This window comes from Miniopterus schreibersii (genome assembly GCF_964146895.1).
Source record: "Miniopterus schreibersii genome assembly, chromosome: 2".
Classification (NCBI taxonomy): domain Eukaryota; kingdom Metazoa; phylum Chordata; class Mammalia; order Chiroptera; family Miniopteridae; genus Miniopterus; species Miniopterus schreibersii.
The window spans coordinates 181,548,488-181,609,435 of record NC_138102.1 but is presented as its reverse complement, the minus strand read 5'-3'; the positions used below and the strand labels follow the sequence as shown (position 1 = coordinate 181,609,435).

At 54.3% G+C, this 60,948-nt stretch overlaps 3 protein-coding genes across 7 annotated transcripts; 1 reads left to right on the top strand and 2 right to left on the bottom strand.

Moving 5' to 3' along the window:
* Positions 1-2,667: 2,667 nt before the first annotated feature.
* Positions 2,668-29,585, bottom strand: SYNGR1 (synaptogyrin 1). Of its 5 annotated transcripts, none has more exons than XM_081130834.1 (4): positions 29,395-29,585; positions 12,323-12,560; positions 10,830-10,975; positions 2,668-6,362 (listed from the first exon to the last, which is right to left on the bottom strand). In XM_081130834.1, exons 1-4 carry the CDS (start codon positions 29,491-29,493, stop codon positions 6,141-6,143), a joined length of 705 nt encoding a protein of 234 aa, XP_080986960.1. In that variant the 5' UTR covers positions 29,494-29,585; the 3' UTR covers positions 2,668-6,140. The 5 variants fall into 5 exon arrangements, with proteins under 5 accessions (XP_080986960.1, XP_080986962.1, XP_080986963.1 ...); XM_081130836.1 differs by having other exon boundaries at positions 2,678-6,296; XM_081130837.1 differs by lacking the exon at positions 2,668-6,362 and adding an exon at positions 7,154-7,882.
* Positions 29,586-35,921: 6,336 nt separating this feature from the next.
* LOC308553107 (uncharacterized protein) lies at positions 35,922-39,908 on the bottom strand. Its single transcript, XM_081128769.1, has 2 exons — positions 39,821-39,908; positions 35,922-38,735 (listed from the first exon to the last, which is right to left on the bottom strand). Exon 2 carries the CDS (start codon positions 36,928-36,930, stop codon positions 35,935-35,937), a length of 996 nt encoding a protein of 331 aa, XP_080984895.1. The 5' UTR covers positions 36,931-38,735; positions 39,821-39,908; the 3' UTR covers positions 35,922-35,934.
* Positions 39,730-46,424, top strand: RPL3 (ribosomal protein L3). The gene is made up of 10 exons (XM_081128768.1): positions 39,730-40,127; positions 41,104-41,296; positions 41,993-42,161; positions 42,754-42,889; positions 43,907-44,093; positions 44,502-44,662; positions 45,185-45,286; positions 45,609-45,704; positions 46,008-46,127; positions 46,322-46,424. The coding sequence occupies exons 1-10, from the start codon at positions 40,125-40,127 to the stop codon at positions 46,364-46,366; spliced, it is 1,212 nt and encodes a 403-aa protein (XP_080984894.1). The 5' UTR covers positions 39,730-40,124; the 3' UTR covers positions 46,367-46,424.
* Positions 46,425-60,948: the final 14,524 nt, after the last annotated feature.

Genomic DNA, 60,948 nt, shown 5'->3' with positions numbered 1-60,948 from the left:
TCACTATTACCCCATTACATTGTATAAGTAATAAAATATTTTGAAAGGAAAAGGCTTTGTATTTTAGCACCTTTAACTACAGTATTTTTTATTTTATTTATTTATTTTTTTACTGCTTTTTTTAATATGAGGCGCTGCATTTTCCTTTGGAACTAGGCCCTGCAAATTATGTAGAGCCCTGATTCTGAAAACCAGTATTTCTTTGAAAGGATTTTCATATTTCCCCAAATTTTCCTGACTCTATTAAAACCCTTTTCAGTTTTTAATGACTTCTCTCCAGTCCAATGAATGACAATCATGTTATAACTTTTTAAAACCCACATCACAGTGGGACAGCTGGTCCTCTTGGAGGCTGACACTCTCGTTGTGCTGAGACTCATTCTTTTTTCTTTTTAAAAATATTTTTAAAACTGATTTTAGAGAGAGAGGAAGGGAGAGAGAGAAACATCACATCAATTGACTGGCTGCCTTCTGCCTGCCCCCTACTGGGGATCGAGCCCGAAACCCTGGCCTGCGCCCTGACTAGGGGTCAAACCAGTGACCTCTTGGTGCCTGGGACAACTGAGCCGCACAGGCCAGGGCTGAGACCAGTTCTTCTGAATTGCCCCAACCCCCCCACCCACCCCAACCCACCCCCACCCACCCCCACCCACCCCCACCCCCACCCCCACCCCCACCGGTAGCGGATCCTAGTCCTTCCGATGTTGATGTCAAATTTTGAAGTCCGTTTTGGAGGTGATATATGTGACAAGTGCTCTGGTAAGTGTAAAGAGCGGAGGAAGTGATGAGGGAGACAGAAAGTGCACTTGGAGGGCCGCGTGGCTATTGAGTGACCACAATTCCATTCATCTTCTGGAAGATGGGGGGGGGGGGGGGCTGTTGCAGGCGAGGCCCAGGCCCAGCAGCGTGCGGGGCTTGCCTGGGCGTTGGATCCCAGCCCCGCCGCGTCCGGGGTTCTTCCTCAGGTGGCAGCAGCCTCGGGGGTGGGCCTCCTAAAGGGGGGAGGGCTCTGGGCTGTAAGCCGCTGCAGCCCTCAGGCCCCCCTACAGCAAAGCAGGTAGCACCTGGGTAGACCGGAACTCGCCACGAGCACTTTCCCTCTGAACCCTCAGCTCCTCTGGAGTCTCCGCCTTCCTCCCCAATTGACCAATCCCTCCGCCCCATCGTGGAAGGAAGCAATCCGATTGGCCCAATCACCGGGGCCCTCGAACTAAGACACTGGGACCTGTCAGCCTATGAAAGAGAGGCCGGTGGATCAGGTGTTCGCCTCTGTCCAATCAGAGGCCTGCTGGCGCTTCCCACGCAGGGCTGAAAGCGGGGCTTGCAGGTGAACTGGGACACGGCCACGTCCGGCACCATGACTGACAGGCCCACACAGGCCAGACTCACCTGCTCCCCCCTCCTATGTGGGAGTGCTCACACCGGCCTCACCCCCTCTACTCAGTCCACCAGGTACTGACGGGCTACTTCCTCAAATACACCTCGACGGCTGCTCTCCCCGTCGCCATGGCGACCTTCCTTCCCGTCTGAACAATGGGCAGGAACCTCTTGACAGCCACCCGCCCACCGGAGGGGTCTTGTGAAGGCTCGCTCACCCTTCCGCGGGTTCCGCAGCACGTGGTACGCCCCAGGCCTCCCGCAGTGCCCTCTGCCCACCCCTCAGCGTCTCCTCCCGCCAAGCTCCTCCCGGCCAGCGGGCGGTGTTTGTACCTCTCTCCAGGACGCCCGTCAGCCTCGCCGCGGAGCCCTGCTCACCCTGGAGCTCAGGCGCTGGGGCACCTGCCGGGAGGGGCTGCATCCGCACCGAGACTCCGCATCCGCACCGGGACTCCGCATCCGCACCGGGACTCCGCTTCCGCACCGAGACTCCGCATCCGCACCGAGACTCCGCATCCGCACCGGGACTCCGCATCCGCACCGGGACTCCGCATCCGCGCCGAGACTCCGCATCCGCGCCGAGACTCCGCTTCCGCACCGACTCCGCACCTGCGGACGCGCGCTCAGCATTGACGCAACTTGCATGTCCGCTTGTATGTGGGTTTACCGTTCGCCTCCCCGGCTAAAAGCGTCTCTGCGAGGGCAAGGCTGCCTGCCTCGTTCAGTGCTGAACTCCTAGGGCCCAGCGCAGTGTCTGGCACTTTAGAGGGTCTGGGGGCCACTAACTTTAAAATCAGCGACCTGCCCAGCCAGGCATGGATCAGCGATTGGGCATCGACCTAGGATCCAGGAGATTGCAGTTCAATTCCAGGTCAGGGCACATGCCCGGGTTGCGGGCTCCATCCCCAGTCAGGGGCACGCAGGAGGCAGCGGATCAATGACTCTCTCAGCATTGATGTTTCTATCTCTCTCTCCCTTCCTCTCTCTGAAATCAATAAAGATGTATTTACAATAAAATGAAATAATAAAATAAAAAGTGTCCTGCAATCATATGCAAACGTAGAGGTACAGGAATGGTCTGGAAGGGACCAGGATACGGTATGGTGATGTGTGTGTGCACGTGTATGTGGGGAGGTGGGGGTGGGGGGACGGACACCAGCTTTCACTGTAATGATTTTACTTTTTACTAAACAAAGATGAACGAAGCATGTATGTCCCAGGTCAGGGGAGATGGCCGGTGGGCAAACCCAAGCCACACTCTCTAACAACAAAAACACACCGTCACACGCTGCAGTCCACTGGTGGGTTTTGAGTCTTCACTTTATTACTGTCACCAGAAGTCACCACCTTCACTTGGTTCACCACAAATAGACAGATGTCATAAAGGGGGGGTGCCATGGGGCCACTGGATTCACTCTTGAGAGACTTAACCAGGTGGTGGGGGAGTCCAGAGCGGGGGCCCAGGATGGGGACCACCATTCACTGCACACACGCACACACACATATATTTGTGGAGCCTTATATTATACATCTTATATATAGAAAATATATGTATTTATACTATACACAGGCAGTAACGCTGCGGGAGGGGCCGGACACCCAGACAAGGACTTGGGCACCAGGGACGGGGAGTGTCACATCAAGGCGCAGCGCTGGGAGACGGCTGGACCAGCCCATCCTCCTACACCCCTTCGTGCTCCTCAGAGAATCAAAAGGGGTCTTGGGCCAAGGTTGGGGGGCCCCCATGGGTAACAAGTGGGGGCTCTTGGTTACAGGGGGGAAGCCTGGGACCCCAAAAGTCTTTGAAGATCAAGACTCACCAGGGAAGGTTGGAGGGGGGAATAAATGCCTGTCTCCTGGGAATTAGTCCCTCAATTGTTATACCCTGGGGGAGACCCAGAGCCACAACCAGACAGATGGCCTGTGACTGCGAAGGATGTGTCAACTCAGAGGCAGGAGGCCTGGATCCTGAACCTCTTGACTTTGGACAAGTCACTGTCTTCCTGGCCCAGAGTCTTCTGCCTCCAGGGTCCTTGCAACTCTCAGCCTGCATGAAACCCAGTTTTCCTGGGCTGCCTCTTGTGCTTGATGGGAGGAGGAAACCCAAGCTATGCAGGGTCAGGATGCTGGGGGGCCCTTCTCCAAGGATAGGCTTAGAAGCAGGGGAGAGGTGGGGTGGGGGAAGGGCAGCAGGGAGGGAAAGGGGGATACCGTTGGCCTAAGAGCACACACTTTCGGCTTGGGCTCCCCAGTGTCCTCAGCAACAGAAAGAATAGGGCTTCCCCACCAACTTCCCAGCAGGGTTCAGGAGCCTTGGGTCTCCTCTACACCCTGCTCTCCGACATCTCTCACCCTTTTTTGCAGCTCTACTGTGGGCTGGCTTCTACTTGGTGGTGGGGTGTCTGGGCTGTCCCCCAGGATGAGTGAGGAATGCTGAACAAGATGGTTCAGCAACCCCCACTCCTGGCAGGGGTCTTGTAAACTTTCTCACTCCAGAGTGGCAGGGAGTCTGCAGAAAACACCCAGGGCCTGGGTGAAGCTTAAATGTGCCCTGCCCTCTAGCCCAGCATCACCAGTGCTGGGTAACCCTCAGGGAGAACAGCTGGGTAGCACCCGGGGTCTCCTAGTGCCTACCTGCCGGGGAGGTTTTTGGTGGCGAGAAGGCAAAGGGAAGGACTTCTCACAGCCTCCTGCGGGCATAGAACTTCTGCTAGAAACATATCCACAGTCACCCACCCCTTTACCTGCTGCAAGACCTCTGGTCTGGTACAGCTGGGCAGGACCATGACCCTATTCTGTGGCCACCCGGGCCACCCAGGGGAGATAACCCTTCCTCAGATGTGGAGAACCGGGCAGCAACAACCAGCTGTTGCTCGCCCGTGTGGGGTCCTCTCCCCTCACTCCTGCCTCTTGGGAGGACTTGAACAGATCTGAGTTTGAATCCATGCCCCACAGCTAACTCACACTCTAAGTCTCAGTTTCTCCTTCTGTTAAGTTCCTTCTCCCTCCCTCACCACTGTGCTGATTCCTCCATCCTCGGGACCCTCCTGGGGAGCCTCAGCCCATCGTGCACCCTGGTCCAGTTGTAGCCTTAGCGCTCACCTGGACTGTCAGCTCCTGATCCCCAGCACAGGTGCCCCATAACTGTGAATAATACCTGCCTCTTCGGGTTGTGTGTGGGAATGGGGTGTTAGTGGTAAGAACACCCAGCACCTTGGCGACCCAGTCCCCTTGCCTGCTCCCTGAGGCACTGGGTCCACACCTCTCTCCACTGTTCAAGGCCTCCCTGTCCCTTAAGGCTCAGTAGAGTGCACCTTGTGCAACACTCTCCCCAATCTCCCTTGTATCTTGGGGACACCTGCTACCCTCTCCTCTACAGCCTGTGGCCTCCTGGAGCCTACCATGCACCAGGGGCCCTCAACAGTTATCTTGGCACAGTCTGTACCTCAGCAGCCAATGCAGGCCATGCAGGCTGGCATGCAGCGTCCACAGTCCTTGTCCTCTCTACTCAGCCTCCCACAGGAGACTGCCCCTCGGTGGGCCTTCTGGAAGGCCAGGGAAGGACCCTCCATTCTTTTGGCGATCAGAGCCCCTAGCCCCCTGGCTGACCCCAGAGGAAAGAAAGATGAGACAATGTGCCAGACCAGTTGTTTCCTGGGAGGTTACAAGGGCAAGGAATTGAGACACCTGCTGGGCGACTACGGCCAAGAAACCCAGGCAGCAAGCCCAGCTCTGCCACTCACCCACTGTGACCTTGGGCCAGCTGCTCCCCCTCTGGGCCTCCTTACCCCCAACTGTGGGCAGGGTCGTAGTGAGCCTGTCCTAGCGGCAAGGACAGTGATCAGTCCTTTGGGAGGTCACAAAAAAGGTGCTGAGTTCCTAGTGGGACACACAGTGGAATGCAGGGGACCTCCCACCTTGGGAGGGGCCAGTGGGGATGTGGGGAGAGGGCCTAGGGGCAGGGCTGTCCAGGCGAGGAACAGCAGGGCAGAAAAGGCCCTCAGCCTGCAGCAGAATCAGGGTGTCTTATGGGCTGAGATTCCCAAGGCCTCCCAGAATAATGGGAGCACCAAGCAGTGGAGCCCCAGGCTGGGGGAAGGGGGAAAGCAGGGAAAGGGGACAGCAGTGCTCTGCAGTCAGGCAGCCTAGGCTTGGCCCCACCTCCATCACTGGCTGCCTGAGTGACCCTGGACTAGTGACCGTGACTTCTCCAGGCCTCAGTTTCCACTACCATAAAATGGAGACAGCTGCAACACTCCTAGCAGGGCTGTTGTGTCACTCCTGGCAGGTGACAGCCCCCCCAGGGTCCTGCAGGTGTTCAATTACCCTGCAGACAAACCTTCCCAGCATCACCCATCTGTCTTTCCCACCATTCTACCTCTGGCACCAACAGGGCCTCCTCCACACCTGTCTTCCCCCTTCCCAAAGACCATTTCTCTTTCACACCCATGCCAAGTGTGGGCTAAACTCACAGTAGATGCTCAATGAATGCTTGATGACATAATGAATGAATGCAAACACCCCAGGCTCCTGCTGGACACACTTGCACACACATGTAGACATCCCCCCGGAACGGAATTCCTTACTGCCCTGTCCCACCCGGAGCTGCCCTGGGCCTCAGTGGAACAGCTGGGAGGCTGATGAAGTGCTGGGCAGGGCAGCCTGGGAGGGAGCAGAGGGCCGGGTGTGGAGGGAGGGGGCAGGGGGCAGTTAGGGCTGGGGCAGGCGGGGAGAGGGGGGGAGGAGGAGGTGGTCACGGTGGCTCAGTAGCCCTGCGACTGGTAGCCCTGGGGCTCGGTGTCGAAGGCGTTGGCTGGCTGCTGGTAGGTGCCACCCATGCCAGTAGGATCTGGCCCGGCGCTGGGCTCCACGTAGGGGGCGTAAGGCATGCTGGAGTCCTGGCTGGGGTCCATGTAGTCCTGGGAGAAGAGGGCCGAGTCGGCGCCAATCTGGTACCGCTGGAAGGCCAGCACAGCCTGGCCTGCCTGGGGACGAGGGCCGGTGGGCCAAGGACAGGTGGGAGGGGATGGTTAGGGGAGAGACAGACAAGAGCACCGGGTTAGTGGCGGTTAGTTCACCAGACACAGGCAACAGAGGGTTAAATATCCTCAAAGCACCAAAAACAAACCAAGCTGACTGGTGGGGAGGAAAGGGGTCCTTGCAGCCAGCCCTTGAGAGGCCCAGAACCACATCGTCCAGCCAGAAAGAGCTTCAGAAGTCACCTGCCCCATGTCACCAACCCAGAAGTCACTCTGGGCCACCAAAAATTCTAGTCTCCACACTGGAATGTTAAAGTGGCCCCAAAGGCCCACTTCCTTTTCAAACTGCTCTCAGCAGTGTTGTGTGGAATGGGGAAAAGAAAGTCTCTTGGTGGGACAGAGAACTGTTGTCATCTCCTAAAACTGTTGTTTCTCTTGCAGCTCAAGATGCAGTCATGTAACTAAGTTCTGTCCAATAGATCACCCCAAGTTCTTTGTTCACCCTTTCACCTGATGCTTAGAACACAGATGTGATAGCTGGAGCTCTAGTTGCTATGATGGACCATGAGCTCCAGGAGCCAAACTGTAGGGATGAAAGAGGCCTGAGTCACTAGACTTCTGGAGCCACTATGCCAGCCTTGGACTGTCTTCCCAGACTTGGACTTTGTTTAAACAATGGTTACTTGTGGTTTTTGTCATTTGCTGCTGAATCTAATTCTAACTCAAACAACTTGGTCTAACAAGTTTGGGAAACTGAGTTAAACAGAGTGAGACAAGTTTCAGGACCACAGGACTTGTCAGAGCCTTGACCATTTAATGTATGCTGGGATCCCCAAGGGGGAAACTACAAGACACATTCACTAACCTTATCTGACCACTGAAGCCCTTTTTTTCAGTTGGAAAACTCTTGTCTCCAGCATCCATGTATAGTTGGGAAATGCTTTTTTGGTGAAAGCAACTATATTGTTATTAAGGACAACGACAATGACTGCACCAAGCTAGGGAGTAAGTTAAATGCCACTATACAAATAGTTTACAGGTTTACATTGAAAGCTCTCCAGAGATCTCTCCAACCCAGGTAAACTGTTCGTGATGGAAACATGCTAATGCCCTACATATCTGTTTTTGAGCTGGAAAGACTGAGGCCTAGGGAAGGGAGGCCTCAAGGCAGAGTTAGTGCCAGAACCCAGACCTCCCTAGACCAGGGCCCTCCGCACCTCCTTCCCTTTGATTAGCCCCCTGACAAGGCACCAAATCAACCAGGAACTCAAAAGGGCCATCAGGTCTGGTGTTTAATTCCAGAAAGTTCCAGAAGCCCAGTGACTAGGCAGTAACTTCCAATCTGTGTCAACAGAGAAAGTTCTGAGGGGCAGCCCTTCCTGGGAAGTGGCTGTTTAGAGCAAAGTGCCAGGGGCCTGGGGAAGGCGGGCCTAAAGGAGCTGGCTGAGGAAATCAGGTGGGGCCCTCTTGTATCTTCTGCTATGTTGGTATGAGGTCCTGGCTGCTGGAGGTTCAGATGCAGGAGCCTGGAGAAGCAGGGAAGGAAAAAGCGCCCCTGGGGTAGCGGCCTGGTCTTCAGCACCCCAAGTCATCAGCAAGCCCACAAGAGCACATGGGGAATGAATGAGTCCCTGAGAGAAACATCTGCAGACCTGGATCTCCCGGAGATCCTGGATCTATCTAGGGTCTACTGTCCAGGCTGGTGTCCTGCAGGAAGACAGAGGTCTGGAGCAGATGACCCCCGAGGACCCTTGCAGGGAGGGGCCTCTGACTACAGGCACCTAGTGTGGACTGTGGGTGCTCCTCTGCCCTCACTGAGTCAAGGCCTCCCTTAGCATCCAGCTCAAGGAGCAAAGGGGGGACATGGGCCCCTGCTGGATTGGGGTGCAGAGGGGAGGCTGGGAGCTCTGCTCAGAGCCCAGGAACCTGGTGGTCCACCTGCCCTGCTTCTTCAGATCAGGTATTCTCTTGAGCCCCTCCTCGAGACTCTCCACGTGCCGTAAGCAGCCTGTATTTGTATGCCTCCAGTGTCAGGAAGCTTGCTCTGTGTGCTCTGCTCTGGGGCCTGCCTGTGCTCCATTACCACCTCAACTCCTGCAGAGAGTGGAGGGGAAGGTGGGTTCCTGCCCAGGCAGCTGAGGGCCCCAAGGAGGGAACCCGTGCTGAACTGGAGGCGAAAGTCCTTTGGAAGAACAAGGACTCGCCACGTGAGACTCACCCCAAAGTCGAGATTGTGGAAGTGTCCCTGACTCCTTGGACAAAATGAGTAAATGAATGATCAAGTAAATGAATGAGCGAATAATGAATGAGGGAGTAAATGAATGAGCAAGTAAATGAATGAGTGAATAATGAATGAGTGAATAAATTAAAGAACAAAAGAGCCTACATTTATTGAGCATCTCTGTGCCAGCCTTTGTCTCATCCATATAATAGCCGAGAGGTTGGTCCATTATCACTCCTCAATCCAGGGAATTAGACTGAGGCTCAGAGAGGTGCAGGGGTTTGCCCAGGGTCACACAGCACGAGAGCAGGGCCAGGCCAGGAGTCCTCTGATGTCCTCGGCCAGGCCTCCCTTGGCAGCGAGCCTCCATTGGGACTATAAAATGAGCCTTCCTTCCGCAGCCGTGGGACAGGATCTCACACGGTGTCCATGGCTCAGCACCCCGGAGCCCACATGTGGAGCCCCCTCCAGCCCTCTAACGGCCCATGGAAGTCCATTTGAGGGAGATTTCATTTGTCTGTCCTCCCTTCCCAGCCTATGGGCTGTTGGGGCCAGGGACCCTGTCTGATTCATCACTAGGCACAAATCAGCTGCTCAATAAATGTTTACTGAATGAATGAACACATGAAGAATGAACAAAAGAGGCAATGACTAAGTGGCAGGTCTTAACTGGCCTCTCAAGCCAGCCCTCCGCTGCCCTGGATGCCCTGGCATCCTGGCCGTTCCAGGCAGTGGGCTGCCCCCACATCCTCGCCATGGGGGAGGACACAGGGCTCCCTGCCCCTGGAAGCCGGGCAGGCCTACGGCTGTGCCGAGGCGGGGAACAGCGTGTTGTATTCCTCCTGGAAGGTAAGGTCCTTGAATCTGCGCACGGCCAGGGCTGCAGTCAGGCTCTGCCAGGAGAGAGCAGGGGTGAGGCCAGCAGGGAAGAGCTAGGAAGCGCAGAGGTGCCAGCAGGGAGGCAGGCTTCAGTGGGCGGGGGGCGGGGGGGCACCTATAGCCCTCCTCTGTGAAAGTCCTAGTGTCCAATTACCTACTCCTTCTCTGTGAGCCCCACCCCATCTCAGGGCTTGCTGCTCCCAAACTCCTCCCTGTAGGACTGGACGGGCCCCACTTCCAGGAGACCTTCACTGGTCTGAGATACCCTGGGGCCACCTGGTTTTTCCCCCCATCCTGAGGACACAGAGATGTGGAGGGACCATGGCTGGCCTGCTGGCCCTGAACCGCAGGTCTTTTCAAAACTCTAGCTCCCAATATTGTATTAGGGCGAGGAGTTCCACAAGAAAATGGATATTCAGGGGCCCTCCAAAAGAGAAAGAAGTCTCCCCGGGGCAGACCCAGGAGGTGGGGGCACAGGGGCGCCCCCTTGCAGAAGGCTAGGCCAAGGGCTGCTCGAAGGCCTGGAAGAGGGGGTTGTGGCAGCAGAGGGAAAGCTCTTGGGAAGAGAGTCGGTGTGACTCCAGGTATCTGCAGGAGGGAGATGAGGAGAGAAGGGATAAACTGGGATGACCTGAAGCCTCAATTCCAGGCGCAGTCTTGCTGTCCCGCTGGTGGGTGCTCAAGACCACTGGGTTCATAGCCCACAAAGAGCTGCTCTCTGGCCAGCCCGGCACAGAGACACGCTCTCCTTGATCCACATGGTATATTTTTTTTTAACGTGAATAAATTGCTAACACATAAAGATCAGATTTCACATAAAAATTCATATTTCTGGCTTCTCTGGAAAATGGAAGACCTGGCCTCTGCAGGTCCGCATTCCTGCTTCAGAACAGGGGTGGAGGAGAGGGTGCCCTTTAGGACAGATACGGACGTGCCACCTGGCCTGCCCACACCTGCTCACGTCTTGCCTGCCAGGTGGGCAGCTAAGTTTTTGATACCCGATTTTATAGATGGGAAGACAGAGGCCTGGAAAATTAGAGGCAGCTTCAAGGTGTGGCCCAGGTCCCCTGATTGCTAGGCCTGGGCTCCTGCCCAGCCTAAGACCTCAAAGCCTCATCAGCCCAGGTGGCCTCCGCGTTCTCACCTGTCAGAGTGGAGAGAGAATACCTGCCACCCAGCTACGGTGGTGGGCGCCCTGCACCAAGCAAGGGTCCGCCATCACTACGTGACTGTCCTCTCTGGCAATGGCAACAGTCCGCTTCCTCGGGGGCAGCCCCGCCGTGGGCATGGAGGACAGGAGCAGGGTGGAGTCCCCGGCTGTGTGAAGGCCACAGCCCCGGAGCCACAGGCGGCTGGGCGGGCGGTGTACTCACCCACGTGAAGATGGAGAAGAAGGAGAAGGCGATGGCGGCCCGGGCCGCGTCCGTCCCCTCGTTAAGTGGGTTGTCCTTGGGCTTGGAGACCTGCCACTGGTTGGCCAGGTAGCAGAAGCCCACAAACCAGAGGAAGGCCCAGAAGGCTGGTGCGTCCACCAGGGCCAGGCAGAATGGTCCACGTGTGGGGAGAGGGGGCAAGTTGGGAGGAAAGGGGACCAGGGAGAGGTTCAAGAGCTCATCTCCCTCACTCCCCAAGCCCCAGAGGGGGGCAGAGAGGGGAGCACAGGGAAGGTGAGGTGAGAGCAGAGAGGTCAGCAGATGTACAGCCAGAGAGAGATCATGGAAAGGAGCCAGCCAAGGCCCAGGGAGAGCCAGGGGTGGTGGGGGAAGTGGAGGGAGGAGGGGAGGGAGGGAGGGAGGGACAGACAGAAAGAAAATCAATCAGCCTGGGCCAGCCTTTCTCTGACCTCAGCCAAACATAGATTTCCCAACTGTCCTTGACTGGCCAGCCGTCCACCCCGAGGCCTGCAGCTTTCTGGAGGAGTGCCCCGACCCCCCCTGACCTCCAACTGCAACCTCCCAAAGAACTGGGCAGGGGGAAGTTGAGGGGACTACGACAAGAATCTGGCTCAACCCCAGCGGGTCTAAGCCTCAGCCTCTAATGTGCTTGCAGCCTCACAAAGTCCCCGAGGTCAGCAAGGGGCACTTTGGGAGCCAAGGTCTGGGGAGCTCTGCAGTGGGAGCCCTGCAGTAACAAGACCTGCAGTGCCCAGGGTCTATCCAGAGAGGCCCAGAGCTGCTCAGAGCATACATGTGCCCAATGGATGGGTATCTAGAGCCCAGACCCTCCCAGAGGCACTGCTGCGGAACCCTGGGGCTCTGTGGAACACAGTTTGAGAACCATTAATTTTGTTCTAGTTCCTTCAAGACTAAGAGACCCTAGAACTTGCTACCAGGCTCATCCTGAGTGTCCCAAGCCTGGAAATGGGGGGAGGTCCCTGCCACAGACCCTAGACCATGGCCTTAGGCTAGTGAGGCGAAGTCTTACTGAGTCTTAACCTAAGACTCCCTGAGTCAGATTCTTCAAACTCATGGGATGGAGGTCAGGGCATCTCTGCCAAGGCTGTTTCTGAAGGGCAAGGGCATCAGGTTACCTAGGCTCCCAGCTCCAGGGTCTGACCCTCCCCAGGGCCTTCAGTCACCAGGCTGGTTAGTTCTCAAGGGGCCCACCAGGGAGGTGGCCACCAAATGGAGAGGGCTCCCCTGGATGCTGCACTCCCCTCCCCTCCCCGCCACGGAGCTGTGGCTATGCTGGGGTTGCAGGCCAGCACTGGTCCCACCCTTCCCTGTTCCCAGCCATGTGACCCCAAGCCTGTCCCTTCACCTGCCTGCTTCATAGGTGTGTGTGAGGATTAACAGGCCCAGGCCTGGGACAACCCTCTGCAGACGCTGCTGTGAGGAGAGGGTGCCCTCTGGGGCAGGGGGCTCACCCGAGACACCGATGTCGGATAGGACAGCCTTCTTGCGGTCCTTCACGCTGCTGATCTGCGGGAAGTAGACGTCCAGGGCCAGGTAGAGCAGGCAGGTGATAAAGGCGAGCACGCCCACGGTCACGCCGTAGCTGCAGGCGTTGGGGTTGCGGTTGTAGATGCAGAACTCCTCGCCCTCCGCGGGGGTGTTGAGGTAGCCCTCGTTCACGATGGAGCCAAACACCACGATGGAGAACACCTGAAGAGGGCAGGGAGGGGCAGGGGAAGGCATGAGGCCCAGGCAGGCCCCACACAGTACCAGCCCGGTATGGTGGGGTTGCCCACCAACACCTCTCAGCTTGCTGCCTGCCTTTCTGTGAGCCCTCATCACCCCAAATAGCAGCCATTTCAGAGGGAGGCCCAGAGAGAGAGGGCAACTTGCTTGGGGTCACACAGCACAGGGCAGGGTCAACTGCTTCTATCCTCAGGCACAGGCACTGAGGACCCTCTCTACAGAGGGTCACCCCCTGCCAGCCAGGTCCTGAGAGGTCTTCTTTCACCGACACCAGGGTTCCTCTAGGACTAGACCCAGCCTCCCAGAACCAGTGGTCTCATGCCCTCCTGGGCAGGGAATCTGCTAAGCCTCTACCCCCATCTTGTGTACCCACCCCTTCCAGCCACAGAGCCATGGGCTGTTCTGGGGTCTCAGGCTCCACCCTTCTGTCCTTGGTCCCACCCTTCCCTGTTGCCCAGGCCCTGACAAGTAGAAGGAATGATGAATGAAAAAAATAACACCAGGCACAATCCTGCCAATTACTGGGCCACCTGCACCACCCTGAGAGAATTACACGTGGTGCCTCATTTAATGCCCCCAAAAGGTCTATTTCAGTTCAGTTGGCAGCCAACTAAGGTGGCCCCATGACCTCCTGGTATTCACACCCTGGACTGTGGGCTGGGCCTAGTGATTTGCTACAGAATATGGCAAAGAGTGATGGGATATCACTTCTGTAAGGAAGTTACAGACTCTGGCTCTTGGCCCCTCTTGCCTGCTCACTCTGATGGAAGCAGCTGCCATGTTTTGAGCTGCCTCACGGAGAGGCCTACCTGGCAAGGAACTGAGCGATGCCTCTGGTCAACAGCCATAAGGGACCTGAACCCCTCAGTCCAACAGCCCACAAAGAAGCAAGTCCTGACAGCATCACGTAAGTGAACTTGAAAATGGATCCACCCTCAGCCATCAGATGAGCCCTCAGCCCTGGCTGACACCGCAATTATAGCCTGTGGCAGACCCTGAGACAGTGGCACCTAGCTAAGCAGATTCCTGACCACAGAAACCGTGAGATAACAAATGTTTGTTGTTTTAAGCCACTACATTTTGGGGCAATTTGTTATGCAGCAATAGCTAATTGATACAAAATCAGTATCACTGGCATTTTGCAGATGAGGCCGTTAAGACGCAGGTATTGGTAAATGTGCCCAGTGCCACACAGTGATGTTTGGTCAGTGGCAGAGCTGGCTTCAAACCCAGGGACCTGACTCTAAAGTTCATGCTTTTTCCTCCTGCCTCTCACGGGCCCTGAAACTGTGTGAGGATGTGGAGGCCCAGAGCCGCGGACACACATGCAAGAAGGCAGAGCCTCGGCCGGAGGGATTTTTATTGTGCGTTTTCCACTTTCTCTTTGATTTCCAATTGTTGTACAAAAAACTACAATTTCAATATAAGCCAGACATAGTTTCATACTCAGCTGACACATAGTGACTCCGGGGCAGGTGTGTGAAAAAATATGAGCAGCAGTATTTTTTTTTAATCTTTTTAAGATGTCTACACTTTACATGGGTTTTTATAATGTACTGAATATATTAGTGTGGTTGTAATACATAAAAAACAAATAAGTCTACATTTAAGGGGCGGGTTGATTTGACAATTTTTCCCGAAGGAGTGCAGACCACTGGTTCATGACTCCCTGTATTCAGAGGATTCTGACCCAAATGTCCAATGGATGAATGGAGAAGCAAGTGACAGCACATCCACGCAACGGGGTATTATTCAGCCATAAAAAGGACCACAGTTCTGATACGTGCCACAAACAAATGAACCTTAAAACAAGTGAAGGAAGCCAGACACAAGAAATCAATATTATATGCTCTCTTTTATGTACTATATCCATAACAGAGACAGAAAGCAGACTAGAGGTTACCAGGCTCCGGGGGGGGGGGGGGGGGTAATTACTTAATACGGTACAGGGTATTTCATGGGGTGAGGAGAAAGTTTCGACACTACAGAGAGGTAGTGGTTATGCAACGCTGTAAATGCACTAAATGCCACTGAACTGTACATTTTATTTTATTATTTTTTTTAATCCTCACCCGAGGGTATTTTTTCCACTGCTTTTCAGAGAGGGTGGAAGGGAGAGAGAGAGAGAAACATCGGTGAGAGAGACACATCGATTGGTTGCCTCTCACATGCGCCCAGACCAGGGTCCGGGATTGAGCCTGCAACTGAGATACATGCCCTTGGCCGGAATCAAACCCGGGACCCTTCAGTCCGAGGGCCGATGCTCTAACCACAGAGCAAAACCAGCTAGGGCTGAGCTAGGGCTGAGCTGTACACTTTAAAATGGTTTACTGTATGTTATTTGAGTTTTTCTGCAACTAGAAAAAGGGGAAAGGATTGTGGGGCTGTGTCCTGGTTCAGCCACAGCACAGAGGTGGGCCGTGAGCCACACGTCTGCCAGTCCTGATTTGGGAAGGTACACAACCCAGTCCTTAAGCCCCATGCAGTCATCCTGGCTCACAGCTCTGCTCTGTGACATGGAGGGCAATTTGTACTGCCCCTAATTTATAGATTAAAAAACTGCGGTTCAGAAAGAGGTGACACTGTTGTAAGCAGTACAGGCTGAACTTGAACCCAGGTCTCCTGACACTCAGGTCTCCTGTGCTCTTTCCCACCTGACCAAGCTCTCAGCCTCAGGAGGTGGGTCCTGAAGGAATGGTCTTTCCTAAGACCTGAGAGGTCAGCAAGTAAGCACCCGTGTGATTGGATCAGGCAGTATGACTGGATCAGACAGTGTCGCTCGATCCGGTAGTGTGACTGAATCCCGCAGCGGACTGGATCTGGCAGTGAGACTGGATCCTGTAGTATGACTGGATCCCACGGTGGACTGGATCCCACAGTGTGACTGGATCCTGCAGGGTACTGAGACTGGATCATGCAGTGTGACTGGACCATGCAGTGTGACTGGATCAGGCAGTGTGACTGGAGTGCCAAGTCTCGTGCTCAGGGACACAGGAGGGGAGAGACAGGAAGTCCTGACTTCAAAGCACTTCCTGACAGACACAATCCCTGAGGGCTGCTGCCCAAGGTGGGAACAAGGGTGGACCCCCTTCCGAGAGAACACCAGAGGAGATTTGAGGAAAAGAAAGAGGGCAGAAGCCCTCTGAGGACAGCAGAAGAGGAACCATTAACATGGGGAACCCCTGGGGGAGAGAAGCAGGAGGAAAGTGCTGGAGATCATGTGTCCCCATGTGTCCTTGTCCCCAAGAGGGTAAGGAGCAGAAGGCGGAGGCTTCACACTAGCTCCCTGCTACCTGCCCTCAGGCCCCGGGGCGCCCGGGGCCCCCAGCCCTCCTCTCCACCCCAGGGTCCTCTGGCAGAGGAGGGAGGTGGTCAGGGAACGGAACCTGAGGCAGTGGTTTCTGAGCTGAGCTGGGAAGGAGCCAGCCCTGCGTGTTTCAGGCAGAGAAACAGAAAGGGCAGAGCCCAAACATGGGAGGAGGAGCATGGTCAGAGTGTGACCAGGGAGCTGGGACTGGAGAGGTACGAAGGGGAGGAGGGACAAGGCCTGGTGGGCCACAGTGGGGACACTGAATTTAAATGCAGTGAGAAGTTACAGGGGAGGGTGACAAGATCTGGCTCTGTGGATTGCAGACACCCTTCTCCCTTCCCCCATGTGGCACAAAGGTCATGTAAGTGGTTCCCCACTGCCTTCTGGATACAATCCAAGCTTCTAGGGGTGGTGGTCAAGGCCTTGCCTCCCTACACTTCCCACCAACCACCTGCTCCCCCACCTTCTCCGGAAGCTGGTTTCCACCCACAGGTCCTGAGCTGGAACTAACTTTTCTGTTTATGTTCCTGGAGGTGGAGTGAGCTGCCAGGTGACGCCTCTGCTGGGCATGTGCTATCTGACCTGACTGCTTTGTACCCACAGGGTCCCCTGCATCCGGGGCCTGGGAGGTCATATCCTGGAGGCCAGAGAACTGGGGCTTGTCACCAGTTGTTCATTCATTTGACAATATTTCCTGAGCACCTAGTATGTGCCAGGCCCTGTACAAGAGGCTGAGGAGGTGGCAAGGTCCCTGTTCTCACCAAGGGAGACAAATGCTAGGCTGACAAATATGTAGGTAAGTCCTGAAAAAGCATAAAGCAGGGCAAGAGGAGACGAACTGGGGAGGGGCCTCTCTGATGAAGTGACCTTTGAGTAGAAGACCAATATTCCAAAGAGAAGCAAGTACAAGTGCAAAGGCCCTGGGGCACGAATAAGCTTGGCTGTAGCAGGCCAGTGTAGCTGGAGCATAGTCAGTGAAGTAGGCAGGGGTTGGCCCCCAGTGCCTTCAGGGGCAGGGGGAATTCAGGAGCCACTTCGGGCTCAAGAGCAGGCAAGTAACTTGCTCTGACAGGTTTAAAAAGGATCACCCTGGCTGAGATGGAGAAAAAAGACTAGGGCCAAAGGTGAAAGTGCCCAGGCAAGGGATGAGGGGCAGGGCTGGTGAGGGCAGTGAGGTGGTGAGAAGTGGTGGGGTGCTTAATGTATTTGGAAAGTAAAGCCACCAGAACCTGCTGCCAGGTCTGCTACGGAGAGAGAGAGGAGGAGCAGAGTAGGCTGGGGAGAGGTTGACAGTTAGGAACAGAGGTGTGCATGTCAGGTCCCCTGCAGGCTGCAGGCCTGGCCAGGACCAGGAGCCTCACCTGGACTGGGCCTGACAAGTCTACAGATGGAGAAACTGAGGCTTGGAGAAGGGAAGAAATGTTGCCAAGGGCATATGGCCAGCCCCTTGCAGTCTCCCAAACTCCCTCCGGGATCTTAAGTCCCATTTAACTTCTCCACTTAGCTGCCATCTCCCCACCCCGAGTGGGAGGGAGCACCCAGGGGCAGAGCATGCACCTCGGTTTCTGTCCCTCGGCTGCTTACGGCCCAAGGCAAGATAAACGGGGATCCCTCGGGACCCACTCTGTGACTCTCGACTAACTCCACGTGGCCCACGTCCTTATTCCCATTTTACAGCTGTTTCCAGGGACCTGCCTCGCTCACACACCTGGTCAGGGTGGATCCAGTCTAAATCCAAGTGGGTGCCCTGTGGCCTCCAGGGTGACCTGCTCCGGTCAATCTGCAGGGACAGCAAGGAGCACACAGAGCACACAGGGTAACCGGAAATTAAGCCAACGAAATTCTACGCTGTGCGGCAGAGGCGAGGGGAGCTCATCCTAACAAGCGGGTCTGCTGCAGGGACCGAAGGCAGGTCTGCGGAAGCCGGAGGGGATGCAGGGCGGGTACCTGGGGAGGATCTAGAAGGGCAGCTGGTCACCGGCAGGCACAAGAAAACAATCTCCTTCCTTTGTACTACAGAAAAATGCTAAAAAACAAACAACCCAAAACCAAAAAACCACCAAAGTAAACGGGCCAGGGCTCTTTTTTTCTTTCCTTTTTTTTTGCCATCTTTATAATCCAATCCTGGGTCTTTTAAAAATGGATTCCAGATGGCACCTGGAGCAGAGCTGTGTCAATCTCAGAAAAACAGAAATTCTCGAAAGGAATTTCAGAATTTCAGAATTCAGGATCTTGGACTATTAGATTCAGCTACCAACAGAAACAGAGAACTGCCAGACCCCGCCCTGGCCTCCCCCCTCCTGCCCCCACTCAGCCATCCCAGGGGGCAGGGGCTGGCACAGTTTAGTAATTTTGTGCCTGCTGTTCCCACTTCCCCAAATGCCCTTCCCCACCTTTTTCATCTTTTAAACAGGAGCAAACTCCTTCTCACCCTCCAAAACCCTATGGGGGTTGGTGACTCCCTGTCGCCTTCTGGGACACGCTCCTTCCCAGTCACTCTCCCCAACCCTGACCCTGCACACACTCCTACTTGAGGCTCTGTTACCGGTCTGTCTCCCCAATGGCACCCTGAGACAGCCCACACCCTCCCTCCACAGGGGCCTTGCCTCAATAGGAGTGCCTGACGACAGCCATCTCATTTAACCCTAACCCAAACCTCTAAAGATAAAATAAACCTAAACACCCCCCCACAAAACAGGCCTACTTAGTCCATTTCATAGAGAGGAAGGCTGAGGCTCAGAGAGGTCTGGGTGTTGGCCTCCTGCCCAGGCCTGCCCCTCAGCCCCATCCTGAATGGAGGCCAAGTCTCTGAAGGAGTGAATTCCAGGTTCCAAGCTCTAGGATCGGCATGAGATCCAGGAGGGGTCACCTGCTGGCCTGCGCCATGTCACCAGCCCACAGTGTGGGAGGAGCCAGGCCCACCTTACTCCCATGTGCACACAGAGCCACAGGCTGTGTGGGGTCACCACTGGGCATCAGGCAAACCCAGGCTCCGGGGCGAGGTGGGCCCAGCCAGCATGGGGGGTGCAGAGGCCTCTGCTGTTCTCCCAGAACTTCCCAGAGGCCTGGCTTTAAATATCTTCGGGCATATGCTGAGTTTTCCCCCAGAGAAGCTGTAGAGAGATGAAAGCTGGATCCCATAGCCCTGTGGGCCTGCCAGCTCCAAATGGCACCATCTATCTCACCCTGCACAGGGACATCTGTTCCGAAGCCAAATGGCTGGAAGGAGTCCCTGGTCCTTGCCCCATGCTACAGGCAACAGCTAGATGACCTGCTCACTGGCTCTCCACTTTGTAGTCTCAAGAGCTGCCCACTTCCCAGAGGCAATGTTGCTCGCCTAACCCAGGACAGGCTCTTCTCTGGTGTCCTTATCTCCCCCAAGTCGACTCCAGCGCAGTAACCCCAACTCTCACCAGTCTCTCCCCTAGGCAGGCTCTGAGATCCCTCTATTTGGGCTACTGGTCTCACCTCCAGTCTCTTCCAGCTTCCCAGTGACCTCAAGCCACCCTCACCCTGGCTCCCACCCAGCTGCTAGGACCCCAAACTGGGCTCATCCTCAAGTCCCATCCAATCTGGCAGTAAGACCTATGGCTCCACCCTCCCCCAAATAACTCTCAAAGCACTCCACGCCTCCATGCTGGTCCAGGCCAGCATCACCTCCTGCCAGGTGATGACAGCAGCTTCCTATTCTCCATGTGTCCACTCCTGCCCCCTGCACTGTCCCCTTTATATCAGTTGGAAAGAGCTCTTTAAACCTAAATCAGATCATGTCACCCAGCCCCTGCTCCATCCCACCTATCCACCCCCACATTCCCATGGTGAAATCCCTCCAACTTAGGGCTCAGAATCCTTTCCTACCACTCTCCTCTTCTGGCTGCCTCCCAAGCTCCTTCCTGCCTTTGCACTTGGCTGTTCCCTCAGCCTGGGATATGCAGAGTTCCCCAGATCTTCCTGCTGGCTCCCACTGGTTCCTTCTCAACATCTAAATCTCAATGCATGACACCTCCTCAGAGGAGCCCTCTAGACCAGACTCCCAGATCTACAATATTATCCAATAACTCCATTTATTTTCTTGATAATATCATTATATACTTTTTTTTTTTTTTTTCTATTTATTGGTCACTTGTTGGGTGTACATCTCATCCCGAGCCAGAGCCAGAGGGAGGGTCAGGAAAGGCTTGGAGGGAAGCAAACAGCAAGCCTGATAGAAGGATCAAGGCACAGCAGTGTAGAAATGGGGAGAAAGCAGTCTTCTCTCCTCAGCATCCCCGGCTTGTGCCCCCATTTGCACACCTGTGACCAGGGGAGCTGCCTCCCTCCCGAACAAGGGGGCTGCTGAGTCCAGCTGAACCTGCCTTCCTGCCAGTGTCCCCGCCGAGGTCCTCCAGCCTGCCTCCTGGGCCCCAGGAAGAGGCTGAGGGAGGAAAGGAGCTGCCATGCTTTTGAGGAATGAGTCAGGCTGCCCTTCGTGGAAATGGGGCCTGTCCCCACCCAAGGTCATGTGAGGATAACGACTAAAGCCAAGGCAGGGGCGCGTGACTGGCACTGGGCAGCCACTCAGCTTCCTGAAGAGCCGCACGCAGAGCTGCAGGGCTGAGGCCGGGCGGGTGGGGCACGGGGTCGCTTCTCTCCTCCCCTCCCGAGCACCACGTTCTGGAGCCTTAGACATGACCTGCTGGGGATTTAGCTGTAATCCTCCCACAAGCCGTCCTGTCCCCTCCGGTTCTCAGTGGTGGGGGTGGGGAACGATCTCTGCTGGGCAGGGGCCTGATGAGCAGCCCCCTATCCCCAAAGTGGTGAGGTTCAGCCGGGGTGATATAAAGGCTCCCCCTTCTCTCCACACTGTCCCTATCTTCACCCTCCTGTGGCTGTGTGACAAGGGGGCCAGTAGCCTCATTAAAAAGGGGGAAACCAAGACTCAGAGAGGGGTGAGAACTCACACTTGGTGGCAGAATTATCCAGATGCTCATCCCATATTCTATATTCCAGGTCTTGCCACCTCTGCCCTTTCGGAGGCGAGGAGCAGTGGGGGTGGTGAGCAATGCCACCCCTGGAAAAGGGACGTAACACCAACTAAACACAGCTGAGCCCTCCCCTGGCAGGACCTCATGTGTGCCCCCATCTTGCAGGTAGGGAAACTGAGGCTCTGTGAGGTCTCTCAGCTGGGAAGAAGGGTAGAGTAAGCTACCCAGTGGTGTCTGCTCTTCCTCACCTCAGTGCCTGCCTCTGCCTGCCAGTCCCTACATGCCTAACACTGTTCCCTGTTTCCCTCTCTTTGTGAAAGTTCCAGGTTTTCCAAGAGATAGTCTGGTCCCAGGCTCTGACTTGCATTCTATTTTTGAAAAAAACACGTTTTTATTGATTTTAGAGAGAGAGGAAGGGAGAGGGAGATAGAAACATTGACTGGTTGCCTCCAGCATGCACCCCAACTGGGGACTGAACCCGCAACCTGGGCGCATGCCCTGACTAGGAATCGAACTGCTGACCTTTTGGTGCACAGGAAAATGCTCATCCAACTGAGCCACACCGGCCAGGGCCCTACCTCACGTTCTAGAAGAGAAAAGACACAAGGAGGAAAAGTCCTCTGCTTCTGAGAGTTCTTACAGCCAGTCATGCAGCAAAAGGGAAGGGGAAGGACAAAGCGAGCTTGGAGGAATCCTGGAGGGCTTTAAGGGAGAGGTAATGTTTGAGCTGGGCCTTTAAGGCTGGGTGGGAGGCTGGAATAGGGATGGTGGGTTGAAGGAGGCAGGCACAGCAGTGCACTTCACAACACAGTTCACCCGCATGTGGAGTCCTTACGAGATGCCAGGCATGGTCTAGCACTGTGGATGTGACAGTGATGTAACAGACAGGATCCTGGGCAGCCTCCCCTGCACCTCTCAGCCTTTCTGTCTGCCTGGGACTTCTTCCCCCTTCTCCCCCAGCTGGCCCCACCCCTCTCATCTCAACTCCATTGTCACCCCATCCCTGAGCCAGTGAGTGCTCCCTCACTCTAGGTCTTATGCTCACCTCCGTATTTTAAACGGTTTTCCCACCACATCACCCTCACCGAGGAGCAGGCACCCAGCACACGGCGCACACAGAGGAGCAAGTCAAGCAGAAGACGGTGGGGTGTCTGCATCCTGCGGCTGTTGGGCCCAACGGGAGACCAGCTAACCCTCACTGCCTGCCAGCTGTGGCTGAGAGATCTGTTAATAACCATCAGCCACGGGATTTGGCAACGCGAAGGTCATGGATGATGGAGCTGGGAGAGGACGCCTGGCGAGGGGCCTGTGAGAGAAACCGGAGGAGAAACCCCGGGGATGGTGACCGCAGGCAAATCTGCAGGACCCGAGGAGTGGGCCTGGGAGTAACACATCTGTAAGGGGATGGAAGTAACGCATCTGTAAGGTGATGAAGGGAAAGAGCCAGAGAGGGGAAGGAAAACTGAGGGTGCAGGAGAGGGAGGGAGAAAGGGTGCTGGGAGTGTCACTGGACCCGAGTCCCTGAGTAGGTGAGAGGAGGTCTAGTGACAGGGAGGACCACCTTGGTGAGGGCGGCTCGTGCAGCAGGAGGGTCAAGGCTCAGAGGGCCCAGGCCCAAGGACCACTGGTACCAGGGCAGGTGAAGAGAGAGCTGGAAAGACAGAAGGGGTGGGGAGAGGCAGCCACCTGAGTGTGTGCAGCTACAGGAGGGAGGCCAGGCCTAAGGTACACCTGGCGAGTGGCCGAGGCAGGTGAGGACAAGACTGTGTGAGGCAGGCAGGCCAAGAATGTGAGGGGCCAAGGTGTGAGAAGGATCGTGGCAGCGGAAACTACAATGGCCGGGAATGAAGGCGGGGTGGCACTGGGGTACTGGAGTGAGCAGGCACCAAGCCTAGGCATCGCGAGGGAGAGAGAAAGTGACCTGAGGCTGGCCAACCACCAGGGGAGTGGCCAATCCTGTGCTGGTGTGAGATTCAAAGCTGGGGAAGAATGGTCTGGAAGCAGCCTCAAGAGCCAGGAGCCCTGCTGTACCTCTAGGAGAGGGGGGTATGAGGGAAACAACGGCCCCCACTGAGAGGGCTGCCAAGGAGCAGGGTCCTGGTCACAGTGCAATTTACAATTAGGGATACTCAGAGGGTGCTGAAGACTGGGGGACATAGGTCATGTCCTCTGGCCCTTCATGAGTTACTGGAGGAGTGCTGGGTTGTTGGGGTTCCTGGAGGATGTTCCGAACAGTCTGGGTCTGAGAGCCTAGAGCTGTCCCAGTCCGTTACCCCATCCCCGAAGTCCTCTTCTCTGACACTGTCCTCCCCTGCAAAGGGGAGTTGAGCAAAAGTCCATGCCAGGAGGGAAGACTCCTTCAAAAACACAGGGCACCACTGCCCTACCAGGCCCCATGACACCGCTAAGGCTCACACACATGGACCTGGGGCCCAGGCCCCCCTGCTGCAGGCCCCCCCAAAGCACTGGGGATGGGGGGACAGTGGTTCTTAACATCACTTCTTTAAAAACCAACCCACCCAAAAGTTCCCAACCCACAATCCACTAGGAGCAAGAGTGGGGGCTCTTTGAGTGTGGAAAGGTTGGGAACCATCAGCCCAACCTGGACTACCTTTTTCCAATCTGACAGACAGGGAAACTGAGGCCCAGAGAACATGGTGTCTTGCTCAAGTCCATTGCCAGTCAGGGTCGAAGTGGGTGTAAAGTGGCCCTAGGCACTTCCCGGCACCCTGCCCTGCCTCTCTGTCCCCTGGACAGGCAGCTTCTTCTGTGGGTAGGATGTGGGGCTCCCTTGCCAGCGCTGCCCCTGCCCTCTCCCTGTCCTCCCTCCTCCTGGTTTCAACTCCTCTCCGACTTCCCTCACCCAGCCTTTGTTCTTTCTCTCCGGGCTCGTGTCAGCCTGCCAGCCTAACAGCTTTGCACAAGCAGACCTGTGGCTGGGGACTCCCGGAAGCAGGAAGCAGGGGCCGTGTCCCCAAGGTCAGCATGGGCTGTCATTCTGGCAACTCCAGTTATACTCTCTGGGCCTCAGCTTCTCACCTAAAGTGGAGGCCACAAAACCCACTCTGACTGGGATGTCACGTGCCTAGGAGGAGTGAATTGTATGGCAGGCCCTTCACCCAGGCACCGCAATCCCATGTCACAGATGAGGTAATGGGGGGCTCAGAGAGGACTGGGGTTTTCCAAGGTCCCGTTCTGGGGGTCCTGCTCTTGATGTCAAACCCTCCCAGGCACCCTGGGCTCCTGCGCTGCCCCTGTACACTGGAAATGTCAAGAAACCTGGCAGAATCCTATCAGCAAACATCTCATGAAGACCACCTTGCACTGACACCACTCTATACCTGAGATGGACCAGCCAAGGCTTAGCCACAGGCAGGCGAAGAGGGGAGAAAGGCTCCAGTACTGTCAACAATAAATGCCAAAGGAGCATTGGACATGCCTTCATGGACCTTGCTTTCTGAGTAAGTGACAGGGAAGAGACTGGTGCTGGAACAGGACAGGCTAGATAAGACCACACATCTCCTGCGAGGACACCTGCCTCAGAATCCTCTCCAAGCCACACTTCCACATGGCAGCCACAGGGAGCTTCCAGAACACGCCACTTCTGTGCTTAAAACCACTCTCTGTGGCCCCCAGGGCCCTCGGATGAAGTCCAGCTTGTGTACCTGTCACTCGAGGCCCTTCCTGGGCTATCCACCCCTACCTGCCCCTCTAGCCTTTGACTCATCACTCTCACTCACATACCCGGGGCCCCCAAGAACTCACCCTCATTTCTGAAACCCACTCAGACCTTGTGCACACTGTTCCCCCTCCCCACTTATTTATATCAGCTCAGGAGTTACCTCCTCCTGGAAGTTCTCCATGCCTCCACCCTGCAGAGGCAGCTAGGCCCCACTGGATCTCCTTGTAGCATCCCAAGCCTCCTGGATGGTGCTTGTTGACTCAATTCTGTTCTCACTGGACTGAGAGCTTCTCGGTGGGACACATGGGCCGGCACTGACAGGGACTTGGTATACGTGGAATGAATGAACGAAGGCCAGAGCTGGCCAGAGGCTCTGTCTCCACCTGGACCCCTTTAACCCACCCTTCTGACGTATGAGGACAAGGGTGGGAGCTGGGACAAGGGGTCTCGGCTTGAAGCTAATGTGTTTGCAAAGCAAGGTCAGCTTTTATACTCAGTGTTGACTTGGGATGGTTAAAGGGGCTGATAAAAAAGAGGGTGTGTTGCCCGGCTGGGTGTGGCTCAGCAGTTGAGCATCGATCTAGGATCCAGGAGATCAGGGTTCGATTCCCGGTCAGGGCACATGTCGGGGTTGCGGGCTAGGAAGCTGGTCAATGACTCTCTCATCATTGATGTTTCTCTCTCTCTCTCTCCCCCTCCTTTCCTCTCTCTGAAATCAATAAAGATATGTTTTTTTAAAAATTAAAAAAAAAAAGAGAGGGTGTAAAGCCTCCCACCTTGAGCCACCCTTTGGTGCCACTGTGACCCAGACAGAGAAACCCACGAGGAGTGTACTGAACGAGAACCCTGACAGTCTGAGCCCTGAGCCAGTAGACAAGTTCCCTCCATCCTGAGCCTAGCTTCTGTCTCCTGGTGGGGACGACATACATCCTACTTAGAGAATCCTGGGTATTACAGCCAATGCCCTTAAGAGATCAACCCTGAAAATGGCAAAATTTCATACATTTCATTGTTTTGTTTTGCCAAAACAGAGAATTAACTTAAAAAACCCTCTCATCGCTCGGCTGGCATGGCTCAGCAGTTGAGCATTGACCTAGGATCCAGGACATTGCAGTTCAATTCCCCATCAGGGCACATCCCTGGGTTGTAGGCTCGACCCCCAGTGGGGGGGTGAGCCAATCGATGACTCTCTCATCACTGATGTTTCTCTCTCTCTCTCTCGCTCTCTCTCTCTTCCCCTCTCTGAAATCAATAAAGATATATTTTAAAAAAACAAAACAAAAAAAACCCTCTCATCTACCAGCACCAATATTCTTTTCTCCTGGGTCATTTCAACCCTCTAAAAGACTATTAATTCTAAATAGAAGGTGGTCCTTTATATTAAATCAGTTAGTTCCCTGCTGGAACTCCCCTTGTCCCGCTTGGCTCCAACATAAAGAAAAGAGTCATTACAGGCTGCAGTCATGGAGCAGTTGCACTTCTGACCTAGCCTGGCCTCCTCCATCAAAGGGGGACACCAAGGCACAAAAGGTGGGCACAGCTGGTGCCTTTGGGAGCAGGGAGTGGCTACAGATATCCTGGCCCGCTGCCAGCACAAACCCATCTTCCCCCCACCCTGGGTTAGAGGCAGCAGCTTGGGTTCGTCCTAGACACTGCCCCAACTCGGCCATCTCCTCTTGGCCCAGGGCAGGAGCTGCAAGAGGGCTCTCCACCTTTACCAATGTGGTCAGTTCCTGGGTTTTTGCTGTAATTCCCCTGACGGGTAGGTAGGTGTGTGTGGAGTGGGGCGCACAGAGGCAGAGGGTAGCTGAGAAAGCCTCAGGCAAGAGAGACAAGGGTTGTTCTAGGACCTGCTTCTGCCCCAAAAGGGCCTGGGGGCTCCGAGGTCTCAGGTTCCAGGGTGGGTCCAGGTTTGGTGAGGCCCTGAAGCTTATATGGTTTGGGGGCCCTTTTTCAGAAAAATATAAAAAAATTTTTTTTTTAGATTTTACAAAATTACCGCCCCACTACGTGTTGCTGGGCCTCTCCAGGGCTGCGGAAGGGGTCTAGGCAGCACAAGAGGAGTCCTGGATAGGGTAACCAAACGGCTGGGTTTGTCTGAGACTGGGGGGCTCTCAGGACATGGCACTTTCAGGGTGAATTGGGCAGCCTAGCCCTAGAGCTCAGGCTTCATCAGTGAGGGTGAAACTTATTGCCAACCTGCCAGACCCACTAACACCCCCATCCCCATTTGCTGAGGTAGCATGAGGGTGAAGGGTGTGCCCCCCAACATGCTAAAATGTCTCAGCATACCACTAATTTTTGAACAAGACTGGAAGGAGCCCTGGCCGGTGTGGCTCAGTTGGTTGGGCGTTGTCTGGTGCGCCGAAAGGTTGCCGGTTCAATCTGCAACCAGGGCACATGCCCAGGATGCAGGCTGGATCCCCGGTGCGGTGTGTGCAGGAGGCAGCCTACTCATGTTTTGCTCTCACATCGATGTTTCTCTCTCTCCCTCTCCTTTCCTCTCTCTCTAGAAATCAACTTTAACAATGTTTTTAAAAAGAAAGAAAGAAAAAGACTAGGAGGAGACAGCAGCCCTCCTTAAGTGGTGGTATCACACATGATTCCCCAGCCCCAAGTTTTTCTTTATTGTGGTAAAATACATGTAACATAAAATTCACCACCTTAACCATTTTTAGGTGTACAGTTCAGTGATATTAAATATATTTATACTGTTGTACAACCATCACAAATGATTTTTATATTTTCCAGTAACTGGCAGATATTATTCTCCTGATCAGGAAAAAAAAAACTACATTTAAAGGTATCAGGACCAGGAGGCTGTGGGTGCAGGAAGATTTGGGTTTGAATTCTCCACCTGCCACTGGCATACTCAGTAACCATGGGCTTCTCTGAGCCTCTCAGTTTCTTCAAGTGTGACACAGGCTGGTGGGGGAAACTAGCTGGGTAATCATGACAGCGCCCCTGCATACAATGGGTACTCAATCAAAGTTACTTTTCTTCATCCTGGAATGTCCACCCCACACCCCAATGTGCACATATGTAAACTCTCCTCATCCTTCCAGGCCCAAATTGACATCATTTTCTCCATGAAGTCTCCCTGATTCCTGTTACCACCTCTGTCTGGGGGTGCATGGCTCACTCTGCATCGGGACTAAGGGCGGCCTCTGAGTCATGCCACCTTCCCTCCGGGCCCAGCAGACTCAATGAAGCTTTGTTAAATGAAGCCTTCACAGGCAGAAGTGACCCAAGCAGACAAGCTGCCCACACCTCCTCACAAAGCCAGTGGCTCTGTGCTCCCAGCCCTGTGGCCCAGGAACCGGCAAAGGGGAGCAACACGCACAGCCAGCCCACCTGATGAGGCAGGTGGCGCCTAGAGCTCTACCTTTGCCAATGGCCGGTCGGGACTCTGGGGAGCTAGAGGCTGGCACAGATGAATGAATTCAGTGCCACAAACCCTCATAGATGTGCCAAGGGTGCCAGGCCTTGTGCCAGCACTGGGGACCCAAAGACTAACAACAGGGCAGGGTAACAGAACAGGGCTTCCCTGCCCTCAAAGAGCTCCCCCACCCTTCCTGTGACACAAGAAGGTTTTAATAGTTTTAGACCAAAAAAAAAGGTAGCTCCACCAGGAACTAATATGACCCTGAAAACCCAGGAAATGGGAGCTTGAGCACCCAAGGCTTCAGGTGGCTTTAGGTATAGCCCCCAGTGTCACCGACAATGCCACTGACCAGCGCCTCCAGTCCAGGACCTTCTGGTCTGGGTGCACAGGAACCGGCCCCAGGCCTGTAGAAGCAAGACCCTCTCCTGAGGAGGTCTGGGCAATGGCTAGCCAACCCTCAGGAGCCCCAGGCACCTCCTCCCCAGACCACAGCAGGCCTTCTTTCCCTGGGGTGCTGCGGGAGCCATGGGAACCCCACCCTCAGTCCCATCCTCCTCTCCCCCTTCCCAGGTCTGAATACGGACCCCACTCAGCCCTCTGACCTGGCCTATTCTGCCCCTCACCAGGCTGGAGGGCCAGAAAAGGCCTTTCTTCTGTTTTTCTCGGTGGGGAGGGGACCTTTCCCCCGGCCCCCAACCCCCACAGGCATCCAGGTGTATGCTGGGGGGGCGCTGTCAGGGATTCATCAGCTCAAGGAGGCCTCAAGGAGGCTCCTCCCACCTCTCTACAAATCGGGAAACTGAGGCTTGAGAAAGGAGGTGATGCTCCTACCTCGGAATTTAACTTCTGGTTTCCCGAGAACATTTCTTGGGTGGGTTCCAGCCCAAGGTCACGCTGGAAGGAGAGGCCGTTTCCGGGTGGTAGCCAGGTGTCTGGCTCCCAACGCATCGCTCCACACCGTCCGCACTCAGCCATAAAAACCGGGTTCCCTGTCCTCTCCTCCTTGAACGTCCACCGCCAGCGCGGCGTGCACCCCCGCGTGCTGTCCCACGCCCTGATCCACCACCCAAAAAACGCCACTTGAAACCCGGACTCCGTCCCCGCGGTCGCCGGTCCGCCCGGGCGGCCGCGCGCAACCCGAGCCGCGAGCTGCAGGGCCGCGGCCTGGAGGTCACAGCGATGGCTGGGGACGGAGGGGGCGAAGCGCACCAACTGGGGTCACCGGGAAGCAAGGGCCCCACGAACGGCAGCGGACGCCCCCCGCGAGCGTCGAGACCCCCGCCCCCGGGGCCCTGGAAGGAGAGAGGGGCGGGCACCGGTAGCCCGCAGGACCGCTCCCCGCCGGCTGCCGCGGCCCGGCCCGGGCTCCGGTGCGGCGGGGGTCCGCTCGGGCACGCCGCCCTTGCCCGCGGCGCCACCCCACCCCCGGCCTGGCCGGGCCACCCAGCCGTCCTTACCCAAGACACGACGCGCAGGATGGTGTGAGGCTGCCGGATCAGCGTGTGGGGGTCGAAGGCGCCCCCGGCTTTGCCCGCTCCGTACGCACCCCCTTCCATCGTGCCTGCACCCGCACGGTGCCCCCCGCTCGGCGCGCACCGTCGGGCCGTGCGCGTGCGCGGCGCCCCCGCCCCGTCCCCTGCTCGCGGGCCCGCGCGGCCGGCGCAGCCCCGGGCTCCCGCGAGGGGGCGTTGTGCGCGGAGGGCGTGAGCGGCCGTGGGCGGGCCACGCGCGCCCGCGTGCGCCGGACGCGTCGGCTGCGGCCCCGGCGGAGGGCGCGCCCGTCGCTAACGCCTCGACCTCTTCGCGAAGTTAGGGGCCGGGGGAGGAGGCTGTGCGCAGGGAACGCAGACGGGGCCCCGCCCCCGGGCTGCGGGTCTACCTGGCCGCCCGGCCGCCATCACTGCCTCTCGGACCCTGGGGCTCGGGCCGGAGCCGTGGCCGTTACTTCAAGGCTCGTTTCCCGCCGCGCTGTCCGCTGCAGCACGGCGAGAGGGCAGGGACGGCCCTGTCCCCCTCGGGGGGTGCTCGGCGCACAGTAGGTGCGCACGGAGGTTCCGAGAACGAGTGAAGGAGCCGCGGGTGACCAGCCTCCTCTGCGCCGCCCGAGCCCAGCCGCTGCCCGGGGGCCGCGCGGGTCCCTGTGCCGCGCGCCGCCCGCCGCGGCCCGGAGGGCACCGAGGGGGAGGCTGAGGGGGAGCAAACTCTGTGAGACGGCCCGGCTCGCTGCCGTTCCCCTGGCCGTCGCTTCCCTCCGCTAGCCTGCGGGCTCCGTCCGGCCCGTTCACTACCGTGGCCGAGGGCGCGGCACACAGTAGGTGCTCAGTAAAGAGACCCTAGTCCCCATCTCCCGGCCACCGCATGCGCTAGAGCTGCAGGTTCCATGGAAACGGCTGGAGGGCGCAGCGCGCGGCCCAGGGAAGAGCCGCCACCCAGGCGCGGCCCGGCGACCGCCCGCCGGCGGGGGGCGCCTTCGCCGCCAGCTGCCTCCACCGGCTCCGGAGCGCGTGGCACGGGGATATCTGCCGAGGCTTCTGCCGCCGCGGTGAGGACAGTGCATCCTGCATTCTGTGGCCACAAGACGCCACAGGAAATGTGTGGTGGGTGTGAGAGCGCCTTCTACACATTTTTTTTTTTAAATCCTCAATACGTTTTTTATTGATTTGAGAGAGAGAAACATCGACTGGACGCCTCCTGAAGGCACCCCAATTGGGTATCAAACCCACAACCCAGGTATGTGCCTTGACCAGGAATGGAACCCACAACCTTTGGATGCACAGAATGATGCTCCAACCAACCGAGCCAGCTGGCCAGGGCGAGAGTGCCTCTTAGGAACATCACAGAGACCAGTGCCCAGTGTTAACTTTGTGCCAGGCCCTGTGCTAAGGGTTTACATCCACTATCTTATTTAACTGCAACCTTATGAGGTGACTGTATATGTATATGTATATGTATATGTATATGTATATGTATATACTGTATACACATATATATGTATACATATGTGTATACAATATATACATATATATGTATATATCTTTTAGAAGAAAACAGAAAATTTTTGTGACTTTGGGTTGGGCAAAGAGTTTTTGATGTAACATCGAGAGCATGACCCACGAAGAAAACGAGATCCAGTGGACTCCATCAAAATTGAGAACACTCATTGAAAGACATCGTCAAAAGGATGAAAAGGCAAGCCACAGTGTGGGAGAAAATATTTGCAAAACATATATCTGATAAAGGATTTGTATCCCAAATATATAAAGAACTCTAAAAAGTTAATAATCGGTAAACAACCCACTTCTTAAAAAAATCGGCAAAATATTTGAACAGGTACACTTCACCAAAGATACACAGATGGCAACTCAGCACCTGAAAAAGCTGCTTGACATCATTGGTCATTAGGGAAATGCAAATTAGAACCAGAATGAGATATTTCCACCCACCTAATTAAAATGGCTTAAATTTTGTAATTTGACAATATCAAGTGCTAATGAGAATTTAGAACAACTGGAACTCTTTCTTTTTAAAAGATGTTTTTATTGACTTTAGAAAGAAAAGAAGGGAGAGGGAGAAAGACATCAATGTGAGAAACACCAATGGACACCCCAACTGGGGATTGAGCCCACAACCTGGGCATGTGCCCTGACCAGGAATGAGCTGGCTTTGAGGTGCAAGGGGTGACACTCAACCAACTGAACCTCACCAGGAGGGCACAACTGGAACTCTTATACAATGCTGGTGAAAATACAACAAAAAGGTGCAGCCACTTAGGAAAACAGTTTAGCAGTTTCTTATAACGTTAACAAAACATTTACCATGAGTCTGCAGTCTCGTACCTTAGGGATTTACCCTAGGGAAATGAAAAGTTAGGGCCACACAAAACTCTGTACAGCAATATTTATAGCAGTTTTATTTGTAATAGCCAAAACCTGGAAACAACCCAAATGTCCCTCAACTGGGAAATGTATAAACAAACTGTAGCCACATAGAATACTACTCAGGTATAAAAAGGAACAAATCATCAATACACTCAACAACATGGGTGAACCTCGAATGCATTAGAGTCAGTGAAAGAAGCCAGACTCAAGACTCCAGATTTCGTGACTCTCTGTATGTGACATTCATGCAAAAGCAAAACTACAGGGAGAGAAAACAGATCAGTGGTTGCCAGGGGCTGGGAGTGGGGTTGGCATGACAGGGGAGGGTGTAGAATTTACTACTAAGGAGCATGTGAAATTTAGGGGGATGATGGAATCATTTTATATCTTCTTTATGGTGATGATTACACAATTAACTATATATGTTTGTCAAAACTTGCAGAACTGTCCATAAAAAGGGTGATTTTCACTATATATAAATTATACCTAATTTTTTAAATTATAAAATAGAGGGGAAAAACTGCAAGTATGATGGTCCAAATCAGTAAATAATATTCAGATCAGTGACTAATATTCATTCACTTGTTTAATAAATATTTATTTGCAGTCCACCTTGCACAAGGCTTTGTGCTGGGCATAGAGGCATAAGAACTGAAGAATTTAGAGACTGTCCCTAATCTTCCAGCACTAAGATTTGATCACACTAATGAATTAAATCTCAGAAAGGGAGGTGTTTAGGAACCTGAGCTTCAAACTCAGATATTCTTGGGTGAAGGTCCTGGCTTCCCCCCACAGTCACTGCATGACCTTGGGCAAATGGTTTCTCCTCTCTGGGTCTGTTTCCGCATTTGAAAAAATAAATATAAATAAGCACAGTAGCTACCTCTGAGGATTATTGTCAGGATTAAATGAGAGAATGCACAAAATGTGCTTAGAATAGTGTCTGATGCAAAGAATGAGCTTAGTAAACATATCAGCCTCCCCATCCTGGTTGGTTTTCAAAGTAGTTATGTACTACAAGGTATGTAGGCATTTTCTAAAAATCTGTAAATGGTGAGTGGTATCCAGGTTCCTCCACAAACCTCTACTTTCTAGCTATCACTGCAGGTTATAGAAACCCCCTCCTGTTCTCCCGTCTGTATTTGTGTTCTGCATTGCTGCAAGGCCAACGGTAGAAGTCAGGCTGTTCTTTGCAGGTCAAGCTTTTGCAAACCCAGAGGTAGCTGCCTACATCTGGGGCCTGTCTGCTGGGTAATTTCGAGTTCCCAGCCAGGCCAGGCTGCGTCTTGCCTTTGCTGCTCTGCCGCCCCCTTGAGGTCTCTGGTGTACAAGGCGTTAGGTCTGTTTTCTGTGAGCGTGGAGCTGCCCCCGCAGAGGGGAAATGCATTCATGGTATCTGAACGCATGAGCCACAGCATAATTACGAACTTAAAAATTTGCCTCGGGTACCTTTTTGGAGAACTGTTTTGCAATGTGTTTCCGATTGACTAAAGAATGTGCCGAGCACTGGCCAGTGTGCTCAGTGGTTAGAGCACTGGCCTGGGAGTTAGATTCCAGGTCAGGCACAAGTACCTGGGTTGCAGGTTTGATCCGGGGCCCAGTCAGGGCCGTGCGGGAGGCAACTAATTGATGTGTCTTTCTCATTGATGTTTCTTTCTCTTTCTCTCTCCCCCTCTTCCACTCTCTCTAAAAATCAATGGGAAAAAATATCCTTGGTTGAGAATTAACAACAACAACAAAAAAGAATGTGCCAGTTGACCAAGCAATTCCACTCTTTTCTCTAGGAAGAGATGAAGTGAACACTGAATTAAGGGAACACTTAGCTCTAAGCCTATGTCATTCATTCAATATATGTGACACCACTGTGTGCCAGGCCATTGAGGATCCAACAATGACGCAGCCATGGTCTCTGCCCTAAAGGATCTTATAGTCCATGGAAAAAATGAACAAGGGTGGTGGGTGAAATATGGTCACAAATTCTTTGACCCTTCCCTCTTGAACATGGGCAGGCTTGTGATTGGTTGATCAATAAAATGACATTGCACCACTTGTCTGTTTCCTCATGATTGTGCATACGTTAAATATTTGGACATTAGTAGTTTACAAGTAATGTCATGCACTTCACAGTACAACCTATTGGGAGGGACACGATGCCAGGTTGTCCCACCTAAGAGTGGTGCTGCTTGCTCGAAGTGGTGAGCACCAGTCTCCTGTTGCTGAAGAACACTTTCCCTTGGTAATTAATGTTATCTGTAGGTGATGATTTGCACAAATATCCTGTTTCTCAACTGCGCTTCACCCAATGGTTTTAATGTCTCTTGGAGATCCTTACCTGACTCAATTAGGGTTTTAAAGGGGGGATTTTCTACTTTTATTCTGTATTTATTAGCAGAGCAGTCATCTGATTTTGTTTCTAACAATATAATATTAGACTTTGGTTGGCTGGATTAGAAACACGGCCCATCTAGAATCCTAAAGTAAATGGAAGGGACTGGGACCATCTATTAAGGACACTCTGGTCGAACCCCCTTATTTTCCAGAACGGACTCAGATCCAAATACAGAGAGGGATTTGCTCAGAGGCTTCCAAATTTACCATCTTTTTGGTGCACAGAAAAGACTTTTACAATTACTTGGATTTTAAGTTCAAACGATTTGCCCAAACTCGCCCTAGCTGAGTGTGCCCATCAGAATTACCTGGGGCTCTTCTACAACATGGCTGTGCTCCCCCTTTCTTCCCCCAGCTCTGATTCAGCAGGCCCCGGGGTGGTATCTATATTTTGAAAAAGTCCAGATGATTCTTGTTCTATTTTTTCTCAAAAGTTCACTTTGATTTTTATTTTAAAAAATTGCACAAGTAATTAACAAGTAGATTCTTGCTGTGAAGAATACAGCAGGGTGTACAGAACCATCTGGAAAAGCCGCCTTCACACCCACCCCTTATGCTCACTGGACTCCTCAGAAATATCCAGTTTATTAAGCCACCTTCCTGCCGGCTGTCTATGAATTTACCCACTCTATGTGCATGGACAGGTGTCTAATCTTTAAATAGATAGGATTATAGCACTGTGTTGTTCCATGACTTGCTGTTTTTACTGAAAGTTTTTTCATGTTGCTGTATATAGATCTGCCTACTGGTTAACAGGCTGTGAACCATTTACTGTGCAGAAGCATCATTGGAGGAAACCAGAATGTCACCCAAGATATGCCTGTTGGACACAGAATTATTTTGAGGCCACATCAGGGGTCCTAGGTGGATATATATTTTGAGGAACACTATTCAACCAACTACAAGATCTGTATTTGTTTATTTTCTCATGTAGTGAACCGGTTTCTCCAACTCCACCTGCTAAATGGTCCATGCTCTCCCCATTGGTTTGTGATGTCACCTTCTCATGTACCAGGTTCCCATTTGTAGCCAGCATGTTTGTGCTCTGCATTCTAGCCCATTTGTCTGCCTGTTTTTTCTGCCTCTACATTGTTTTATTACTGTGATTTTGTAATATGTCTTAATATTTGGCAGAGCAAGTCCTCACCTCTGCTCCATTTTTTCAAAAATACCTTACATTTTTAAGGACCTTTTCCATATATATCTTATAATCTGTTTATAAGCCCCCGCCCCCCAGCCAATCCCTTGGGATTTTGGTTGGAATCCTTTACAGATTAATTTGGAGATAATTGACATTTTAAAGACATTAGGTTAGTCCATCCATGAATTGACTATGTCCCTCCATTTATTCACGTCTTCTTTTTATGTCCTTTAATAGAATAAGTGTCCTCCAAGGAGGCCTTATTAGGGTAATTAGGGAAGAGCACTCTACAACTTAAAATTGGCACATTTTTATATCCCCTCTTTCCCTGGAGCCCTATTATCTCTACTTACAGAAAAGGAAACTGAGGCTGAGAAGGGTGAAAGGACTTCCCTAAGGACACATACTGGTGACTGAGCTGAGACCAGGTCCCCCGGCCCAGCCCCTGGTAATGCATATGGCTTGCATATTGCATACCACCCACCCTTGCCCCCTGCTCAGTAAAGGCCTAGGGGACAGATCTGATGCCATTAGATCTCCCACTGACACAGTGAACCAGGGACATACCGGAGGCAGGTTTGCTCGATCATTTATTTTAAGATTTGTACAAAGAGCAACGTGGCACAGATATACAGAAGCATGATGAGAACACAGGTCACCTTGACCTGCCGTGCGAAGGCCTGCTTGGGTGAAGACCTGAAGGCCACCTTGCTTGTCCCAGTGCTCTGGAACCTGGTGCTAATGGGCACCTTAGTGGTCCCAAATCTGCAGCCTGCTTTCCCCTTGCTGGTATTCTTGGCCCCAACCACAAGGCATAGGTTGATGGGGGCTGGTGTGAGCCTGCTCAGGGTGGCTGGGTCAGGTCCAGGGAAGCGCCGGCTAAAAGGGACAGTGGTGGCTGGAAGGATGGTGGTAACTGCATCCAGGTCTTTGGAGGCTGCCCAGCATAGACTGGCCCGCCCCAGGGGTTGAAGGCCACTGCACCGCATGGCCTGGGCCACCCATCCCAGGGCCACCCACAGCTTGTCCAGGCAGCAGACCAGCAGGGACACAGCTACCTGCTGCAGCACAGCCTGCAACAACTGCTCTGAGGCCTCGCTGTTCTCATGGTGGAAGCTGACCAGGCTGTAGCCGGCCCGCTGGGCCACAGAGAGCAGGGCTAGGCCGGCCTCCCACTGCAGGAGCCTCAGGATGCTGCCACAGGCTCCTCGGATCAGAGTGGTGAGCAGCTGAAAGCCCCAAGCCTGTGTGAAGGCCAGTGGCTGCCACAAGGCCTGCTGGACATGTAGCTTCTGGGTCAAGGTGAGGGTGAGCCCACCACCCAGCTGCAGGCTGCTGCACCACGCGATGCAGAGGCCCAGCAAACAGGCCAAGAGGCACTGGGAGGCGGTATTTTCCATGGCATCCTGCAGCCCCAGCAGGGGTGCATAGAATTTCATCAGCCCAGGACCCCACATGAGCAGGGGCAGGAGCAGGAGCAGGAGCAGGAACAGGAGCTGCCAGGTGCCCTTGGCCAGCCGGCTCCTGTTCTGAGGGGCATCTCTCTGGCAGATGGTGGTAGAGACACAGAGAGTGGGGACCTTCATGACCCAGAGTGTCTGTGCCCAGGCTCTTGCCCCAGGGACATGGGGCTGTGCTCATGCCACAGGCTCATATTAACTGATCCTCCAGCCCAAATACCCTGTCACCTAGGCCAGGTGGTTTTGCAACAATCAATGACAGCACAAAAGATCAGAATGTGAGCTCATGTCAAAGGGGGAGGGGGGCATGAAACACCCTGGTGACTAAAGTGGCCTCACTCAGCAATTCTCTCCCCATTCTGCTCCTCCTCACGTCCTCCTAACCTTCGCCATGGTTAGACCACACCAGGGATTTTACCTGACCGCAGAGAACATCTGCCCTTCAGATATTTGAGCAAAACCTTGGACCCTTTTCTGCTCCTTACTAGAAGTTCCATTTTGAAAACAGTGCTGATGGAGGGCCATTTGTAAACAAAATCAATCCATTTCTTTCCAGACTCTGGATTTTATCTTTGGATTAAAAACCAGCAATCCAGGATTGGGTAACCCGATGCCTTTGTTTTGGCCCCTTGTAAACAGCTTGCACAGATCGGATGGGCGTGGTGCCGAGTTCACCTGTCCGCACTGAGCATGACAGGCCATGTGTGCTAACTGTGGGGTGACGTTCAGGGTGTCATCGGGAGCATTCCACTCCTTTAGGAGAAGCTTGTCTCCCCACAGAGGTTTGTTTCAAGTCTTATTTCAGGCACAGTGAACTCCTGGTCACTGTTTTTTTTATCATGTAGATACTGTAAATCTCTACTCATATCCATCTTTTATATTTGGCCTCACAGAGTCTCAGAACCAACATCGACAGAGTTCTGCAATGTGTGTTTGGGTGAGAGCCCTCTCTGGCTTTACCTTCTTTCCCTTTCTTCACTTCCTTACTTTTTTCTTGGTATGCGGCCTTAGACATGTTCTTGGAAGGAGAAAGGATACACTTAACCCCATGAATGAATCCAAACCCACATATATAAATTAATCTCTCCCTTCTAATGAACACTATCTACCCAATATTCCAAAATGGATATCCTGACTCGAGGACTCTTCCTGCTTCCTTTCCCCACCCTCAGCCCCAGTGACTCATACAAATAATCTCCAGATCCGGTCCATCTTAAATATCTCCTAATCCTGCTCCTTTATGTCCACCTTCAGTGCCCCTTTTCAGGTCACCCCCTGTGATGATGTGCACAGAATGGTGAAAGCCCTTCTTTTATATCCCCCCTCCTAGCTGGCTTCTCCCAATCCAGTTGGCTCCTTAGCGTCGTTAGGCAGAGCAGACTCAGTACACATTCGTTAAATGAATGGATGAGTCCCTTGTTTGGCAGATGGGGAAACTGAGACCCAAGGCGATATCCCAGTGAGCTATATGCACAAGTGGCATGGCGGTGTGGGTCTATTTATGCTGTCCTTTCTCGTGACTGCAGCGAGGGAATTCCTTTGGGGAACAGCTTGTCCAGGACCTTCAGTGACATTGTTTGTTAAATCTTTTTTAACCCTCAGCACAATTTTAAATCGTCTTACTTGGTCTGTGATGTGGCCATCTTCATCCCCTCTGTAGTCCCACAGCCTGGCATGGCACCGGGCACAGAGCAGGTTCGGTAAGAAGTTCTTGTTGAGTGAATGAGTGACTCGGGGCCCAGAGCTCCTTTTCCAGTGAGGAAGCTACTGAGCCCGGAGTCTAATATGAAAAACTCAACCTAGATTCCGTCAGACTTGAGCTCTGTCCTTCACGAACTGTGTGATTTTTGTCAAATTATTTCCTCTTGGCCTGAAACTTAGTTTTCTTTGTAAGAGGGGACAATATGGGCCATAATCCCTTTTTCACAATTCTGAAATCAAAAAACGTTCCAAGTCATTTGGTGACAAAAACCAAACTGACCTGAATTTTTTAGGCAGCTAGGTGAGCCTTCAGCCGATTGATGGGTGGCTATTTCTATTTATCTCGCTTCATGTTTCTCTACAGAATTAATGTTTCATAAAGAGTTTTGGGACGATTACATAACATGCAGTATGTGCACCATACTGCACCATGTTATCTAAAACATGAAAAGTGCTCAGAGATTTTCAACCAGGGGCTCGCGACCTGTCAGCGCTGCCCCTCAGGGATGGCGTGAGCGTTAAGTGAGAATATTTTTTTAAACAACTGTGTGAGCAACGACCAGGCCCAGAATCAAAGACCATGCCGGACGGAGGTGGAGAGCGACACAAGGGAGAGTCGGTGCTCGCCCTCGGCAGGCAGGAGTAGCCCGCTAGGGCAGGGTTCTGGGTGGCGGCCTCAGAGTTAAAGCTCTATCCTGAGGGGGTGGGAGTGGGGCACGGGAAGTAACAAGACGAAACTGGTTCTTAGAAAGATGCGGAGGGTGAAGCCTGAGACAGGGCGCGAGGCACCCGGGGGCCCAGCAGACGTCAGAGAGGGTCCTGGGCGCAGAGCGTCCGGACCGCAGGGAAGCCCAGGGTCCGCGAGGCTGGGCAGCTGGGCCCACGATCCCGGGTCAGGAGTCGTTTCTGCCGCCCCGGAGACGGTCAGAACCACGCTCGGGCCCCTGCAGCTGGACAGTGGGGGGAATGGCGAAGATGGGGTTTAAAGGAGGGGCGCCCCAAATCAGGACACATTAAAGGCAAGCTGGTGTCGTGGAAGCGGCTCTCGGTTGGGAGCCAGAAAACGAGGGGTTCAGTCTTTTCTCTCCAACTTAGAGCAGGTGAGAGCGGTGCAAGTCGTTGCAACTCAGGGCTCAGGGTGCCTGCAAAATGGCAACGCCGCCGCTCTACAGTGTGGGACGGAAATGGGAACCGTGTGAGATGGTTTTGGACGGAAGCCCACAGCAGGGTTATTCAATTCCAGAGGTGACAGCATTCAAGATGAAAAGAAGCGACGCTGCCACCTTCCCTCAGCGGAACGGCGTGTTTCACCCACCTGGCTGCCGCCCGCCGCGGTAGACTGAGCGCATCCCAGGCCTTCGCGGGCATTTCCGAGGCGCTTCACTAAGTTTGAACCCAGCCGCTCGCCGTAGGAGCTCCAGCCCGGGCCTCTGAAATTCACGTCTGGCTGGGAACGACGCTAGGCGAGGACGCGCGTGCGTGGAAATGGCGATCGGCCTCCCGACCCGACGTCCGCCGCGGGTGTGCGCTCGCACGCCGGAAGGGGCGGAACCAGGCTGGGCTTTATAAGTGGCTCGCCGAGCACAGCCTGACCTCTATCGGCAGCGTTTGGCGGCGGCATGGTACGTAGCGTTATGGTTCCTTCCTTCTTGGCTGCGTTGGCGGCGTGGCTGAGTCCGCGGCGCATCGCCGCCATCTCGGCTCGCCGAGCGCCAGGGACCTGCTCTGGGAGCACGGGGCACTCAGCAGGATCCGCAGTTGGGCCTATTTTCGGGAAACACCCCAGGCCCGTGGTTGGCTTTGGGCCTACCGGTCGGCTGGCGAGAGAGGCCTTGCCGCGGGAGCTGGGCTGCGGAGCCCGGGCCCGACAGTTCTCAAGCCCTGGATTATTTCTGGGTCTCGGCCTCACCAGTTTAGTGCTAGTCGAGATCGGAGTCCATGAGCACTTAAGCCCGGAGGGCCTAGACGTGGGGGCGCTTGGCCCTATAGTTGTTGCGAAACTGGGAGGTGCCGAGGTCAAAGCAAAGCAGTAGGCAGGAGGGGAGACTTGGGAGGCTGTTGAGTCCTCATTCTGAAATGTCTGGGACGATTGGGACAACTCCTCAGGCCTCTAGAGTTCCCAGAAACCACACGTGATGAACTTACTGACGGGCGGACAGAGACTCTGTGCTGATTGTCAGGTTCTGATTTGGCTCTGTCGAGTTCTAGTGGCCTATGTATCAAGGCAGCCAGAGGAGCCTTTAGTGTCGTTAATTGCTACCCGTCCATTTGTCCCAGAAGTCCCTTTTGTGGGCAAACTCTCTGACTTGACTGTAAAACCACCTGCTAAGCTATTTTAAAATTTGGTGTGCCTTTTTCTGATTTACAGAAAAGTGGGTGGTTCATTTTGCTGAACTATAAAATGAGAATTTGAGGTGACAGTTCAGCTTCAGGATGTGTGACCCTGTGAAAAGCGAACCTAATTCAGCATTTACGGGGGTTGCTGGATCTCTGGTTTGGATTCAGCATTGCTGAAACTCCTCATAGGACCATCTAGACAGCTGGGAATCAAGAAGTGAGTTGCAAGTTGAGGTACTAATGTTGGTCGTTTTCTCCTAGTCTCACAGGAAGTTCTCCGCTCCCAGGCATGGGTCCCTGGGCTTCTTGCCTCGGAAGCGCAGCAGTCGGCACCGAGGGAAGGTGAAGAGCTTCCCCAAGGATGACCCTTCCAAGCCTGTGCACCTGACAGCCTTCCTGGGCTACAAGGCTGGCATGACCCACATCGTGCGGGAGGTCGATAGGCCAGGATCTAGTACGTACACACTGTGTCCTCCAAGCTGGCGGGGGGTTAGGAATTGAGAGTGGGACAGACTAGTTGGGGCCAAACTGTCAGAGAGCAGACTTAAGAGGTCAATAGAATGTTTTGAAAGCAGGGTGGAAATTAATTTTCCCAGGCCACAAATGGCTGGCACTGACTGCAATTTGTATTGAAGTCAAGGAGGGTGATGTGGGTAAATTTGTAAAGAGCCACAGCATATCCTACGCTAACCTAAAAAGCTTGAATACTACTCATGTCCCTGAGTTGTGAGGTTTGAAAGAAAAGTCACCAAGTGAGACAATAGCACTGGTTACTTAATGATGTTAGCTGTTAATGTTTGGCAGTTACTATCTATCTGAGCATAGAGCTATTATAATAACACCCCGTTACCTAGGTAATAAATTTGCCTGCCTCTGGAGATTTTTTTGATAGACAAGAACTGAAAACCAGGCCCTTACTTTGCCTTACGAGAGTCCTATGTTTTTGAGTGTCATTGTATGCAGACAGAAGTATGCAGTTAAGGGCAGTCCTCAGGAGACTGCTGACATGGGCCCTGTTCTGTAATATTTCTTGTTACCTGAAGTAAGTTGCTCTCTTGGCTACTTGAGCAGGTTATGTTTCTACAAAACACTAACCCCTTGCTGGGCGTTCAGGTTAGCCCACATAGTCTGACTGCTGCTTGCTTTGCAGAGGTGAACAAGAAGGAGGTCGTGGAGGCTGTGACCATTGTGGAGACACCGCCCATGGTGGTTGTGGGCATTGTGGGCTACGTGGAAACCCCTCGAGGCCTCCGTACCTTCAAAACCATCTTTGCTGAGCATATCAGTGATGAGTGCAAAAGGCGCTTCTATAAGAACTGGTAAGGGAGGGGGACACCATGCACACCCTAGTTAAGGGGCTGGAGAGAAGGAACACCTGTGCAGGGCTCAACTCTAGCAGGGAAGGGGCTGCTCTGGTGATGGGGTTAGTTGCCTCTGGAACAGAACAATTCCTGGAGACAGACCTTGTGAGTCGCTGGTGGTTTCCTGAGCTGGGAGCATCTTAAGACCTTTCATGTTCAGCTTAGTGTGTGTTGGCTGAGGACTCAGTTTTCAGTATTTTCTTGGTTGCTGGGAAGTATTGAGAGTCCTGCTAGAAACCAAGAGCCAGTAGTGTAACTCCCCCAGTCCTTCTGCCTGGGTGTGTGGTCTGGGTAATGACTAGGTCAGAGCAAGAATTAGTGTGTGCTTGAATGTTTATGATGTACATTAATCTTGTGGACCTCTGCTCAGCTCCGCTCGGCTTTGCCCGATGAGCTCCATCCAGGCTCTGCTTGCCGGTGGAAAAGGCTCCTTAGAAGCCGGCAATGAGCCCCATCCCCTGTGGTGCCTGTGTGCCTTCCTCTCACCCCTTGGAGGGGTGATGAAGGCCTGCACCTGGCCCCCCCCCCCAACTCTGCTCTGCTCCTGAAGGCATAAATCTAAGAAGAAGGCCTTCACCAAGTACTGCAAGAAGTGGCAGGATGACGATGGCAGGAAGCAGCTGGAGAAGGACCTCAACAGCATGAAGAAGTATTGCCAGGTCATCCGTGTCATTGCACACACCCAGGTGAGTGCGTGCCAGTGTGCCCAGGGTGGCAGCTCCACCTGCTGCTTCCTGTCTGGAGGTGACTTCAATCACGTGGCGCTTGGAATAGCAGATGCCGCCTATTGGGAGATTAGTTACCTTCTGAATCAATCCTCAGCTCAAACTGATTTTATGCCAAGTATTGGGCTTTGGGGGGGTTGGCTAGACTGGTTCAGGTTCCTCAGACTTATTTCCTAGTAGAGGAGATGGGCCAGTGAGCAGCCTGGGGTTGTTCGAAGTTAAAAGCAACACAGTGGACACTGCCCTGGGTGAGGCGTCTAGTGCCTCCACCTGTGGGTTGGTCTTTCACTTGCCAGCAGAGGGCACTGTGTCCCTACTGGCTGTTAACTGGGGAAACCATACCCCATTTTAAGGAAAACTGATTGAAGGAATTGGTGATTCATGAATAACACTGTCAAGTACCTGACTGAAACTAGTGGGCAGCCAGTGGCGCATTTCAAACCTGGCCGAAGGAGCCCTTGGCTGGCTTGGAGAGAGTGGGTGCCTCCTTTGTGGTCTGGGCCACTACCCTGGGTGTATGCCCTGACTCCTAAGTGCTGAGTGGTCCTGTGTAGTTAGTGACAGCCACATTAGCACAGGTGTATAGTGGTCCAGCTGAAGAAAGCTCTGTAGGATAGCAGCTAAAAGCTGTAGGCTTTGGTTTGTTTCCTGTTCTAACTCGAGCGGTTTACACTGTTGGCTGTAGTGCTATCCTGCTCTCCAAAATGTGAGTGTGTTGTTGATAATTAATGGAGTGATGCAGATGGCCAGGGTTAACTGGGGCAGTGCCCCAAAGGACAGTAGTCAGGAATATCCAGCTAGTTGGTGCCAGGATCTGGTTAGGTTGGCCTGTCTTGTTGTGGGCCCCGTGTGTCTTAAGAGTTGGCTCATCAGAGTTGACAGGGATTTGAATTGTACCCAGTGGGGAGTCATGGCACAGGGGTCTCTATGGGAGGAGAGCTTGAAGCAGAGAGCTAAGCTACACTTGTTTCCTTCTAGATGCGCCTGCTTCCTCTACGCCAGAAGAAGGCCCACCTCATGGAGATCCAGGTGAATGGAGGCACAGTCGCCGAAAAGCTGGACTGGGCCCGTGAGAGGCTAGAGCAGCAGGTCCCTGTGAACCAGGTGTTTGGACAGGATGAGATGATTGATGTCATTGGAGTGACCAAAGGCAAAGGCTACAAAGGTGAGCTTTGCAGTGGCCCAGATTGCTGTGGTTAAACTCAGGAGGAGGGGTCTCCGACCCAGCTGTTTAATGATGAGGCTCTGGAATAAGCGCTGGGCACAGCGCCCGAGTGAGACTGCGGAAATATTCCTTGCTGCCTTCCTTCTGAAAACAGCCCTGTGGGTGGGGGGCTGGGGGTGACCTCTAGTTAGCTGATTCTGCAGGGCCTAAACTCAAGGTTCATATCTAGACAAGTATTCAACTTTGGATGATAGGCCATTAGAGGGTAACATGCACCTCTGTCCTTGAAACTTACCCAGTCATTGAGTGTTTGTGCATGAACCAATGAACTCAAGTGGGCTTTCCCAGGAGGAAAGGCCCAATGGCATGAGTGTGAGACACCCCAATAACACCATGTGTCCATTCCAGGGGTCACCAGCCGCTGGCACACCAAGAAGCTGCCCCGCAAGACCCACCGAGGGCTGCGCAAGGTTGCTTGTATCGGGGCGTGGCATCCTGCCCGCGTGGCCTTCTCTGTGGCCCGGGCTGGGCAGAAAGGCTACCATCACCGCACTGAGATCAACAAGAAGGTGAGGTGCCTTGGCAGTGTCACGGAGGGTTCAACCCTGGGAGGGAAAGGTGATCCCATTACTGGGAATGAGGGTTCTAGTCCCTGTCATACCACTCCCATTTGTTGTGGAGCTTCTGGGCATCACATGGATTTAGGTGCCTGTGTGATGGGCACAGTTCTGGCTCTTGGGTGACATGATTTATAAGGTGCCATCCTCAGAGGTGGTTCTGGTGCAGCTGACCCTTGGTGTGACCGATGACAGCCTTGCCCTTCCCATGAAGTGTTGGGGAAGCCTCCATCCACTCAGTTGGATAGCAGTGTCTTTAGAGCCAGCCAGCTTTTCTTATCTTCAGAGCCTAGGGCAGCCTATCGGGACCAAGGTCAGAGCTTCTTTCCCAGAGTCTTGCAGACTAGCCCCACTGCTCAATGGGGGTTACTGGTCCCTAATGGCAGTCCTGCCATCCTGTCTTGCCTCGGGGAAGAGGGCATGTGAGTCTCCTGCCTGTTTCTTCCCAGTGTTTACACGTGTTCCCTCGTTCAGATCTACAAGGTCGGCCAGGGCTACCTCATCAAGGACGGCAAACTGATCAAGAACAATGCCTCCACTGACTACGACCTGTCGGACAAGAGCATCAACCCTCTGGTGAGTGAGCAAGCCGTCTTCTCAGCCTCGGAAAGCTCTCGCTCTGGCACATTCAGCCTCATTATTGGCGAATTTGCCCCAGACCTCGCCTGTGGGGCTGGTGTCCTGGTGCTTTTGGGGCCTAGCTGGTTTATGAGGCCGTGTTTGCAATCAGTTAACTAGTCTTCATGGCAGCCAACTGTTTCCTGTAAATGCCTTCACATCAGTCCTCTGGTTGGGATAGCTGATGAGAAGTGGGGTCTTGGGCCTGGCTGGGGACCACCTGAACCTGAAGGTACCCCGTGCTTGCTATGTGCTGACTTGGTGGCCTTGTTTTTCCCAGGGTGGCTTTGTCCACTATGGTGAAGTGACAAATGACTTTGTCATGCTGAAAGGCTGTGTGGTGGGAACCAAGAAGCGAGTGCTCACCCTCCGCAAGGTGAGACTGGGGCCAAGGGGACCTGCGTCAGGGACCTGTGGGGGGTGGGAGAGACGTTTACTAGCATGAGGAACACAGTCCACAGACAGGCCCGTTTTGTTAGGGAGGGGAGGTCAAAGGAAAGGGGGGGTTGCTGCTCCTTTGAAGTCCCGGGAGGAGGAAATTCCAGTCTGGCCCGGCTGTTTGCTCGTTTCACGTGTGAGGCCGGTTCCTGGATACAAGCAGCCAGACATTTCAGGCCTGTGAAGTAAGACAGTGCAAGACAGCTGCTCTTCGTAATTAACTGCTCCTCCTGGCCCACAGTCCTTGCTGGTGCAGACCAAACGGCGGGCCCTGGAGAAGATCGACCTTAAGTTCATCGACACCACCTCCAAGTTCGGCCACGGCCGCTTCCAGACAGTGGAGGAGAAGAAGGCGTTCATGGTGAGTGCCCACCGTACCAGCTGCCCTCGGGCTGGGTCCGGCGGCTCCCAGCGGCCGCCACCTGGCAGCCTGCCTACTGCCCATCCGGGGCTGGGATACTTGGCCCAGAATCTCTGGTCTCACGAGGCTGTGGCTTATTCTTACACCTGCCTTCCTTCACCTCCTAACCTTGTCGCCTGCACCTTTTCCCACAGGGACCACTTAAGAAAGACCGAATTGCAAAGGAAGAAGGAGCCTGATGCCAGGAACAGATTGTGCAGCTGGTGGGGTCTCAATAAAGTTATTTTCCAGTGATAATCTGCCTCTGATTTCATTTGACCTTTCCCGGTCTTGGCTGCTTCCACATGGATGGCCCTTGTGCTCCCACAAGCTGACTGCCCTTGGCCTTGTAGCTCCATGTGGTCTCCTTCGCCTTACCACCTGTCTGGCCCGGTACCTGGAGCAGACTAGCTATAGGTAGGGGTAGGCTAACTCTGAGGCTGGGTCTGCCCCTGAACTTCTGAAGCCAGCCTGGGGCAGTAAGCTTTGTGCAAAGTGTTTGTCACTGGGGTGAGGCAGCTGGGGCTCAGCTGTAGAAGTGTTTGTACAGCTTGGGTGGCAGCTGGGAGACGGGAAGAGGTAATGATGGGGACTGGCTGTTTCTGGTGCTTTTGGTTGCTGATGGGCACAGCAGGGCAGACCCCTGGGTCTATTGAGGGTACAAATGAGTACTTTATTCATCCGTGCAGGAGTGGGATCCAGTTAAGGCTTGTTTAGGTTCTTTTGTGACTTGCAGCCAAGTTCTGGCACTGGGAGAGGACAGGTGGGAGTGGGAGAGGGGCTGTCATGTGGAAGGCCTGCACTGCACCTGGAACTGAGGAAACACGAGTGTTTACTCTGAGGAAGGCCCTGGTTTTAACTTGCTCAGCCAGTGTTACTCTACAGGCCAGAATGTGGCAGTGGTTAGGTTCCTTGTCCAGGCTCACCTGGCTCAGTCAAGTCGGACCCATCCTGGCCTGGGTCTGGCCCAGCCCCACCCCTGCAGGAGGTACCTGCCCTGTGCCATGCTGCCCAGCATGTTCACTTGCTATTGACCAGGTTTCACACCAGAACGCTGCTGAGGGTTGGCTTTTCTAAGCGCAAAACAGCCAGGCCTACGATCTCTGACCCCTCCCACCTACACTTTGGGATGGACTTGACCTCAGCCCCAGCTGGCATTTCAAGGCTGCTCCCACATCTGGCCGGCATATTTTGCCTCAGCATACCCACGTAGCTGAGGGCAGACACCATGGCTAGAGCAACTGACAGCTCTGTCCAGCATTCTAGTAGCTGGTGGGACTTCCACCAAGTACCTGGGCTCTGGTTCCCTCAGCCTTTCATCTGAAAAGGGGTAGTGATGGGGGGGTGGGGGGAACTGGTGAATTGAGAGCTCGAGGATAGGGTGCTAATGGAGGTGGTCCAAGTTGCCCTGGTTCCCCTTGAGCATGGCACCTCCATGAACGAAGGATCTAAGGTGTGGGTTAGGGTCCAGAGGAGGTTGACTGCAGGTCCTGAGGCAGAGGCAGGGTGAGGCTTGGAGTGCACTGAGCAGGAATCTGTAGTCTGGGGCTCCCATGTGTCTGCTGGCTCAAGATTTTCTCGTACTAAATGGCCACTCCAGGGCTAATGCTGAAAACTGCCCCCTACTGACCTTGTAGTGCTTCCCATCTCAGGATTCAGGGCCCAGAGGGGCTGGAGCTGCACTGCAGGATGGAGCCACCAGGGGGTGAGAGTGGGTGGCACCCGGCTGAGGCAGCCCCTCATCCCTGCAGGATGACCTCCCTACTGGCTTAGAAGGGGGTCGAGTCCCCTCCCCTCAGGGTGTCCTCTGATGCTTTACTCCTGGGAGTCAAGCCCACAGCCAGATGGGTTGGGACCTGCCCAAGGCAGAGCCAGGCATGGAGCCTGCGCTCTGCTTCTGCGGGAGCCTATGTCCAGTCAGGTCCTGGGGAGGATGCCGGGACGGCCCCACCTAGTCCCCTTGCTCATCCCAGTGGGCCTCCCTCCCACTCATTAGGCCAGTCCTAGAGCCCAGCTGCCCACCCAACCCAGGTATGAAGGGTGTTGCTGGTCTGACATCCTGGCCAGGGCTCAGATACACTTCCAGGTAACAGGCTGTCACCACACTCATGTCCCCACACATGTGACACATGCATAGAAAGTCATTTTCAGAGGCAGACTTGTTTGACCTGGGGGCTGAGCCCTTGGCTGCTGACCAACCCCTCATCCCCATCTTCATTTCTGCCCTGCCCCTGGCCAGTGAGCGACTTTGGGCACATCCCAGAACAGTTCCAAGCCTCAGTCACATCTGGTGGTGACTCGCTACCTCAGTGGTAGTTGTGGCACCAAATGAGGAAGACCCAGTGGATGCACAGAATGGCTGGAGTTATGTGGGTAAGATGAACAATGAGGGCTTCCTGAGGGCAGTGGGAAAGTTCAACTGTGTGTGTGTGTGTGTGTGTGTGTGTGTGTGTGTGTGTGATCAGCTTCACCCAAGAGATCCTGAGTGCTGCTGTAGACACAGCAGTCCTCCAGGTGCTGGGAGCAGTGGCACACTCAGGCTCTTCTCTCAAGGAGCTTAGATTCTAGTTGGGGGTAGCAGACAGTAAACACTGGCAAACAGTTTTAGAAGTGACGAATGTGTGAAGAGATAAAACAGGCCACTGGGGTAGAGTGATGGGGCAGGGAGGCCTCTCTGAGAGTGTAAAGGACTCAGCCTGATGGAGTTCTATGGGGAAGACAACCTGAGCAGCGGAAACAGCAGGTACAAAGGCCCTGAGGTGGGAATGAGGCTTCTGGGCTCAGAGTCTTGGGAGGCAGCTTCTTAGGGGAAGGTCTGTGGGAACTCAGGGAAGGCAGGACTGGATCCCCTTTGCCTCCCTAGCCAGGGCCTGGTATATAGTAGGTGCTCAATAAATGTTATTCTCTGTGTCTGGGACTCACTCATGCTTGTGCTTGTGTTTGGGTGTCCCAGACCGGGTCCCCAGGCATTTCTGTGGGCCTGTCGTCTGTGCCTGTGCGTGTCACTGAGGGTACATCTCTGAGTGTCTGTTGGCATGTGTTTCCTGTCACCAGAACCCTCAGACGGCCTCGCTGGAATCTTGCGGTGACAGAACAAAGAGTCTCATTCCATTCCTCCTGGAAAAAAAAATTACCTGCTGGGAATTTCTGAGCAAGTGGGAACAAGGAGGTGGCAGGAGCCATCATCGCCTTAAAAGGCACGACAGCCAGTGACTTCGCTGAGCTCATCTGGGGATGGCCTTGGGCGATGGGGGGTTGGGCAGCTGGCTGCCACCTTGTGGGCTCATCCCAGAGTGCTTTCTCCTGGATCCTTGCTGACAACCTTGGCAGTGGGGGCTGCCGCTGGGCCCTCTGTTCTACCTGCACTCCCTACACCCCCAGGTACCCAGCCCCCTCCCACTGACTCTCAGCACGCAGCTACTTGTCTGAATCTTTGGTGGGTCCTCTGCCCTCCATGCAATGTCTCGCTGCTCAGGCTGGCACTCAAGGTCTCCAGCATCATGCCTCCTGCCACTGCCATCGGGTCCAGACTCCTGGGCTGATCCCAGGAGCCCAAATAGCTTTCCCTGCCCTGTCAGCAGCGGGCCCAGAAGCAGGGCTGGACGGCTGACAGGCCAGCGGCCTGACCCAAACCTCACTGGGGGCAGGAGAGGAATGTTAACTCATGAACTGTTAAAAAGTCAGAATCATTACTGTGATCTCCACATCCATCAGCCCCCTGGGCCCACCAGCACCACGCTGCCCAGCGCCCCACTTCGTCAGTCCCTGGCCCGCAGTAACCAGCCCTATAGTGGCTTTGAATGCCCCCAGGGGCCAGTGCCTGAGCCCACAGGTAGAGATAGCTGGACACCCTTATCAGGCAATGTCCTAAGTACTTCATGTATAGAAACTTGAACTTCTTTTCCTTCAGGCAGCTTCTGTTATTACCCCATTTCACAGATAAGAAACTGAGGCTCAGAAAGGATGAGCAACTCGCCCAGGGGCACACAGTGTAAACTGGTAGGGCTGGAATTTGAGACTTGCACCCCTTCACCCTGACGCTTCTTATGCTACTAGGGGTCTGGAAAGTGTATTTAGCCCAAGAGGAGTGGGGTGCTCATCTGCTGAGTGCCTACCCGAGCCAAGCTTTGCTAGCCCCTCCAGAGTCCTTTGATCTAATCCTTACAACCACTGTCCCCATCTCACGCTGGGCGGATGCGGGCCCAGGGGTCAGAAGCCTCTGAGGTCGCACAGCCAGAGCAGGCTCCGCCCGCATCTTCGGTGCTGCAGCTCAGAGTGGTCATAACAGCCCTGCGAGCTGGGAGCTGGGAGTTGCTGCTCTGCTTCCACTTCTGTTTCACAATGGGGAAACCGAGGCACAGGACAACAGCCCCCCAGGTGAGACTCTCAGGGGTGGTGAAGCAAGAATTCAAATCCCAGCTCCAGAGACCCAGTGTTAACCACTGGGCCGCACTGCCATCAACCGTGAGATGAGGGCCAGGGGGCAGGGAGGGGGGGAGAACCACTTCCCAGCAGCCATTGCAGCCCCAGCCCCTCACAGGCTCACATGGACCCCCACTTGCTTGAGAGATGGGGCAGTAGGGGATGTCACCCTTAGGGCTGCTAGCAGACAGGTGGGGGTGGCAAGTGGGACACGGCCAGCCCCACCCTCCTGGGGCCCTGGCCCCACAGCTGGCCTCCAGGTCACTGGCTTCATGTGACTTTGCAGAAGTGGCGCCACCATGCCCAGGCCCGCTTGGCCAGGCAGGGAAAAGTGCTGTGAGAGAAGACGCTAAAGATAGCCGCCGCCGACTTCCCCATCCTCGCTGGCCCCACCTCGGCCCTGGCTCCTCTAGCAGGCCCCCGCCCCACGTCCGGCCACTCCTTGAGCCTGGTCACCCAGCCTGGGGTGCAGCACAGGGACCCAGGTAGTTGTCATGGTGTGAAGGCCCACCACCCCGGGGCACCCGCCAGGCAGGGAGGTGCCTTGTCCTGCTCATGCAGTCCCTTCCAGGGAAGGAGTGCTATCACCACCTCCACTTTTTGGGGGGAGCCTGAACAGAGGGGACACCAGCCCAGTAGCACACGAGTGTCTGTGGCCATAGCTTGACACTGACACAAGCTCGCTATTTTTCACCATGACCAGGGCCCTGACCATGCCGGTGTGGCAACACCGAGGCCCCTTAAGACATCAGAACGTCACCCATTCATCTGCAAGTCCAACTCCACCGGGTGGAAGCGTTTGTACCAGGGAAATCGGTCGCACTGCATCCGGGCCTTTTTTCCAGAGAGTTGGTTGTTCAGCACTTACTGACATACCACCAGCCTCCCCCTTCTGATCTCCTGATGGGCACTCCCAGTGGCTGAACCCAACTGGTAGCCTGCAGAGGAGCTGGGCTGGTGCAGACCCTAGAGGTCAGCATCCTGGGGCACGGGGCAGGGGTGGAAGGGTGGATCTCAGTCCGGAGGGGCAAGCACAGTGAGCCAGCACCATGCCCAACCCCTGAAGTCACGGATGCAAAACATTTATTAAGCACTTACTATGCATCAGGCACCTTGGTGTGGCCTTCGAGGCTTCTCACAATTTGGCCCCAGTCCACCTACTGGCTCATCACAGGCTGCTGTGCCTCCACCATGTGGGGCCACAAGGTCTCATGGTTGTGCCATGGAGGCTCCGTGTGGTGGGGGAAGAGCCAGCAGGGGCTAGGTCCTGGCTCAGTCTCCTCCCAGGGCCAACAGCACTCACAGGGCTGGAGGGAAGATTCAATGGGATCCTGCATGGGATGTGCCCAGCCCAACTTCTGGCACAGGGTCCATATTCTCCATCAGTAAACACCGAGTGGATGGCAGCCATATGAGAAGGCAATATTACTTCCATTTCACAGATGGCAAAACCAGGGCTCAGAGAGGGCAGCTAACTCTCCCAGGCTCACACAGCCGACTGGTGGCTCTGCTGGTCTGGCACCCATGGCCCACTAAGCCAGAAGCACCGATCAGCAGCCAATCAGTCCCCAGCGATTGGTTTGACTTTCAGGGTGAGCTTGATTTACATGAGGCTTTGAATTTGAGAGTTTATAGCTTTGCTTTTATCTTTTTTATTATATATTTATTTAATTAATTAATTTGTAATCCTCACCTGAGGATATTTTCTCCATTGATTTTTAGAGAGGGTGCAAGGGAGGGAGAGGGGGAGAGAGAGAGAAACACTGATGTGAGAGAGACACATCAATTGGTTGCCTCCTGCATGCACCGGGTTGGGGCTGAACCTGCAACCCAGTACGTGCCCTTGACTGGGAATTGAACCTGTGACCTTTTGGTGCACAAACCGATGCTCTATCCACTGAGTGACACCTACCAGGGCTGCTTTTATCTTTAAAAGCCTGATCAGCCTGGCCCAGCAGCTCAGTTGGTTAGATCGTTGTCCAGATACACCAAGGTTGCAGGTTCAATCTCTGGTCAGGACACATACAAGAATCAACCAGTGAAGGCATAAATAAGTGGAACGACAAATCGACCTCCCTCCCTTTCTCTCTCTCTCCCTTCCTTTCTCTCTCTAAAATCAATAAATAAGTTAAAATAAATAAATATCTCAACAGTCACTCTCTTACAGTGACATAAAAAAAAATGTCTTAAACACACAAAACGCCTGATCAACAGCCTGGTCAACAGCACAGACCTGGACACAGTGTAAAGGTCCAGTGACCCGAGAGTCGCTAAAGGAAAGCCAGGCCAGGTTTCCTCAGCCTAGGGGTTCCTTTCAGCAGGCGGACGGAGGAGCACCAGCTGTGCAGGAACCCGCTGGCCAGAGCATTTTCCAGAGGAACCCTGAGGCCGGCGGTGCCTTCGCACTTCCTCTGTATTGTGAACCCCGATGGTAAGTCTCACCTGCACTGGCTGGGTGTTGTATGGACAGTGACCGGGCTGGGCATGGGGATGGCTTGGCCCCTGTCCCAGCTGCCCTGAGAACTCAGTGCTCCGGCCTCAGTTTTCTCTTTTGAAACATGGGGGCTCAGGAAGGGCCAGGTTGGACAATTTCTCAGGGCCCTTTAGGCTCTGAGGCTGGGACTCTGAAGGTCAAGGCCAGTGCAGAGTGAGGAGAGACGGAGACAGAGACACTCAGTGCGCTGCAGCAATCAGGGAAGGCTTCCTGAAAGAGGGAGGCTTGAGCTGAGCTGTGAAGGCTGAGCAATGCCCTGACTGGGGCTAACCTGAATAGGAATGGATGGTTCTGGAAGGGAGGGAAAGCACGATTCAAGGGGTGAGTTTGCAATACTGTAGAGAGATTTCAGGCACAGCGGGAAGCAAGTGGGGAGGGGGTTGAGGGTGGGTTGTGGGAAGTCTTCCCTGAGATTCTCCCTTGCACCTCATCACGAGGGGCCCCACTTCCTTAGACCAGAATGGGGTGTGTGGAGGTGGGGAAGTTGACCTCGTGGCCCCGAGTACAGCCTGTGCCAGGCACCACACCTGCCCTGCACTGGCTCACATACTCCACATCGGGGAAGGCAGGCACTAGGAGAACCCATTTCACAGAAAGGGAGTCTGGGCTTGACTCCCAGGCTCCTCTGGGCCTTTACCTAGATGAGAGGCAGGGAGAAAGCCTTTCGCAGAAGCAGGAGGCCAATGCCTCAGAGCTTCTGCACAGACTGTTCCCCCTGCCTGGAATGCCTTTCCTTCTTTTCTCCGGTGGGTAACCCCAGCTCACCCTCTGGGCTTGGCTCCAATGTCACCTCCTCCTGGAAGCCTCTGCTGATCCCTACCTGTGTCAGGGTCCTCTGCTGTTTGCTCTTTCTGTCCTCTCTGCTTCTTACTTACCACCCACACCATGACTGTCACCACATCATCATTTCTGCTGCTTTTGGCTCCGTGCCTATTTTCCCAGCCAGGGGCTGTGTCTGTTCTGCTATTTTTGTGCCTTCTGCACCCAGCACAGTGGTGAGCACACAGTAGGTGTTCACCAACTATCTGTTGAAAGACCAGTTGACTGAAGGCGTGAATAAACACATTTAAGAATGAATGAAGTGGTTTTCCTGAAGTTCACCTACATGGTCAGGGCAGCATGGCCTCGGTGGAGCCCAGGGGTTCTGCCTCCAGGCAGTGCCCCCCACAGCAGTGTCTGGTTTCCCTGCTTGCGTTCTGGATGCTTCCGTCTATTCTCCATCCAGCAGCCAGAGCGATCCTGTGAAAGCTCAAGTCAACTTGCACTTCTCCATAGTGTTTCAGTTTCACAAGATGAAAAGACTTATAGGAATGTATATATATTTAACACCACTGAAATGTATATTTAAAAATAGTTACGATAGTAAATTCTGTGCTATGTGTATTTTTACCACAATAATAATAAAAATGCATCCGTCCTCTGCTCGAAACCCTGAGGAGGCAGAGGAAAAGGCCAGGTCAGCATGATGGCCAGCCTCCCTCACTCCGCACTCATCCACGGCCGCACTGCCCCCCTTTCCTAGTGTTCCCCTAACACGGCAGGCTGGCTCCTGCCTCAGGGCCTTTGCACTGGCTCTCCCTCTTTCTGGAATGTTCCTCCTCTAGCAATTTGCAGACACGCCTCTCTCTGGGTGAGGCCTCCCTAAGTGCCCTATTTACAGTTGCCCCCACTCCCCACCCTGATACCCCGGCCCTGCTCACCGCGTCTCTTTCTCAGCACGCTCGCCTGCTACCATCTGAACTCACTCCTCGTGTTTATGTCTCTTTCCCGCTCCCTTTTTTCCTGTCGTGGTCTTCAGGCTTCCAGAGAATCAGGGTGGGAAGGGATGTGGTATGGAGCACGTGAGAGAGGGGGAGAGCTCCAAGGCGGCAGCCACTTCCCCAAAGCATTTTTAGGAAAAGTTGAAGTGAAAAGGCTTGGGCAGCTGAGTGCTTCCTGCAGCCGGTCCCAGAGGCTGGGGCGTGTGTCGCGTCTCTGTCCCTCTGTATGTACTGTACGTAGGGGGAGGTTTCTGAGCCTCAGGCCCTGGGGTTGAGCCATGCGCTCTCTGGCTCTTGGGTGCTCCCAGACTCCCCAGTGCTGCAGGTCTTCTGTCCTCTCCCTCCCTGGACAGTGTCACCTGCTGGCTCTGGAAGGAGACTTTCAGAGTTCCAACCCCAGCTTTGCCACTGACCAACTGTGTGACCTTGAGGAAGCAGTTTAACCACAATGTACCTCAGTCTCATAATCTGAAAATGGGGGCGATTAAACAAGAACCCATTTCCTATCATTGTTGCCAGGATTGGATGAGTGAAGGCGTGTGAGGGGCTGCAACCAGCAGGGGGTCCTGTTAAATATTCATGACTGGTATGGGTCTAAGGTCCAGCTCCCGTGAGGCCCAGCTCAGCCTCAGGGAACGGGCACCTAGGCAAAGGCCAACTGCCACGGAGGGAGGCTGCACAGGAAAGCCCAGCATGCCCAGAGCAGGCACCGGCCCAGGCAGGTGGTCTCAGGTGAGGCCTTAGGGATGAGATTCTCTGACCAAGGAAGGAGGGAGCAGGGGGGACTGCAGGGAGTGGGCAATGAGGGAGAGAGATGGCCTTGGGGGGCTGCAAGGGACTCCATGAGACCCAGGTTGAGGCTGGAGCACAGACACAGGACCCTCCTTACCTGAGTGCCAGGCTGTGCTGGACTTTGTCTGGGGCAGTTGGGAGCCATGGGAGGTGTTTGAACAGGGGCCTGGGGGATTCAGCCCAGGGCTTCTGGTTCCAGGCTGATGAGGAGGCGTCACGATAGCACAGGCTGAGAAGATGAGACATTTTTGCACAAAATACTTAGAGAACAAGGCCCGAGTAGTTAAAGCAAACTGCATGGTACAGTGGTCAGGTCTTAAGGGATAAAGGGGAGTATGATTTATGAAAGCTTCCTGGAGGAGGAGGCCCCGGAAGAGAACCTTAGTGGAGGCAAAGAGAGACGGCCACAGTGTGCTGGCCAACTGGGCAAACCGCTGCCGTCTCTGGTCTCTGCCCTGCTAACTAAGGCTGACCCAGGCTCCTCCCTGTGACTCTCAGCTGTGACATTCCGCGGGCAGGGATGGGGACCGCTGGAATCTGCCAGGGGCAGCTTCAGGTTCTTGGTTTAGACAGAACCTCTGCCTGCCTCGGTTTCCCCTCTGCGCTGGACGGGGTGAGGCAGGGAGGATAATAATGCTTGATTGTTTAAGATCTCACACACCTCAGGGGCCAGATGCCAAGGATTGTTTCCATTCATGGGAGGGTGGGCCCTTCCTGCCAGGAGAAAATTCCAAGCTCCTGCAGCTGGGGGGGGGGGGGGCTGCCACCCCCTGTGACCACATATCCGCCGCCCAAACCTGTGGCATCAACGGCTTTTATTTTTCTTCTCCTCTCTCTTGGCAAATGTAGCAGCCCAGGGCCCCGAAAAGAGGCCCCCATCTCCTTCTGTTTGCTCAGAAGCGCCACCTCTCTTCCCCCCGCCCTTCCCATGTTTGCTGTTCCAAGGCAGGGGCCAGGTGGACAGCCCGGCCAGGGCCTGGCTTCTTCTGCTCCTGGATTCTATAGTCTGGGTGGTGGGGAGCACGCAGGGTTCACGTTGCATTGCTGTTTGGGAATTTGCTGCTTCTAGGAGCCCTTACTCCCAGAATTCCCTAAATCTGTTTCTGTGGTTTTGATCTTTGGTTGCAAGATGCTGCATTTCTGAAATTATTTGGTTCCAAGAGTTCTTGGGGCTGGAATGAAATGTCCCAATATTTGATGGTCCTGGAGTTTTCTGGTTGTAAGAGCCCACAGTTCTAAAATATTCTACTTCGAAGACACTGTGATGCTAGAGGTTTGGACCCAGGTGTCTGTGGTTCTGATACCATACCGTGGGCAGCTGGTGCCACAGGGGCTGGGGGCAGGAGGAGGAGCTGGGGGGGGGACCGTGGCGGGGTGGTGCAGTGGCGGCCAGGTGTGCTGGTGTGTGTGTTGGCGGCAGCTCCAGTGCTGACAGCTGGGCAGGGGCCACTGCCTGAGCTCATGGCACCTGGCCCTGACCCAGGACAAGGAGGGGATGGGGGGCGGAGGGGAGGACCCAGAAGAGGCCAGGCTGACATCCATCCACAAGTTCTGCCACCTCCTTCTCTCCCTGGGACCCCTCTCCTGTTGCCCACCGAACTCACAAGTAGCTGAGAGTTCTGGGCTCACCCAGGGCAAACCCCCCATTGAACAAGTGGGGCCTCCAGGTACAGCCAGAGAGGGAGGGGCTCTCCTGGTCCCACCAAGGACAGGGGCAACTCAAGACCCACCCCCTTCTGCTCCCTGCTGCCAACTCAGGGCTCTCTCCAGGGGGTCTCATGTTAACTACGCCCTCAGACACCCCGTTTCTGTTTGGATGTTTGGTCTCTGGTCACAGACTGTCTCCCCCAACTCCTCTCGACCCCATAACACCCCTGTTCTCCAAGACCTTTGACCAGGGAAGAGGCAGGAGCTCAGAGTTTGACACCAGGGGGCCTCAGTCTTCCCATCCGGGCTCTGGGAGGGGGTGAGCTATCAGCCTGCGGGCTCCGACCATGGCCACTCTGTCTGCTTCTTCCATCCCCTGGCCCTTCCCCAGGCTCCCCTGTGCCCTCCTGGCTGCGAGGAGGGGCTCCCTGCCCCTCCCTGGCCCTGCTTGGCATGCTCCCAGCAGGCTCGTGGGAGCTGGAATTTGGAGCGGTCCCTGGCGTGTGTGTGCTGCCTCCCGCCTGCCGGGGCACCTCCCCTGACTCAGGGCCAGAAATTCCTCCCGCTTGCTCCCAACAAGCTCCCGGGGAAGGAGGAGCTGTGGGAAGGGGCAGGGAACATGCTGGATGTCAGGACTGTGTTAGGGGTAGGATGGAGCGACAGTCTGGGGACATCAAAGGTAGGATAGGCTGGTGGAGGCAGAGGAAGGGTAGAGCGTGGGTTCTGCCCACATCCCCCAACCCTTGGTTTCAATCCCATTATGTGCTCAGATGATGACAGTCTTAGAGTTCCTCGATGTCCTTCTATGGATTCAACTCACTGATTCAAGTATTTAGTGAGCACCTACTATATTCTGGGCATCGAACTAGGTGCTGGGAATACAGCCATGAGCGGAACAGAGAGGAACCCTGTCCGCATGGGGCTTACATTCTGTGTGAGTGAGGCAGGATAGTAAGACGAAAGGAGATTTCCTTGGCAAGTGGAATGGGGAAACTGAGACAGATGGCTAAGCAAACTGGCCTGGCAATTTACAGCCAGATACAGAAGGTCACCTCCCTACAGATAACATCAGGCCTCAGTTGTAGTTCAGCTCCAGGACCAGCTGCAATGACTAATCACCCCCTGCCCTGGCGCTCACCAATCAGTAGAGATCACAACCATGAAAGGACATACCTGGAAAGCCGATGAATATTCTGCTGAAACCTTCCTTCCCTGGGGCACCTTTCCCTTCCCCTCTCTCCTTCCCCCACAGGCATGTATCTCCTAAACTCTAAGGGTCCCCACAGACTTGCAACCAGGGGAGCAATGGGCAGCAGCAGCTTGTCCCGGGCTAACCCACTGAACCTGTCTCCAAGGCCCCCTTTTCTCTGATTTCCAAGTGAGCCCCACCTAGGTCTCTCCTGTTGCTGCTTCTATGCTAGGCCTTCCTTGTTTCACTGTCCCCAGCTTTAATAAACGTACCCTCAAAATCACCTGGACTCGTGTTGTAAAAACTTTCCTGCACGAGGTCAAGAACCCACACACTACTGGCTGGCCCTAGGGAGACCCGCTCAGGGCTAGGTCCCCTTTCTGGTAACAGGAGGACACATGATAAACACAGATGTGACCTGGGAGATCAGCACAGAGAGAGATTTATGCAAAGATACAAAAAAATGGGTGCTAGGGGTGGCTTCTGCAGAGCAGAGAGGGCCCCTTGGAGGAGATGCCTGGGGAGGAGACATAAGTGATGAGAAGAAGGTGACCTGTGCTGGTGGGGCAAGTCATGCAGGTCAAGGGGCGTGGGAAAGGCTGGGCCAGGATCCTCAGATCAGTGAGGACAGAGAAACTGGAGAGGCAGGGTGCGAGGCGGCTCAGAGGGGTGCAGGGAGAGACATCTCTGTCCCCTTCTGTTTGATGTCATTGGTCCTTTAGGTTGAGAAAGGTTTTTCTGGCTGTTGGGTGGAAGATGGACTGTAGGGGGATGTGGCGGGGTAGAAGCAGGGAGAGAATGAGGGGCAACTACAATAGTCCAGGCAAGAAAGGATGGCGACCGGGACCAGATGATGGCCATGGAGCAGGTACAAGTGATCAGCTTCTGGTACAATTTCAGAGGGAAAGCTTTGCTGATGAATTAGATGTGGGCAAAGGTGAGCCAGTTAGCAATTGATTCTTTGGGTGGCGGGGGGGGGGGGGGGGGGTGGTGGTGGGGAAATCCCTGATTTGTAGCATTTGCCAATTTTCTTGGTGTAAATATGCCCACCATGATCAGTTTCAAGCTACTGATGTGGAGCTCCTGGACTTGCAGTGGGGGAGCACACCATTCTATAGCATTTCAACTCCACGGAGACCAGAGCTGTAAAAAACCTTAAGAGCATAGATAATAGGAAAATGTGGTAAAAAAAAAAAAAAAAAATTAGTAAGTGATGAGTTTTGAGTATATATTTACTTGCAAGTTTAAATACTTTAATTTTTAATAATCACTGTGTTTAAAAGGCGGCTTGCAAAATTAGTGAACATTGAACAATGGCTGAGGGGGCCAGCTCCCTCACATCGCCCGACGTGGGATCCAGGATCAAGGAGGCTGCATGCTTCCTGGGCAGCTGGTGGACAGAGCACCGAGGTGAGGTGGTGGGAGGAGCAAGAGGTGGGAAGGATTCTGAGTTGTGAGTTCTCAAGGGCATGGACCGCGGCTTAGCCTTGCAGCCTCTGGGCCCCTCCTGCTCTCCTCATGCCTCCCCTAATACCCTAACCCAACAGGGTGTTGGGGAGGGTGGCCCTTAGCTGGGGAAAATGTCTCAGGGAACACGCTTGGAGGGCAGAGCACTGTGCTGGGAGACGGGAGGGCTGGGTTCCTCCCTGGATCTGCCCCTAACTTGCTCTATAACCTTGAGAGAGACACTGTCCCCTCTGGGCCTCTGCTTTCCTATCTGTAAAATGAGGTACTTGAAACAGAGGTGATGGTGATGGGCACTTTGATGGCCTTTCCTCTAGTTTCCAAGGTACCTGGAGGCCAGTCATCTTCCAAAGGTTTTAGCTGCTGATGGGGGTTGGCCTCAGGGCTGATGACATATTTCCAGCCTCCCACATGGCCCCACCCCGCATGCCTGGTCCTTCAACTGTGTGGCCCAGAGCAGTCTGACTAGCCAGTGATGTCACTGTTGGGGAGACAGTGACTTCAGGTGGGGGTTACCCTGCCCCAGGCTCCTCAGGCCCAGCGCCAGGCCTGCTTTCTGTGGGGAGCCTTCATGGGTTACTCTGCTACTCTGAACACCTCCCAGCTAACCCAGACGCCCACTGTGGGCTAGATCCTTTTTTGGGTGGGAGTTGGGGCTCCCCAGCTGACCTGGTGCACCCAGAGGGCAGGGTAGGGATCTTGAGGTCGAGCAAGGCTCAGCATTACCAGCTGTGTGATGTTGGGCAAGTCACTGTCCCTTGCAGGGCTTCAATGCCTCTCCTGAAGTAGGGCTAAGTTTCTAAACCAAGTCCTTTAGGCAACTCTCAGCGAAGAGCCCTGAGTCTGGCAGCAAGAGATGACTCTCTGATATAATTTGCACACTCGCCTACTCTCCTGGCTTCAACAGCATTGATGAGCTAATGTTGCCCAACTTTCATTTCCAGCCCAAGTCCCGTGCCCGCTGCCTGCTCCACACCTATGGCCCAAGAAACAGAACTCTGGGTCCCACCACAG

Excerpts from the sequence above, each read along its gene's own strand:
- LOC308553107 (XM_081128769.1), bottom strand. The coding sequence starts at position 36,930 with ATGAAGGTCCCCACTCTCTGTGTCTCTACCACCATCTGCCAGAGAGAT.
- RPL3 (XM_081128768.1), top strand. Across the intron at positions 42,890-43,906 it reads GTGTCATTGCACACACCCAG|ATGCGCCTGCTTCCTCTACG; the intron begins GTGAGTGCGTGC and ends GTTTCCTTCTAG. Across the intron at positions 45,705-46,007 it reads GAGTGCTCACCCTCCGCAAG|TCCTTGCTGGTGCAGACCAA; the intron begins GTGAGACTGGGG and ends CCTGGCCCACAG.
- SYNGR1 (XM_081130834.1), bottom strand. The coding sequence starts at position 29,493 with ATGGAAGGGGGTGCGTACGGAGCGGGCAAAGCCGGGGGCGCCTTCGAC. Across the intron at positions 12,561-29,394 it reads TCCTGCGCGTCGTGTCTTGG|GTGTTCTCCATCGTGGTGTT; the intron begins GTAAGGACGGCT and ends TGCCCTCTTCAG. Across the intron at positions 6,363-10,829 it reads TCTTCTCCATCTTCACGTGG|GCAGGCCAGGCTGTGCTGGC; the intron begins GTGAGTACACCG and ends CCTCGTCCCCAG.